Source organism: Nannospalax galili, unplaced genomic scaffold (genome assembly GCF_000622305.1).
Source record: "Nannospalax galili isolate Female #2095 unplaced genomic scaffold, S.galili_v1.0 scaffold155, whole genome shotgun sequence".
Taxonomy (NCBI): domain Eukaryota; kingdom Metazoa; phylum Chordata; class Mammalia; order Rodentia; family Spalacidae; genus Nannospalax; species Nannospalax galili.
This window is the reverse complement of record NW_008339923.1, coordinates 8,123,353-8,195,441: the sequence shown is the minus strand read 5'-3', so window position 1 is coordinate 8,195,441 and position 72,089 is coordinate 8,123,353. Positions and strand designations below refer to the sequence as shown.

General features: G+C 42.8%; 2 protein-coding genes across 2 annotated transcripts in view; one reads left to right on the top strand and one right to left on the bottom strand.

Annotated features, from left to right (window-relative positions):
* Positions 1–4,616, top strand: part of Ppp4r1 (protein phosphatase 4 regulatory subunit 1) — a gene marked incomplete at its 5' end in the record, with an annotated part of 81,098 nt that extends 76,482 nt beyond the window's left edge. The window contains 2 exon segments of the mRNA XM_017798572.1: positions 358–499; positions 3,590–4,616. Coding sequence (XP_017654061.1) covers positions 358–499; positions 3,590–3,753 — 306 coding nt within the window.
* Positions 4,617–13,420: 8,804 nt separating this feature from the next.
* On the bottom strand, positions 13,421–47,839 carry Ralbp1 (ralA binding protein 1). Its single transcript, XM_008834673.3, has 10 exons — positions 47,641–47,839; positions 31,749–32,046; positions 29,586–30,029; positions 25,722–26,071; positions 22,816–22,977; positions 21,294–21,425; positions 18,180–18,287; positions 16,399–16,520; positions 16,042–16,165; positions 13,421–14,696 (listed from the first exon to the last, which is right to left on the bottom strand). Exons 2-10 carry the CDS (start codon positions 31,990–31,992, stop codon positions 14,430–14,432), a joined length of 1,953 nt encoding a protein of 650 aa, XP_008832895.1. The 5' UTR covers positions 31,993–32,046; positions 47,641–47,839; the 3' UTR covers positions 13,421–14,429.
* Between the last annotated feature and the right edge of the window lie 24,250 nt (positions 47,840–72,089).

The window sequence follows — 72,089 nt, the reverse complement described above, 5'->3', positions numbered from 1 at the left end:
GAGTATAACTTTATATCCTTTGACTACCTTCATTTCATTTAGGTATTTTTAATAGGTTGAGTTCCCATGTACATGGAATTCTGGTTTAAAAAGTAAAACTAAGCCAGGCGTGGTGGTGCACACCTTTAATCCCAGCACTTGGGAGACAGAGGCAGGCAGATCTTTGTGAGTTCAAGACCAGCCTGATCTACATTGTGAGTTCAGGACAGCTAGGGCTACAGGGAGACCCTGTCTCAAAAGACAAAAAAAAAAAAAAGTAAAACACATACCTCTTAAGTTGTTGTGAAAGGCTTTGTCAGCTGTCTCGTAGTTTGGTAGCTGGCCTAATAGTTCTGAAGCAGTGCTTCCTTCCATCAGACTGTCATTGAGGACGACTGCCTCCCCATGGACCAGTTTGCTGTGCATCTGATGCCACATTTGCTGACCTTGGCAAATGACAGAGTACCAAACGTTAGAGTGCTGCTTGCAAAAACATTAAGACAAACTCTACTAGAAAAAGGTAGGTGGGTGACTGTATGTGGAGGGGAAGGAAGTTCCTGGACTACATGCAAACAGAATAGTGTGTATTCATAGAAAATAATCTGACAGGAAGATAGATTTAAGATGTTCATGATGGTTTTCCTCAGACTACACAGAAGATTAAAGGGTCTTAGCCTTTTTTTTTTTTTTTTTTTTTTTTTTTGCTCCCCCTCCCCCTAAAGGGTCTTTTAATAAGAACATCAGTGTTTTGGAAATTTCTTTTATCCTGGGCATGTTATTTTTATAACCTAAAATTTAGTGGTCTTGCCAGGCATGGTGGGGCACACCTTTAATCCTAGCAATTGGGAGGCAGAAGCGCAGATCTCTTTTGCAGCAGGGTCTTCCTGTAGCCCCAGCTAACCTTGAACTCACTATGTAGACCTGGTTCAAAGCCAGCCTGGTCTACATAGCAAGTTCCAGGCCAGCTGGGGCTATAAGGAGACTCTCAAAAAAGAAAAAAAACAAAAACCCAAAACCCTTAGTGGTCTTAAAAAAAATTGAACGAGACTGGGTGTAGTAGCGCATGCCTTTTTTTTTTTTTTTTTTTGGTCTTTTTGAGACAGGGTCTCCCTGTAGCTCCAGCTGTCCTGGAACTCACTATGTAGACCAGGCTGGCCTTGAACTCACAGAGATCCACCTGCCTCTGCCTCCTGAGTACTGGGATTAAAGGTGTGCACCACCACATCAGAGGGACTGGGTGTGGTAGGGACTGGGTGTGGTAGCGCACGCCTTTTTATCCCAGCACTTGGGAGGCAGAGGCAGGTAGATCTCTGTGAGACCAAGGCCAGCCTGGTCTACATGTGAGTTCAAGGCCAGCTGTGGCTATAGGAAGATCCTGTCTCAAAAAGACAAAAAATTTAAAAATTGGACAATGATGAGGTTTTGGGAGACAGGTCAGTCTGTAAAGTACTTGCTCTGCACATGTAAGGACCAGAGTTTGATCTCAAGAACCCAGGCATGGTGGCAAGCATTGGTTATCCTAGTGCTAGGGAGGCAGAGACAGGCAGATTCCTGGAGCTCATAAGCCATCCAGTCTAGCCAAACTGATGGGTTTCAGGTTCACTGAGAGAATAAAATAAAGGTAGAAAGAAATCCAGGCACTCAGCATCAAACTATCACCTCCATGTGCACATGTCCCCTACATGCTACACACAAAAACATACATAAACCACACATAACACAAAATTTCTTAAAATTTTTTGAAATGAGGGACTAGCAAGATAGCTTAGTTAAGCAGATTAAGGTACTTGCCACCAAGCTTGACAACTTGAGTTCAATCCCCAGGATACACATGATGGAGAGAACCAGCTCTTGAAAGTTGTCCCCTGAACTCCATACGTGTGACATGGCACACAGGTCCACATAACACTCAATTCATTAAATAAATAACAGGAAACAGAGGCAAGTGGATCTCTAGGCCAGCCTGGTCCACATAGTGAATTCCAGGCTACAGGGAGACCCTGACTTTAAAAAAAAAAAAAAGTTAATAAATAAATGTAATAAAACTTTTGAAATGGACATTGATACATGACTGAAGATGCATTGCCTGAGCTCTCACTTGATAAGTGTGGCACTGTGGCTGGTTGTCCAGGAAACATGTCTGTTTTTCTTTTCTTTATTCATGAGGCAGAAAGACATCCCATAGTATTTGTTTGGCTACAAATAAAGGTCCAGGATTTAGGTTGGTTCTGGTATTCTGACTGCTGGCTCCAAGTGCCACACATATTTGAATATGTACATTCTTGACTGAAGCTCAGAACAAACTTGTAATAAACTTCATATAAGAATAAATTAATATTTTTTCTTTGCTATTCATATAAATTTTGTAAAGAAAATAAAAATATAATTGGCTAGAGAAGAATGCCTTGCTTTTTTCAGAAAAAAAAGAGTATGTATATAGTGTTTAGAAGTGTCTTCCAGCCAAGCATTGTGGCACATACTTTTAATCCCAGGACTGGGAGATAGAGGCAGGTGGTTCTCTTTGAGATCAAGGCCAGCCTGGTCTGCATAGCAAGTTCCAGGCCAGCTGAGGCTACAGGGAGACCCTGTCTAAAAACAAAAAGGGGAAATAAAGTATTTTTACTTTTACCAAGCCAATAGCTAAAAAATGGTGGGGGGGTTGTTTTTTTTTATGTGTATGAGTGTTATGCCTGCATGTAGGTAGGTGCACCCGTGTCGTGCAGTGTCCGCAGAGGACAGAAGAGTCTGTGAGATCCCCTGGAACTGGAGTTAGGGACAGTTGTCAGCTGCCATGTGGGTGCTGGGATTCGAACCTGGGTCTTCTGCAAGAACAGTGTTCTTAACTGCTAAGCCATCTTTGCAGTCCCCAAAATGGTGTTTTTAATTATTACTTTAATACACCTTAGCTCATTCACTACCAAGAGCTTGTGTGTGTCATAAAACAATCATAAATCTCACAGTTCCCTTTTATTATGGTACTTTTTTTCCCTCTAGCAAATCAGCTTGAAAACTGTTTGAGTCAATATGACTTATGTTTATACTTATAGAAAAACAGTATTTATGACTAAGAACTTTTTAAAATATTTTATTTATTATTTTTATGTGTATGTGTGTATTGCCTGCATGTGTGTAAGTGCACCCGTGTCATGTAATACTCAACGGAGGTCAGAAGAGGGCGTCAGATCCCCTGGAACTGGAGTTACAGACAGTTGTTAGCTGCCATGTGGGTGCTGGGATTCAAACCGGGGTCTTCTGCAAGAACATTCAGTGTTCTTAATTGCTGAGCCATCTCTCCAGCCCCAACTAAAAACTTCGTTAAAATTTATTTTTTATGTGTATGTGTTTTGCCCACGTGTATGTAAGTGTACCTGTACATTCATTGCCTTCAGAGGCCAGAGAGGGTGTTGGATCCCCTTGAACTAGAGTTACAGATAGTTGTTAGCTGCCCTGTGGATTCTGGGAACCAAACCTGGGTCCTCTGCAGAAGCAACTGGTGTTCTTAACTCGAGCCATTTCTCCAGTCCCAAGACTAAGAACTTTCTTTGCTTGACTATACTTGACTGAACTCCAGTATCAGACTGATCTTGTGTGTTGCCTATGTCACTTCCAGAATACTTCTTAGCCTCTGCTAGCTGTCATCAGGAGGCAGTGGAACAGACCATCATGGCCCTTCAGATGGATCGAGACAGTGACGTCAAGTATTTTGCAAGCATCCACCCCTCCAGTACCAAAATCTCTGAAGATGCAATGAGCACTGCTTCCTCAACCTATTAGAAAACCCGAACCGTGGTGTCCTTCCTGCTTCCACAAGAGCCAAGGTTTAAGCGCCCTTCACCAGCCTGGGACAGTTGTCGGGGGGAACCTTCCTCTTGCAGCCTCAGTAACAGGTGCAAGTTTGCTTGCTCCCAATACCACGGGTTTTAAGAGTCAAGAGAAAGTACAGTAAAACACTATTATCTTATCTTGACTTAAGGGAAAGTAATTTCTCAGAGGATTATAATTGTCACCAAAGCCTTAACTCGCTTTCATCTTCCTGACTGAATGAAACTTGAATTGTCAGAGCATTTTCCTTCTGAAAGGATGAGGTGCCCAGAGACCTGCATTGCTTTCTCCTCGTTTTATTTAACGACTGATAAATGACATTCTTTTGGCCAGAAGGCGGCTATGCACCGGATATGAAAGACCTTCAGTATTAGCCTAAGCATTTCTTCCAGGCGCAGAGCCTGTTCAGCTCCATGGCCATGCAGCCCAGCCCTAAGTGTGAATAGTTCTTGGCGTGTATAAGTGGAAAAGGAGATTTTTTTTTTCTCCTAAGGGCTTGATGTTAACACTAAAATAGAATCTGATTTTAACTCCTAAATGCAGCATATTGCTGTACACATTTACAGAATGTTTGCTGAATATCTCTCTCCTGATTTTTTTCATGCTGGTCATGACCTGAAGGAAATTTCTTAGCACGAATATTGTATGTCAGGTGTTTTTAACTTGATCATGGTCAGCTCTGAGGTGCAACTTTTAATCCCATGCTGTACATACCTGTGACCACTCTGGGAGTGTGCAGTCTTTAATCATGTTGTTAGAACTGTCGTGGCACAAGTTCTCTTGTCCAAATAAAATTTATTAATAAGATCTATAAAGAGAGATATCACCCACATTTGTTTTCTAAATGTCTGCAAATAAATGCAGTTTGTGACCTGTATTGACGATTTAGCATAAAATGGGGGAAGTAGGTTCAATTTTTTGTCTTTAACTAGTTCCATGGTCTTTAGAATCATTGGTCAGTTCTGCTCTTGGCAGAAAGCAGTGCCTTCTAGAACTCTCACTGCAACCCAAAGACCAGGGAGACCATGAACAGCAGCCTTGGGGATTGCTCTAAAGCTGCCGAAATACCAAAAAGTATCACAGAACCTTGACTTCCTCATCTGTAAAATGGGAATTAGTAAAGCCTTCCATTTCCCACAGGGTTGTTTCCTTAGTGCTGTTTATGTAAATGTTCATTGCTACCACAGGCCATGTGTGAAACCCCATCTGAATCCCTGTGGTGCTTCATGAGTATTGGTTCTACTTTCCCAGCTATGGGAACTCCACAAGTCAGAAGAGAGGTTTCCAAGGACCCTGTATGGGGTATAAGACATAAGCTGTTCCTCTGTAAACCCCTACATAGAAGTCTGTGAATGTCTGTGCAGTACTAATATGAGTGAAGCAATTGATTGTGAAAGATGTTCAAATAGAGAAAGAAATCCAGAGCTAACATGTTTTTTAATGGGTAATGGGCCAGAGCAGTGTGGTTGGCCAGATGGTTGGATCTCAAAAACCTTTGAAAACAGCCTCAGAGCAGAGTTTGTAGGAGAGGGTAGCCTCAGTTTCATTTAACCTGACTTTTAAAGTTCACATTCTCTACTACAGTAATCCACTTTTGTTCCTCAGAATTTTAGTTCTACAATGACATTAGACTCCTACATTAGCAGCTAGCTTTTTAAGACAGTGGCAGTAACTGTTCTAGGAGGAAAAATCTATGGTATGTCCAAGTACAGTGAAGTTTAAAATGTGCAGCTTTAGGGGCTGGAGAGATGGCTCAGCAGTTAAGAGCACTGCCTGCTCTTGCAGACCCCAGGTTCAATTCCCAGCACCCACATGGCAGCTAACAACTGTCCATAACTGCAGTTCCAGGGGACCCAAGGCCCTGTTCTTACCTCCACGGGCACTGACCGCATAACATGGATGTACCTACTTACATGCAGGCAATACACTCATACACATAAAGTAAAATAAAAATAAGTAAATAAAATGAAAAACTGTGGCTTCCTGCCATTTGATACCCTCCTGAGACATCCCTCCAGCCCTCACCCCATAGGCTTCACAGGGTTCAGACTCATTGTAACTTTCGGTCTCGGGGCTGAACACAGAGAGGCACCTGCCTTGTTTAGCAACTTAGAGTACGTTTAAGGCCTTCCAGGTTTGATTGCTCTTTGATGGAATTCAAAATCAGAAAATATCAGCTCCTCACTCAGCAGTTGACATGGTGAGAATGGTTATGAGTGGCCAGCTGAGATGGGTGGGGCAGCAGGAGCAGGAGCCCTTGTTCTGACCTAGCAAGGGTGCTGGATCCTGTCTAATGTACAGTCTTCCCAAGCAGGGTCTGCTAAAAAGAAAACAGATTCAAACAGTCAAGCATAACACCTGCAGAGGTAGACAGTGGAGTCTCCCAGGGGAGAACAACAGCAAACCAATTTTCCTGTTGTGAAAATGAGGACAATGATAATGTATTACCATAATAAACCAAGTTTATAAACAATGCAAGATAACAATAAATACCTAATAGCTACTTAATACTGTGTGGCTAGTCTTAGACTAGTTGGAGGACTGTTGAGAGGGTAAATGCTTATGCCAAAGCACAGCTCTCACTTGAGAGTAAGAGTTTATTTTGGAGCTAAGTATGAGTGACCATGGTTCAGGAATACAGGTTCACGTTACCCCAAATACCATTTTCCTGTGAGATCACAGTTTCATGAAGGTTTTATAGTAGCAGAACAAAGTTATAAATCAAGACAGTTTTCAAATACATTGGTGGGAGCATCAGGTATGTGGGCTACAGCAAAACTGTAACAGGCCTCCCATGTTATCTAGTGTCATTGTAGCTTTTGGATTGATGGAAGCTATGGCTTGCTAAGAACACAGTGCAAAGGTTTTTGATAGTCACAAGCATCTTAGGTCAGACATAGGTGTGGGCAATGACTGGCTTCCAAGTAGACTGAAGATAACACCCAAGTAATTTGGCTTTGATGTGCAACCTCTCTAAACACCAAGTTCTATTATTTGGCCTTGCTGAATGTGACACTGCTGCAGTACATAGCCCTCTCCCACTTCAGTTCATAGTGAGGAGGAAGAAACCATGTTTTTCAGAATTGCTTAGTCCACTTGGTCACCTCTCCCCAGGGGACCTCCAGCCCTTCCTTTCTCCAGAAGTGTTTGTACCTTCTGACCTGTGGAAGCTCAGCTAGTGTTCCATGTGTCCTTCTGGGAGTTTTGCACGTGACCTTTTTTCTTAAAAATTTTGGGATTAAAGTTAACTGCAATACCCAACCACTTTTAGTTTTTCTTGAATTCTGTCTCCAGATTGAAGCTCCTCTATGCTAGTGGACCAGCAGGTAAGATTGGCAGTCCTTGCTACAAAACCTCAGCCTTCAGTGGCTCTTCTGGCTGCTGGGGTGCCTCTGTCTATGGAGGCATCTCAGTGTGGACTCTTAATGATCAACTGTGCCTCCTATGTTAGGGGCATGGGACATACTAACTGGCAGCACAGGATAGAGGCTCTGGCTGAGGGTGCCAAGGCTATTGAACCTAACTCTGAGGAAGAGCACTTGGTTGCTCTTGCAGAGGACCCATGTTACCTTCCCCGCACTCCCATAGCAGCTAACAACCATCCATGACTCCCACTTCCAGGGAATCTGATGCCTTCTTCTGTCCTCCATGGATATTACCTGCCTGGGTGCACTTACATACATATAGGCAGAACACTCATACACATAAAAGTAAAATTGTCAAAAAAATTTTTTAAGTTCTTGACAAGCATATTTGAGGACTAGGGTTCCATAATTTTCCTCTAAGAAAATTATTCCTCTAGTTTCTAAAACTTGACAGAAGACTGGTGATTAAGTTTCAGTCCAGGTATTGTTTTGGATCACTGCTCTGGGTTTGTTTCTACCAAGTCTTTTTGAAATTTTGCTGATTTAAATTTGGAAGATTTGATATTTTTGTGGTTTTTAGTAAATTTACTATATGCATATTTTACCTCAATCAGCTTTGTTCATAGCAATAACACCCCTGATTGTTACTGACTGAACACAGAACAGCTATTGAGTGTTTTTAGACGTTCCAAGAGAACACCAGCAATTCTCAGCAATAATCCCCAAGCCTAGTGTGCACAGCCCTGGAGGCCCCAGCAGATTTATAGCCTTGAGCAGCAAGGAACACATGATGGCGCCTATGTGGTCCTGAGGAACTGGAGCAGAGGAAAGTTCTGCAAGGAAGAAATGTTCCACAGGCAGGTGGTAATGGGAAAGAAAGAAGGGCACTTTCATCTGGGAGCCCATGATGAAAGGGAGGTGTGCAGAGGCTGCTGGCCTAGCCAGCTTGGCTCTTCTGCATGGTCATTAAGATTTTCCTCAGTTTCTTGTGACTTTTTAATTAGTGAAGAGTTGGTCATTTAGAAAGGTGTCAGGTGTGAGCATGCACCCAAGTCTGCTGTGAATCCAGGCTGCTCCAGCAGATCAACTTAGCAGGGGAATGGTGGAGCCTAGATCTTAGCAAGAATCAATTGGAAAGCCTGACTGAGGAGGATGCTGGTGCTTTCTTCACCTTCACACTGACTCTTCATGTAATTTTGATATCTTGCAGTGCTCAAAAGAATGCTAAACATCTACCCTGTTTGTTATTTTCTCAAAGCAAATCAGTGTTTTCAAAAGCATTGAGCCCAGGTCCACAGCCCACTGGGCAGTGCCAGTCTGTTGTGACCACAGTAGGCAGAGTCAAACCTACACCTAGGAAGGCACCTTGAGAACAAAAGCCAGTCAAACAAAAAGCAACCTGTCCCACCTGGCTCACTGTTGGGTAGCTGTTCTCCCTTGCACCAGAGTACTTGGCAACTTAGGGATCAGAACCATCCTATTAACATCTCCTTAGCATTTAACATTAGAGAGAGCGAGCCCAACCTTGTCAGTTCTGAGTCCTTCCTTCTAGTCCTTCCTCTCCAGTCTGGCAATCAGAATTTCATGCACTTTGGCCCGTATTTGGTTGCTTTGGGTATTCTCAAATAATAGCAGAATCCATTGTGCAGCACTTAGGCCCAGTAACCTCAGTAGTGGATGCAATCAACCATCTATTGAGACACCACAGCAGGGTGGCCAGATGGAGCAAATCAAAATGTAACACACTTAATAGTTACATGGGACATAACACTAAAAACATTTAATCTGAAACTCAGACATAAGGGGTGTTCTGTTTTACATGACCACCCTATGGCAAGGCCAACGAAAGTCAAGAGGCTGAAGCCCAAAACAGCCATAGTCCCCTCCAGGTTAGCCCCCCCCCACCCCCCAGGAGATGTCCCAGTGATAACCAGTGGAGCCAGGTGCATGGCTGGCCTCAGTTTCCATGGGATTTTTAACTTCCTTCTCTACAACTATTCTTTACATGTGAAGTCTGAGCAAATAGCTGTAATGTAACTTTTTTTTGTCATCTTTTTGAGACGGGGTCTCCCTGTATCCCCAATTGGCCTGGATTTCACAGAGATCTACCTGCCTCTGCCTCTGCCTCTGCCTCCCAAGTGCTGGGTGGGACTAAAGGTGTACACCACACCCAGCTAGCAGTAATAAAATCTTCTTAAATCTGAGAAATCAAGACATTTTGGTGACCTTTCTTAGATGGCTAGAGACCTCCCAAAGGGGTTCCTGCGTTCTTGCATGGAGTCTCTGACCTGGGGTCTACAGGCTCCAAACCCAAGCAGTAAACAGGCACCTGTGCATGCAGTTCTGAGGAGAATCACTGATAACCCTCTATATCCATCCACCTGTTCTGACTCTTGGCACCTCTAGGCCCAGGCTGACTGTGTAGACACACTAGTTTCTCATCTCAAGCTGTGGTGACCATAGACAGGCTGCAGGGCATTGCCAGCTGCCACTTGGAAAACAGTGGGCAAGAAGTAGTATGTGGCTGGCCTTGAGATTAGGAACAGAGCCATCTAAAGAATGTTGGTGGGTTGGAGAAATGGCTGTTAGTAGACTGCCTGCTACACAAGCATGAGGACCTGCGTTCAGATCTCTAGCACCCATGTAAAAAGCTAGGCAACAGTGGTGCATGCCTGTAGCCCCAGTGCTAAGTAGGGGGAGAGACAGGCTGATCCTTGAACTCACTGGCCAGCCCATCCAGCTAAATCAGAAAATAAAGGTGGAAAGCAATCAAGGAAAGACACCCAGTGTCAGCCTCTGACCCACACATACACACTCATTCACACACATAGGCCCACACCAACAAGTACATACAACACACATTTAAAAAGAAAAATAAAAAAGAATGTTGATGTTATCTGCCACTTGGCTGTTCCCCCATGAAGTTTAACAAAATGGCAAAGTGGAGCTCATATACTGAGTGGGGAAAATGAGCCTAAGGCTAAAAACCTTACACTAAGGACTTTACCACTTTTTAATGTAAACCTTTGAAGTGATGACTGTCTTCATTTTGTCATTGTGAAAACGAAGTAACACTGCTTACCAGAGGTGAAGAAAGGCAAGGCGTTTCCTATACCCCCCTGGAAGCCAGTTTTAGTAGGAGACCTGTACATAGCTAAACAGCCTGAGCTACAGCACTGCCAGGTGCCAAGCTAATCTTAACCTGAACCACACACTGAGCAGAAGCCTGCACCCTGCTGGAGCAGAAGCAAAGAGCCAAGGACATGATATTGAACAGAAGCAAGTAATTCATTAAATCAGTCCTCTCCCATGGTTGCTGAACTAATCTAGTAACAAAGCTAAGACTACAGAGAGCAAGTATCCATGGAGGTGCAGGCTTGGGGGTGGGGGGAGCATGAATATAGCAACAGCGTCTTGGCGCTCTGCAAAGAGCAATGTATGGAATTTAGGGTTCTCTTGCCAATCTGGCTCTACTTCCTGGGTCTCCTAATCTCTAGAACCATTTTCTAACTGTGCATCCCAGGGACAATGGTCATTTTATCTACAAGTGTGTGGTCTTACTCTGAAATCTTCACCTAGCTGATACAGGCTCTTGCATTTGTGCCTCCAGGCTCAGTGGTCAAGAACACTGGTTGTTCTTGTAGGAGACCCAGGTTCGAATCCCAGCACCCACATGACCGCTAACAACTGTCCAGAACTCCAGTCCCAGGGGATCCAACAGCCTCTTCTGTCCTCCACGGGCATTGCACAACACGGGTACACTTACCTACATGCAGGCAATACACACATACACATAAAATAAAAATAATAAAATGAAAAAAAAGAGTAATGACTTAATTTCCTTGCATCTGAGCTGAAGCTACAGAAACATCTGCAAACTGCCCTGGAGGAAGGAAGGCTTCAGAAGCCCAGTCTGCTGCTGGGTCGACCTGCCTGGTCCCAAAAACATATTTTGTTTTGGTGTATGTACATGTTTGTGTGAATGTCTGCAGATGTGGAGACCAGAAGTGGACATCAGGTGTCCTCTTTCAATCACTCTCTACCATATTTTTTGAGATAGGCTCGCTCACTGAACTTGGAGCTCACTCACCAATTAGGCTAGGCTACCTGGCCAGTGAGCCCCAGGGTTCCTCCTCTCTGCCTCCCCGGAGCCAGGGTTATAAGCACACACTATTGTGCTTGGCTTTTTATGTGAGTAAAGGGGATTCAGACTCAGGTCCTCATGCTTTTGTGACACTTTACTGACTGAGCCATCTTCCCAGCCCCACATCCAGCTTTGTGTATGGAGATAGAGGGGCAAGGACTGGGTAAGGACCAGGATCTACTGCTTACATGACATTTTCCTTTTCACTGCAGGTATTTCTGTGCATTTCTGAACATTTCTTTCAGCCTGAAGAGATAGTTGATAAAGTACTTGCAGCACCAGCATGAAGACCTCTGAGTTCACGCCTGAAAGAAATGTTCTCTAGGACAGAAATACCTGCAGTGAAAAGGAAAATGTCATGTAAGCAGTAGATCCTGGTCCTCACCCAGTCCTTGCCCCTCTATCTCCAGATCCCTGATGCTAAATGTAGTCACAACAGGGTGTCTAGAAAACCTTCTGTAAACTGAAACTCACCTACATAAATTTAGTTGTGTAGTTTATGCAAAATAGAATATCCAGCAGTTTCTCATGCTTTACATCTTAGATATTTTTAAATATTTATTTTTATATTGTCTACATAAATGTAAGTGAACCCATGTCACGCCATGCCCACAGAGGTCAGAAGAGGGTGTTGGATTCCCTGGAACTGGAGTTACAATTGTTAGCTGTCATGTGGGTTCTGGGAACTGAACCCGGGTCCTCTGCAACAGCAGCCAGTGCTCTTAGCCACTGAGCCATCTCCAGTCCCTACATCTTATTTTTAATTACTTTATGTGTATGAGTATTTGCCTACATGTAAGTGTACCCATGCTTGCAATGTCTGCGGGAGCCAGAAGAGGACGTTGGATCCCCTGGAACTGGAGTTTTGACAGTTGTTAGTTGCCATGTGGGTCCTCTGCAAGAGCAACCAGTGCTCTTAACCACTGAGCCCCTAAATATTTTAATTGTGGAATTTTAAAAATAAACAGGAAATGAACACTCTTTTTACCAGTCCATTCCTAGCATGCTAACTGTACACAGTCCTCATTTCACATTGTAAACTCAACCTCTGAACTCCAGCACCCATGGCCAGCACCCAGAACCTGGAATTGACCTAGACAAAAGGCAAAGCATGTTTCCCAACAGAACCACAAACTAAACTCAGAACTTCAGAGCTCATCAAGTACACACTGAGCCTGTCAGCTGGGTCTGCAAACAGGCTCACTTAGCAGTGAGCATGGGTGAAGAAGGGTGGAAAGCAGCTGCTGATGTAAACGGAGTGGGGGGGAGCACATATATGGAGTGGTGTTCACATGTGCAGGCAAGGAACACAACAGAACATCTTGTGCACACTTGATCTGGAAGTACCAACACCAGCTCTGCCAGCTGCAGTGGGCACAATGTTTCACAGAAAGAATGTATACCAAAAAGGCTTGCTTTTTTTTTCTCAAATGGCTGTTGAATTTATTTGCTTGATCAATAATGGTCCTGGCAAAAATTAGTTAACCAACATTGAGACATTTGTAATGAAATACTAATTTTAAAAACCCATGACACCTTGATAGAAATTAGAGTTTACATAAACAAAAAGAAATCTTCCAATATTGCCAGCAAATACAAAATGAATGTACTAAGTCTGACAGGACACACAGCAAGAAGGCGTTTATACATTTATATTTGACACCTGATCATATTTTCAGTCACCATAATATCTTCTCTCCAGATTTAAAAAAATAGTATGCTGATTTCTATAACAAAGCTTTTTTTTTTCCCGTACAAAAATCAAATAATGGCCAACAAGTCACAACAGTGCAATAGGTAGAGGATAAAAAAAATCGCATTGAACAGGTGTTGAAAATAAATACTAGGAAGAGGAGCGGGGGAGAAGGAGGACAGAGAGGAGGGAGGAGAGGAAGAAGGAGGGAGAGGAGGTGACGGCTAGAGCCCTCGTGTGGGTTGGTTTCATCACCTTAGTGTGGGGTTTGTTTTCAGAGCCACAGGTTTGACCTCTCATGGGGGCCACTCATCTGACAGTGCAACCAAATCCAGCTGCCTAAGAGTCAGACCTCCCAGAAGCCTCGGAGCAGTCATCTGATCCGAGAAGCAAAAATGGGGTGGGATGAATCACTGCTTTTTTTTTTTTTTTTTCTCTACTCTTCAACTGTGTCAGGGAGTTCCTAAGTAGGTTCCTTGAGATAATATGGCCAATTTTAAACTTTAAGAGCATATATGGCTTATTCAGGCAAAGAGACATGTACATTCTAGCCCAAGCAAGCAACTAAAAGCATTATAGTTTTCCTGGAAGGTCAGTTGTGTAAAAGGTTTCTGGTTTGAGAAGCATTCTCCATGTGAATGCCTCAAGTCAAGGTGGTCGCCTTCAACCACCCTAGTGGAAAGGCTTTTACTGATCCCTGGCAGTGAGTAACCGGGACCTGCACTGCCGAGGATGGTGGCAGGTTCCACAAGGAGCCTCTGTCTGCAACCAAACTAGGGCATCCTGGTGACTCTGCTACAAGACTTGGTTTAGAACTGTAAAAGAGAGTGTTATTACAGGGTGGGTAAAAGGAACACCCAGTGAGAGCCATTTTGACCAGTCAGAAAATAGGAGGCAGCTCCCCACAGAACAATCTGCACCAAGAAGGTGTGAAAGGCACAAGCAAGAGTGGCCAGAGATCCTGCGGGGCTGGCAAGACCACCAGCGTCACAAGGCAGGAGCAGAAGTGACCTGGTTTGGTTCTCCCCCCCTTGGATGAGAGAGATCCTGATTCTGGTGTGAATTTAAAAAAAAAAAAAAAAAAAAAAAAAAAAAAAAAAAATTTTTTTTAAAAAAAAAAAAAAAAAAAAAAAAAAAAAGCAAAGACAATTTTTGGTTTTAAAAGAAGCCACTCAAGAGTTAAAATAGTTATTTTTAACAAAGAAAATTAATTTTCAAATAAGCTGACACTATCTGGAAACTCATGTGTCCCCTACAAGCCCCTAGTCGTCCAGTGCTCCACTCTCCCAGGACCTGAGCCTGACAAGAAGTCAGACGTGTGAAAGAGGAAGCATCTCTGAGAAGAGCCTTTACAGAATGTACAGCAGGAGAGCCTGAGACTCTCATTACAGTAAGATGCACAGGGCCTGGCGGTGGTGGCCATGGCTCAGATGGGCGTCTCCTTCCGGTCTTTGCTAGGCGAGGGCTTGACCTGCTCCTTGCCTGCCTTTGGCTGGTCTTTAGCTGCTTTCACCTCCAGGACACCTTCACGGGGTGCTGCGCCCCCGCCCCCGCGCCTCTCAGACTCCTCGTCCTCCTGCACCTGCTGCTCAGACTTGGCTCGCTGCATCTGAAGCAGCCGAAGCTGCACTCGCAGCTCGATGATGGCCTCGCGCTCCTCGTGAACTGCTTGGTTCAAGTGATTGTTCTTTATCTTGAAGAATGACAGAAAGGGCAGTTACCACTTAAGCAAGGTCAGAAGGACTGTGGATGAGGACAGCACAGTCAGCAAGGCATCCTACAGAAGATTCTAGTTCTGTTTTAGCCAACCTAGCTTGTGAAACAAGACAAACAGGAATATACAAAAGACTACACCACACTTCAACTCCGAATGGGTAAGAATACAAACTATGCTTGCAGTTACTGAAGAAAGAGTAAATACATCTGGCAAACAACGTTCAACAGAAAGCACTTGTTTCAGTATTTTAGTGTTTGAAATAATTTTTTTCTTAACCTGGCTTCTGAACAGCCTTCAAGGAGAACAGAAGTAATTTTGCAGCAATTAGGGAAGGGAATTAAAGCTATGGATAAAAACCAAGATTTATCTCAGATGTCAAAATTTTTGTGTCTATGGGTACATCTGAAATGTGCTACTCAGTCCATAGAAAACCACACTCAATTCTAAATGGTGTTAGTCCTTCAACAGTTTGGATAACTCAGAAGAGCAGCTAATCCCAAACTCCTGTCAACTTCCATTTCTGCAACAGCTGCCCACCATCCATCAGTCTTCTCCTACCTCAGTACTTAGCCAGCATCTCTTGCAGTTAGATATACCATATGACCTTTGTTAATGGGGTAACCCTGAATATTGAGTTCCACTTGCACACCTTGACATGAAACTAGGTATGCCTTGATCCCGTCCCTCTTCCTAAAAAACAGGCCAAGACTCAGAGTAGCCACTCTGGTCCTCAAGTGGAAAAGGCTTGTGTGAATGATGGTCCTACACCATCTGCACAACAAACCACTACTACTAATTCTGCTTAGGACTGTAATAAGTTCCATAAAATGAAATCAAACTGAGGAACCAATGTGCTCTTTCTAGAGAACAGAAGCCCCAGAAACCCAGATCTCACCCCTACTTACTTCTTCCCCAGGACATACCCTGCTCCAACAGGGCCTCGGGTCCTTGCAGGCAGCCTCACCTAATGCAGGTCTATACCTACTGCTTTGTGTAAGACCACAAGAAAACTTTGTCCCTCACTTTATCCACAGGCCAATTCAGGAGACTTTCCTTCCTCCACTACTGTTTCGTCCTTTCTGAGAGGATGAAAAGCTGCTCAAAATGGCAGCTAGGTAACAGGCTTTTGGCAAGACTGGACAGAGAAAGTTCTGTTTGGTACACTAAAGTCAGCGAGGCCACACTACAGACAGTCTACAACACATCATGCTGGGAGAGACGTTCCCCCAAATTCCTCTCCACAGCCTCCAGAGGAAAAATAGGTGGTCTCAGCGACATTTTAGAAGTCTGTGATTCCTGGCCATTTCCCTCCCAAACTCACTTCCAGCTCTTCATTTTGTCTCTGCAAGTCTTCCAAAATGATCTGTAGCTCCTCCTCATCCTCACTCTCACTCTCACTTTCAGAGGAGTACTCCTCAGTTTCGCTCCTTCCATGCTGTTGGCGACTGTGAAGGGAGACAAGGGAACTTTACAAGTGTGCCTGGCAGCCACTCTGCATTTTCAAGATCACCAGCACTTGTGGATTAGGTACAATGGTGTTTTTAAGACCTGATAAGTAAGAAACTTAAAGTGATTCATTTCAGAAGCCCAGTTCTTTTACTTGAAGGTCTGAGAGCTAAAACAGTTTATAGTAAGCACAACATGACTGGAAACTTCCAACACTGTGACACTCCTTTACCTCTGGATCTCCGCAATCTCTGCTCGGAGGCGTTCAATCTCTTCTTTCTCCGAGGCAATCTGCCTGCGCAGAAACTGCTCCATGGTCAGGAGCTCCTCCTGTTCAGTCAGGATCTCATTCTCCTGAAACGATGCACTGGTCAACACCTTTCAGAGCTCTAGCAAAGGGAACGCCACCTTTTCGGGGTCTCCCACATTGCCTGACTTGCTCAGTCCCACTCTGTGCTGAACACATGGGGTACGACTACCTACCACACAACCAAAAACATGCCATTGCCTCAGAATCAAGACAGGGAACAGAGTTATTTTGAGACTAGGTTTCTCTACAAAATGCCATGCAGGAACCTGGTGTGCCCCTTTTCAAAGGCTCCCTTACCACACCAGGACAAAGCCAGGATCAAAATTTCAAACTCTGCTTTGGCTTCTTGGGGGCTGAAGAGCTGGCTCAGAGGTTGAGATTACTTGCTACTCTTCGAGAAGACCCAAGTTGGGTTCCCAGCACTCACATCAGGCAGCCACACAGCCACCTATAACTCCAGTTCCAGGGCATCTGATGCCTCTGTAGGTGTGTGCACACACGTGTGTGCACACACACAGTAAGTCTTTAAAATCTGCTTTTCCTTTCTATCATGATTCAAGATCACACTGACTTTTGATAGTGTCACTAGGAAAAGAAGGACCCAAAAGGCAGATGTGTGGCTGTTATCAATGTCAAGTTTAACGCAAGTTTAAGGTTAAAGAAATCTTATCTCTGGAGCTGGAGAGATGGCTCAGCAGTATGACAACTGTATGAAAAGAAAGAATCACTACCTGCTCCCAATTCACAGGGTCCTCCTGCTAGAGAATAGCTGTAGCACAAGCAGCACTTAGGGAACAGCAAAATTCTGGCTATGGGAATGAGAGGCTGGAGGCGAAGAGTTTCGGTGTTTCCTCCCTCATAGGTATCCTAGGATCTGTGGTGAAGGCCACCATGGCTACATGCCAATGCATACTGAACGGCTCTGAGACCCTGCTTTTCCTAAGAGTCCATGAGCACACAGATGCTTTTCCTTTGCCTCAGGATGCCTATAAAGTTAATATGCCAAGAAGCCTCACCCTGAAATAACATCATCTGCAACTTCATTCTCTTCCCAAAGAGTTTCATGGCTTTGCTGAACAAAACAATGTGTTTTTCCTAAGTAACGGAAAAAGACTGAACCCTCGGCTGTGAGTGGTCCACACACACGAGCTTCTGAAAGCCTGGACAGACATACCAGAGCCTCAACTGCACTCCTTCTACTCCATTCTAGTTTAAACTCTGGAAAATTCCAGAACAGAATAAGGCTGGTCTGAATTCAGAAAGAGAATCAAGCTCCAACTTCAGCTCGATGCCTAGAATATAGTAGGTTCAACAATCAATGAAGAAATGGCAAGACAATCAATCTGTCTTCAATAATTATACCTGCAAAGAATAAAATCAAAATATCTAAAAGCTGGGCGTGATGGCACACACCTTTAGTCCCAGCACTTGGGAGGCAGAAGCAGGCAGATCTTTGTAAATCAGGGAAAATAAACATAGACTTTAAAGTAAATCACTTAGAACAAACTGCTAAGGAGAGACTAAGCAGAAGGTAGCTTCTTTCTCCATGTTGACATTTTAGCAAACGAAACACAGGGTAGGGCCACATAAATAGGTACTGTCCTTTGGAATCACTTTACAATTTTGGTTAACAAATTCTGTGGTTCAGCTTCTGTTTGAAAATTACCATTAAATGACTTATGAAATTAAAGAGTTTAGCTTACCTGGGCAAGAAGGATATTTATAACTTCCTCATTTTCATTCATTTCTTCTTTGGAAACATCCTCTTTTGAAAGACTGGCTATCTCTTGTGCAATCTTGGTTTCACACTCCTGTCAAGAAAGACAAAAGAACTGCCAACCCACAAGTAACACATTCCATAAATAATCACTGGCAAGCTAGAAGTTTCCTTCTTTCCAGAATTAAAGAAAATCCCAGAAACAGTCAGATGAACTGTCTACAACAGTGATGGGCATTTGCTAACTGGGCTTAGATTATAATGTGGGTAAGAGATGGCAAGATGGCACAGCAGGTAAAGGCACTTGCCACTGAGCCTGACTGAGTTCGATTCCCCAGGACCCATGTGACAGGAGAGAACGGACTCTCACAAGTTGTCCTCTGACTTCTACATTTACACGCAAGCACAAACAGATAAAACTTTTTTTTTTTTTTTTTTTTTTTTGGCGTTTTTGAGACAGGGTCTTCCTGTAGCCCCAGCTGGCCTGGAACTCAGTACGTAGACCAGGATGGCCTGGAACTCTGCCTCCCAAATGCTAGGATTAAAGGCGCCCGGCCACAGATAAAACTTTTTAGAAGTAAAAAAAGGGGGCGGGGGGGGAGGAGGAAAGACATGGGTTCCTGGGTCTTTGACTGCACTGTGAAAACTGTTCAGTTCTGATTGATGACGCCCTCCATGTATGTTACTATCTGTGATGCTGGGGGGGGGGGGGGGGCTGCTGCTGAGGGTGTCAATTTTAAGTGTCTGCTTTATTTCACCAAACATCCAATCAAGTAAGCACCACTCTCATGTTATAAAACATCCCCTTGGGCTCCCCCACCACCTTTTGGCTCCTAGCAACCATGGACCTGCTTTCTGTCCCTATGGTCTTTCTTTGTAGTTTCACATAAACTCAATAAGTAGGCTTTCTCTGGCTTCTTCCTTGGCTTGCTTAAGGATGCTTCTACCTTTTGTTTGTGTCAGGAGCTGCTGAGTGATGACCACATTATGAATGCACCCCAATTTGTTTCTCCACTCACCAGCTCATATTGTGGTCTCAACTGATAGTGGGGAATCCAATAAGTGATACTACTACTGTCTGTATGTCACTTATCCCTCAAAAGTGGGGTCAGCATGATGGAACCTAGGCTTATAGCTAAGTGGAATAGCATGTGCTTAACAAGCATAAAAATAAATAGAAGGCAAGAAGGCAAGAGAGGGAAAGGGGGGGAGAAAACAACTGATAAAGTGAAGGCATCTCCCTGTTCATACTCCTTCTGGTTGCTATACCATGATTGTGTGTGTGTGTGTGTGTGTGTGTGTGTGTGTGTGTGTGTGTGTGAAGGCCACATGTCAATGTTGGGTATCATTCTTCAATCACCTCTCTACCTTATTTTTTGAGACAGGGTCTCTCACTGTAACTGGAACTCATGGATTCAGCTACACTACAAGCTCCAGGGATCCTCCTGTTTCTTCCTCCCCAGTGTCAGGATGACAGACACACACCACAGTACTTGGCTTTTAATGGATGCTGGGGCTTGAACTCAGGTCCTTATGTTTGCATAGCAAGCACTTTACCAACCAAGCTATCTCCCCTATATCACTATTATAATAGCCCCTATGTGACTATTCTTTTATTCAAATTTGATACTCAACTAAGAGAAGCAAAAGCCAAGCCTCCACTAGCCCTGTCCTAGGTCAGGGATCAACAAGGGTGGGGCTGAAGAGATGGCTCAGAAGTTAAGAGCACTGGCTCGTTCTTGCAGAGGACCCAGGTTCAGTTCCCAGCACCCACATGACGGCTAACAACCATCTGCAACTCCAGCTCCAGGGGCTCTGATGCCCTTTTCTGACCTCCTCAGGCAATGCATGACACAGGTGTATTTACATACATGCAGGCAACACACTCATACACAAAAAATAATTATAAATCTTTTTTAAAAAAGATCAAGTAGTCGGGCATGGTGGCGCATGCCTTTAATCCCAGCACTTGGGAGGCAGAGGCAGGCAGATCTCTGTGAGTTCAAGGCCAGCCTGGTCTACAGAGTGAGTTCCAGGACAGCTGGGGCTACAAGGAGACCCTGTCTCAAAAAGACAGAAAAAAAAAAAAAAATCAACAAGTACAATCTGCCAATGAAACTTGGGCAGTCAGTCACTAAGACCTGAGTCTAAAGCCAGGAAAGGTGGCCTACTTAGGAGGCAGAGGATCAGAAATTTAAGGTCATCCTCAACTACAGGACAAGTCTGAGACTACTGGTCCACATAAGACCCTGTCTCAAAAAAAAAAAAAAGAAAATACTGTAGGAAACAAAAGAACAAAAGTCAGACAATCTACTGAGCTGTAGAGAAGGATGAAAAATATGCCAAGGGCGCCTGCTAGATTGTATGTCCTGGAGTCTGGAGTGCAGGGCAGGTGTCAGAATTTTACCACTGCGTTCCTTCTGACAAAGCAGACACAAGCCTGTAAACTTGAAGCAAAAGGGCTCAGGTGACTGTCTTTAACTACAACCAGAACAGTCACTATTCCACTCACCAAGTCTAGAAGTGCTAACTAGTGGCTGCTGAATATGCTATTTGGATCCTGTGGTAGGATCTGTGTATGGAGTGCAACATGTTCCACAGGTATGGGATTTTAGCTTTAATGTGTCTGGGAAAGTAACAGTCCAGAATCAAACAACACACACTAAACTAATAAGAGATCAGAAGTCTGATCTGTGAACTCCAAACACATCAGTAGCTGCACCCTGTTCTTCCTGTTACTGGGTGATGGAACTCCTCCTAGACTCTCCAGGAGAACATCATTACATTCCTGAAGAGCTGGAGTTAACTCATTCGAAACGTAAAATCTCTCAACCTTAGAAAGTTCTATCCACAGATACAATCACGTAGGAAAAGAAAAATCACCTTTTTAATAATAATAGTAAAGATCTTTTTAAACTTAATGAAACATTTGACTCATACCAGACTGAAGTATGAATAATACAGAATAAGAAACATTTGAGTGAATAAATTTCCCACCAGAGACTTTTACTTTAAGAGACATGTACCTATTACATTTAAAAGACATGACTTAGTTCATTCTTAGGTTTCACTACACATGGCGCACCGCAACATGACTCACTTGTCTTTTCGCTTCTCTCAGTTTTCTTTTGAGGGCTGTCAGAATTCTTTGTACTTCCCATAATCTTTCTTCTTTAGATAAATCCTTTACCCCACCCTGCAGATCTCGGTGTAAACAGTTCAAAAGAAACTCCTAGAAAACAATAGTACACCTGGAGTACTGTTCTGTGTCTTGTTATCTAAAAATAGCACATGCAATTTCTACAGATTCAGAACCAACTGCCATTTGGCATCACTGAAGGGAAATAATAGCAACAATTGTCTTCCCAAAGGTGCCCCGACTTGGATCCTCCAAATACGGAAGGCTTCCCCTTATCTGTTTTACCTAGGACTTAGAGCTTCATTCACTTATTTCTACCAGTTCAACAGTAATTAATTCACCTCCCTGTTTCACCTTTCCTCCCCACATCAACTGGTAAGAAGTGAGAACTCAGAGCAGGGAACTCAGAGAAGAAAAGCAGGGATTCGCTGTCATGAAAATCAAATGCAGGGCTGGAGAGATGGCTCAGAGGTTAAGAGCACTGACTGCTCTTGCAGAGGATCTGGGTTCAATTCCCAGCACCCACATGGCGGCTACGAACTGTCCTTAACTCCAGTTCCAAGGGAATCCGAAGCCCTCTTCTGACCTCCCTGGCACTGAAGGACATGGGTGCACTCACATACATGCAGGCAATACACTCATATACATAAATAAAAATAATAAAATACTTTAAAAAAAATCAAATGTATGTACATTTTTGGTCTTGAATTCTTATCCAATTTCTCTCTCTCTCACACACACACACACACACACACACACACACACGTACACACATGAACACATGCACATACACCACTCAGTGGTTTTTTTGTTTTGTTTTTTTAAATCAAAGTAGGATAGTGGATAAGCTCAGGATTTGAGCTAAATCTTGTATAGCCTAGAAATCATGTCAGAGTCAATACCTAACTTCCCTTATTTCTAACATCTTATCTATAAAATATGGTAGATAACAGCACCTTGTCCAGAAAAGCAAACATTTCTAAACCTTTAATAAGGTGCCTGGCCCTGGGCTGAGTCCTTCCCCTGTACTGACCTATTTGGGAACTTCTCACACTAATCCCTTGAGAGGATCCATTTTAAAACAGGAATACCAAGGTTTAAGGAAGTCAAACAATTTGCCTAAAATTACTGTGTAAAGAAGGAGCAGAGCAGAAATCTAAAGTCAATTCTTTTAGTTTAGAATCCTATGCTATTTCCAACATAATATTCTGGCTTCCATGGCATGAACTAGGGTCAGCTGAAAAGGTACCATGGAGAGTATGCTCCCAGGGCAGGATGGAGCTCAATTGGTAGAGTGCTTACCCAGCATGCATAAGGTCCTGAGTCTGATCCCAACACTGCATAAAACCAGCTGTGGTGGTACATGCCTACACTCCCAGCACTCAAGAGGTAGAGGCAGGCACACAGGAATCACTACTCAATAAGCAAGGGCTAATCACCCTCACCTCCACAGCCCATGGTGGCCAGCAGAGGCAGCGCATACCTGTCTCCTGATCTCTTCCTTGATGCCTGCCTGGGTCTCTGGCAGTGTGGGCATGGTGGCCATGTTGGACCAACGCAGAGGTCTCGTCACTTGCTTTAGTACCACATTTCCAAAGAGCTCTTGCACATGTGTGAAAAGCACATACAGGACACGATTGCTGATCTATGGAAAAGGAGATTTTAGATTTGCATAAAACCATTACAATAATCTTTTAATTCATTTGTGTCTATCGCATAGTACAACCTTTACTACAAACAGAAGAAAATTCTCCACAAGGAGGACAAGACACACTTTACTATTTAATGACCAACTGAAGAAGAAAATGTGAAACTGTGAGTTTAAGTCACATGCTCAAACACCACAGGAACTAGCAGTAGGAGAAAGTAAAAGCATGAAAAGGAAGCAAAAGCTAATCAGTTTGCCTTTTTCTATTACTACATTAACTGATTTAAAACATCTAATGTCCATTTCTTCTTCCTTTTTTTTTTTTCGGTCTTTTTGAGACAGGATCTCCCTGTAGCCCCAGCTGACCTAGAACTCACTACATAGACCAGACTGGCCTTGAACTCACAGAGATCCACCTGCTTGCCTCTGCCTCCTGAGTGCTGATATTAAAGGCGTGAGCCACCACACCCAGTTCTAATGTTCATTTCTAACATACTCAGAGACCTTTCCACATACAAGTGGCTCTCCTGCAGATCAGTGGGAGTCAAGAGCACCTTCAGGTGTGTAGAGCTTGCAGTCTCCTGGGCAATAAGCACCACCAGCATTCCGTGATGTTCCCATGCTAGGAGGCCAGTACTGCAGGCTGCATGAACATCTAATAAAGAACTTTCCTATCTCAAACTCTCTTACAACTCACTTGGAGTTTCTGTAAAGAATGCTAATTAGCAATACAATGTTGACCAGAGTCTGAAATCCAGACTAACATGAATGATCATTATATTTGAGAAACTTAAGAAATCATTTGCTTCTAAAACATAGAAGTAATGAAAGGATCTTTGGTAAAAGAAAACACTTTAGTGTGTGTGTGGTTTTTTTTTTTTTATGTGTATGAGTGTTAAGCCTGGATGTAAGTAAGTGCACCCATGTCGTGCAATGCCTGTGGAGGAAAGAAGAGGCTGTCGGATCACCTGGAACTGGAGTTAGACACAGTTGTTAGCTGCCATGTGGGTGCTGGGAATCGAACCTGGGTCTTCTGCAAGAACAGTCAGTGTTCTTAACCACTGAGCCATCTCTCCAGCTCCTATTTTATTTTTTAAAGACCGGGTCTCACTATGTAGCCCCAGCTGACCTGGAATTCACTATGTAAATCATCCCTATCTGGCCTCAATCTCAGTTATCTACCGGCATCTGCCTCCAGAGAGCTAGATTAAAGGTGTGCACCACCACACCTGGCTAGAAAACACTTCCTTACAACAGTAAATGAGTTACATGGTTAGGACTTTATATACTGGTCAAAAAGAGGGCTTCAAATAAAAAATGCAGCTACAGTAAAATATCAGTAATTCTAAAGGCAAACATATTCTGTGACAGCATCAACTGAACAGCTTTAATAAAGGGAGGACAGTGGCTGGGGAGATAGCTTCGTCAGCAAAGCGCTTGCCAAGCAAGCATGAGGACCTGAGTTCAACCCCTAGAAATCACATAAAAACGTTGGGCATTGTGGTGGTTGAATGAGAATGTCCCCTATAGGCTCCAAGTATTTGGACATTGTATCCCCAGTTGGGGGTGCTGTTTTGGGAGGTCTTAGAAGGTGTGGCCATGCCAGAGGAAACTGGGGGCGGGCTTAGAGAGTTCTTAAGCCTTGCCAGATCTCCAGTCACTCTCTTGCTTCCTCTGCCTGCTTGTGAGAGCTTAGCTTCCGCTCCTCCTCCAGCCACCTCTGCCACCATGCCTCCCCGCCACGATGAACTCTTGCCCCTTTGGAACCGTAAATTCAAATAAATGCTTCCTTCTATAAATTTCTTTGGTCAGTGTTTCTATCACAGCAACAGAAAAGTAACTAATACTGACATGGTGGTGTATACTTTTAATCCCAGTCCAGGGGAGACAGAGGCAGGGGGATCCCTTGGGCTTGCTGGGCAGTTTCAGGCCAGTGAGAGATCCTGTCTCAAAAAAAAAAGGGCAGATGGTGCCTAAGGAGCAACATCTGAGATTGGCCTCTGGCCTCCCACATGCACACAAGTGCATGTCCATCGCCCCCAGATGAACACAAATGCACATACACTCATAGACACACACACACACACACACACACACACAAATACCAAATATGTATGAGCATAAAAAGAATCAATTAGCACACTAGTCAGTTCCCTGAAATACCTCTCGGATTAGGAAACCATATAATCTCTTTCTCTGGGCTCCATCTTTATAAATGAAATCCTCACTAAGTCCTTAACAAAACAAATTAACATTATGGCCCTTTGTGCTTGAGTTTAATGTATATATGATATCTCTAAATTGTTTTGTTCTGGCTTTTTTAATAAGCCTCATATATCCCAGGCTATCCTGAAACTATGTAGCAGAGGCTGGCCTTGAACTCCTGATTGCTGAAGCACTAGGATTATGCGAAGGTGCTACCACACCTGACTGAAATATTTACAAGTTTATAGATGAACTCTAATGGCAGGTACCACGGCTTCTACCTCTACAAATGACAGATTGCTGTTTTCAGGAACTGGTTTGTGAACCCATACTATAGGCTGTATGATATTTAAGTTTCACAACTAAGCAAAAAGACAAATAATGCTCATATTCTGACATGCTGACAGTCTACACTCAGGCTACTATAGTACCCACTTTCTTGGTTTCATTGCTTCACCAGTAACTCAGCAACAGACTCATTTCCCAGTTCCCCAGTGCATATACCAGAAGGGAGTGTGCAGAGAGAGGACCCATACCTGGACGGTAGGGCTAAGCACTATAGAGATGTTCTGTATATTCATTTTCGTTTCCAGTTCCTTCGCAATGACGTGATCCATGTGCACAATGAGCCAGGAAATCAGAAGGTGGTTACATTCTGGCAGTTCTTTGAGCAAGCGCTGGAATTCCTGCACTTTTTCCATCTCCATGGTTCTCCCACAAGCCTCTTCGAATCGGGGTATAAGCTCTTTGGTAAGCAAATTCTCTGGAAGGTCTCGCAAATACTGCTTCAACAAACTGGCTACAGTGTTAGGTTCATATTCTTCCAAGTTTGGAGACTCCTCTCTGTCATAGGCTGCTTTTAGCTCATCTACCTTTGATTTGATTCCTTAAAACATTAAATTTAGAAGAGAGAGAATACAAGAAATCAAACATCCTTTCTTCACCACTACAGTACCATGTAGGCCCTCTTGTGTGGATACTGCAGTGGTCCTCAGTTGCAAACAAAGCCCTCCTCGTATGTGCTGCCGTTGCTCAAAGAGCTGGGCCCGTTTGGGGACAGCAACAGAACCAGGAATTCATTCTGAGCCTTGCACTTTGATATCCTCCCCCTCCCCCTCCCCCTCCTCCTCCTCCTCCTGGAGAAATGCAGAAACAACCACCTGACTAGTGGCAACCTCTGGGACACAGGCGTGGTGTCGCACACCTTGATCCCAGTTCAGGAGGCTGAGGCAAGAGGCCTGTTCACACTAAACAAGCACTTCCTGGGAGGATGACTATCTGCAAGAGGGTCTGTGACTTCTCTAAACACAAACACATGAAATCAGAAGTCTTGAAGTAAAAGCTTTATATTCAGCAACCACAAATATATTAGGCAAATATGCTTAATTCAGGAAGAAAAAAATTTAGTATAATGGCAATTAGATAAAAATTCAGGGAAAAATGAAGCTATAAACCAAATGGATGTACCAGTCCTGCTTTTTTCTAACTCCTCCAAAGATACACAACATAAAATGAAGCTCACACACAGCTGTGCCCCCAAAGGTGTAAAGTTGCTTTTTTGTAAGTAAAAATCATTCTGTAGGGGCTGGAGAGATGGCTCAGTGGTTAAGAGCACTTGCTGCTCTTGCAGAGGACTTGGGTTCCCACAAAGCAGTTAACAACTGTCAGTAACTCATACATACATATAGATAAAATACTCGTACACAAAATATATAAACAAAAAGAAGTGTTTCAGTTCTATAAATGTAAAAAAAAGTTACCTATCTAAACAGTTTAAACACATGTCAAATTATTCTCCATCAAATAATCCCCATCAAAGTGAATTAAGTATTTTCTTAATCTGAACAGAGGTAGAACAAAAATAAATAAATCTGTGCTTCTAAAATCAAACTGTCTGACTTTTCTTATTGTATAAAAAACCACCAAAAACCTCTAACACAAAGTTAATTTTTTTCACATTGCATCAGATTTTGAGTCACATGATCAGTGGCAGTGATCAAAGCAACTTTGTGCTTTTTTAATACTCTATAAACTGTAGACCAATTACATGGAACAATCCACAAATTAAGGCTGAAAGTACCTAATGTTAACTGTTACCTTGTCTGAACAACATTGTACAATCAATCAGTTCTGTGCTTGCATTTGGGATCTGACAGGCCTCACCTCATGTGTGAGTCTTTGATGGTATTACAGTAAATGCATACCTTTACCCAGCACTGGCAAAAATCAAACCAACGGTACCAAATATGAAAATAACAGTATGAAATGGCCTTTGAGATAGAAAATAGTGTTTTCTTACTTTAATGGCAGTCTGACTAAAATAAGATGAATAACTTTAACCGAAATTTTTCGCAAAGAGCATTTCTCACTCTCATGTTACATTGTTGGTTTTGCTTTCTGGAAAAGTTTCACTATGTAGCCCAGGCCAGTCTGGAACTCAATCCTCCTGCCTTTGCCTCTGCCTCCCAAGTGCTGGGTTTATAAGTATCTGACTTTCATATGCATATTTGATATACATTTACTTTTCCCCCAATAGACAATTAGAATTATGTGTTTGGTTTGTTGTTACTCTTGAAAGTATTATAAAAATGTTTGCTTTTTAAAAACTGAACACTTCAAATAAGGAATTCCAGGGAAACAAAGGGTATACAGGTGTACTTTAATGTAAGAAATATAATAAAACATAGACAAGTAAAATAAAATATTATACAAAATTGTTTAAATTGTCTTTCATACTGGAACAGATTTTTTAATGAGAACCAGAAAACTTCAGGAAATATTAATATTATTGGCATTCGAACTGCAAAGTCAGGACTGGGGGTGTAGCTCAGTGGTAGAGCATTTACCCAGCATGTGCAAGGCCCTAGGTTCAATCCCCCAAACAGAAAGGTTAAAAAAGGGGAAGGTTGAGCTGGGCGTGGTGGCACACACCTTTAATCCCAGAGACAGACGGATCTCTATGAGTTCCAGGCCAGCTGGGGCTACAGGAGACCCTGTCTCAAAAAAGAAAAAGGAGGGGGGAGTCACGGGCACAGGTATGCTAAGTAGTGCCTGGCTTGCTGACCCAGCACACTGTCACAGGTTAAAAGGCACCTACAAAACTCATCAAAGGACCTCAGATCCAGGAGTCAATGACAGGGAACAATGCAATTTGAATGCTTTAACAAAGAAAAGAAGCATTCTTCAACTCTTAAGCTCCAAAAAAATGCAAATATCAAAAATAGCTCAGAGACAATGAGCTGCAGAGATGGCTCAGCAGTTAAGAGCACTGACTGCTCTTGCAGAGGACCCAGGTTTGATTCCCAGCACCCACAAGGAGGCTACAAATCATCCTTAACTCCAGTTCCAGGGGACTCCAACGCCCTCTTCTGACCTCCATGGCATTTCACAACACGGGTGCACTCATATGCAGGCAATATATTCATACACATAAAGTAAAAATAAATAAAATATACTTTATAAAATAAATCTATGCCAGGCATGGTGGCACAAGCCTTTAATCACAGCACTTGGGAGGCAGAGGCAATCATATCTTTCTGAGTTTGAGGCCAGCCTGGTCTACATAGTGAGTTCTAGGACAGCTGGGGCTACAAGGAGACCCTGTCTCAAAAAGACAAAAAAAAAAAAATCTCTAAACGAAAATGATACTGAACCATGACAGTGAATTATGACAGCATGATGACTGACACTAGACGCTGCTCCTGCTTAGGACTTCATCCCATGTCAGTACAGAAGTCACAGTGTTTTAGGAGAAAGACATCTTTTGTACTGTTAAACAATATCCATGCATCCATGCTGCTTGGCTTTAGATACCCAATATGAAACACAGTCTAGCCAAGCAGGAAATACAAATTTCCATATATACTACATGCAGATAAATGGAAAATCAGTTTCACTGACATCTGCATTACCTGTAGATAGCTGACAAAAGCATTCACATTTGGGGCCTAACTATTTAGAAAATAACATTTCATGTCTTTTAGTCAAGCTCAGGAAATGTATTTCAAGGCTCTGTCATCAGCCATATGTCTTGGCTAAGACACTTCCTTCACAAGCTCTCTGTCCTTCCTCTCTGAGCCTTCCCACAGAGCCTAGACTTAGAAGAACAGGTGAAGCAGGGCTCTACACACAGCCCTGTTAAGTGATGCTACTCACATGTTCCACTTTCCCAGCTGCTGCAAGCTGTAAACAGCTCAGGGGTAAACCTCAATGGAAGGAAACAGCATAAAAAAAAACAAACTGGCAGGAGAAGGGGTCATTCAACTAGAAGGCTCGAGGACATGATTATGAGTAGAATCCAAGCACACTATTCCTCACAAGTTAATAGTCTTTCTTTACTTTAGAAAATGAAAGTGAAGCTAATTTTTAAAAACCACCAAGCAAAATGCATGTCCCAGTACCTGAAACTCTGTAGATGCCTTCACATTTCATGCCATGCTTCTCCATGTAATCTATGCACTCACGGAAGACGGCCGGCAGTGGAACACCATCATACATCATGGTCCGCTCAACTGCATCAGCCAGAGGAATTCCAAAAATAGGCTTGAGACTCGGAATGTCAATCTGAGGCACCTCTGGCTCCTGAATTGGCTTTTTCTTTTTCTTCTTTTCCTTCCACTGTTTAACAACATCAGCTGCTGTCAAGTCTTTTGACTTCTTCTCTTTATGTTTTTCTTCTTTGTGCTTTTCTTCTTTGGGTTTCTCTTTTATTTTAAAATCCTTCTCCTTCTTTTTAGAGAAGCTGGGCTTCTTGAAGACATGGATTCCCTTAGACCGCTTCATCTTGGAGGGACTTTCGGCTTCATCCCCAGAACTATCTTCCTGGAAGGCAGCATAGCCTTCAGCTGCCAAAGGAATGTTAGGGTATAAATTATATGACTTTAATGTCAAATTGTCCCTATGCTCCTATGCTTTCTAAAAAGAGAGCTCTGGCTACTCAGCTTTTCCCTTCCCAGCCACCCCACCTGGGCTCTCCTCCCAGCAAACCAGCTAAACACAAAGTTGTAGTGACATCTGATGACCATAAGAGGGCAACAGACAGCAGTTATCTTTGCAATGTCGTGAAGAGAGGAAAGTAGTTTTATATTCTAGAGTATATATAATGCAAGTGCAGTTCTGTGAACCAGATATGACTCAACACAGAGGACTAGTGGGATGAACCCTATAAAATAGAGCACGTACTTGCCATCTCCCATACCAACTGCTTAGCTGCTCTTTGCCTATTTGTTACCTGTAACTTACAATCACGAAGGATGACATGAACTACACGACTATTTATGTGCTCCAACTGCTCTCCATCACACTTTGCTCTCCTGTCACTAGCCATTAAGTTCTTCCTGGAAACTGCAGCAGGGATGACAGCCTCCTTTGAGTAGAAGGCTGAACAGGATTATTCCCTCATTTTGGCTGATGATAAATTAGAAGGCCCCCTTCCCTACATCAGAAGCTATTTCTGGCATGCTGACAAAGAGCCCAATTGCCTTACCACCATTTCAGATCTGTCAGTTAGCTTCTGTTTCTTTCTTTGCTTTTAGGATGGACTCTCACTGTGTTACCCAGACTGGCTTAAACTGGGCTCAGTGATCCTCTTGCCTCAGCCTCCAGAGGAGTAGGAACTATAGGAATGCACCACTGTACCCAGCTACTCTGTGGTTTTTGTTCCGTTCGGTTCGTTGGTTTTAAGATTTATTCTTTTTTATTACTGTGCACGTGCACGCGTGCGTGCGTGCGTGTGTGTGTGTGTGTGTGTGTGTGTGTGTGTAACTGTATGCCACACGTGTGCGGGTGCTCTTAGAAGGCAGGAGAGAGCATCATATCCCCTGAAGCTGAAGTTACAGGTGGTTGTGAGCCTCCCAACATAGATGCAGCAAGGAACTAACCTCAGACCCTCTGGAAGAACAGCAGGCGCTCTGAGCTGCTGAGCCATCTCTCTAGCCCTACTCTGTTGTTATTTAATAGCCACAACTTTCCTATTCTTTTCAGTACATAACTACCTTACAAGTTCTTTTATAACAAAAATTTGCTACTTTTTCTATCTACTTTTATGTAAATACCTATTTTATGCATTATTTTGAGCAATCATTTAAAAAATGTCTGCTGGAAAACTTTCACCATTTCTGAAAATGTAGTGTCTTTATTTGTGAGGTAAATAAAAACCAAGAACCTGAAAAATAATGAACAAAGAATGTCAAATGAGTTTCTGACTAGATGTATTTCCAGAAGTCAGTTGGCACACACAATCAGAGTTGGACATGTTGGTGCATGCCTGTCATCCAAGCCCTTTAGAGGCTGAGGCAAGAGACCATGAGTTCCAGCCACCCTGGGTCATACAGTAAGGCTGTTTCAAATAAATAATCAGATGAATTATATCAAAAGCACAGGGAAACGGCCGGGTATGGTGGCGCACACCTTTAATCCAGCACTCAGGAGGCAGAGGCAGGCGGATCTCTGTGAGTTCAAGGCCAGCCTGGCCTCCATGGTGAATCCAGGACAGCTGGGGCTACAGGGAGACCCTGTGTCAAAAAGACCACAAAAAAAAAAAGCACAGGGAAAATAATACTTACTCCTTTTTTCCTTCTTCTTAAATTTTCCTTTTTTCTTCCCATGGTCTTTCTCATCATCAGACACTATATCAGGAGGCTCATGGAGGATGTCATGGGGAGGCGAGGGCTCACCCGTGCGATACAAGCCAGGAAATTTTGTAGGGCTGATCTCTTCAGAGCTGGGGGTCCGGGTCAGCCCGCTACCATGCTCAGCCCTGCGGTGTTCACTAGGGCTGCTGGTCGGGGGCAGGAAGCACTCAGTCATGCTGATGCCCTGACAAGAAAGGAAGTGGTCTTCTCTGTCACCTATCCATTACACCTGCATGGACGAAAACAGCAGTCACCACACACTAACCAAGGAATAAAAACACCATGCACACCTAGTAGAGTAATTATCTAACATTTACAGACCCAAAATAGTTTTCTCATAAACCCCACTTTAAAAAGAGTCTCAAGTTATGTTCCAGGTATTAGACATTTCCATTCTCAGAGTTGAAAGCTCTGGGATCTTCGGGTATTAGGAAGGTACAAAAAAATGAAAACCAGAATGCTCTCAAGAGAGAATACAGATTTATGCTGTGAGTGGTGATGCACAACTGTGATCTTAGTGCTTGGAAAGCAAGGTACAAATTTGAGGCCCACTTGAGCTATAAAGCAAGATTCAGGCCATCTTGGGCTACAGATTGAGACCCTGTCTTAAACAAAGTGGTAATAATAAAATACAGAGTTCCTTTTCAAAATAACTCAGCTGCATGCAGATAGTGTTTTCCCATTGTCCCCAACATCCTGAATGCACTTGTAAATACACTTACCTTACTTGAATTGCAGATTCATGTGTTTCCCTGGCTTGAGCAACACAACCCAAAGCATACAAATATTGTTAATATCTACTTACTAAACTATTATCTTCTCTGTTCACAACATGCAGACTCTGATGAAACAAAGAAGATACAAACCTTGCCCTTAGCCTTCAATTCCAACTCAGAGGATAAAAAGGGAGCACTACAGAGGCAGAGGCAGGCAGATCTTTGTGAGTTCAAGGCTAGCCTGGTCATCAGAAGCTATTTCTGGCAGTTCCAGGCCAGCTGGGGCTACAGTGAGACCCTGTCTCAAAAATGTCAAAATAGTAATGATAACAATAAATCTATAAATTAGAAGTCTATAACCTAAAGCTCTACAAAGAACTCTAAATGCTGATTTACCAATGTCTGGTACACTGAACATCAACCATTAAGAACCTAATGTTTGTGAATATTGGGGGGGAGAGTTGGGGGGGGTTGTTTTGGTTTGGTTTTTGTTTTTCTGAAGATACAGCCTTACTCTGTAGACCACAGTGACCTGGAACACAAGGTTAGCCTTCAATTCATGGCAATCATCCTGCCTCAGCCTCCTGGAAACTGAGATTACAGGCATGAGCCACCATGCCCAGTTTGGAAATGTTACAGCTTGTAAGCAGTGTTTGTGTATATAATTCATTCTTGTTCTTTCAAATAAAGTTGAGGGGAGAGGCTGTCCCAGAATGAGACAGTTCAGAAAATAAGGTCACTAAGGGCTCCTTACAGTAGAGATCCCCTTGGGGCTGGGGATTTAGCTCAGTGGTAGAGCACTTGCCTAGCAAGTGCAAGGCCCTGGGTTCAGTCCTCAGCTCCGGGGGCGGGGTGGGGGGAGAAAATAGCAACCCCCAACAAAACATTTTATGAAATTCCAGACAATAGCAACCCCCAACAAAACATTTTATGAAATTCCAGACAATAGCAACCCCCAACAAAACATTTTATGAAATTCCAGAGCACAAAGGGTTTACAAATACTAAAAGTTTCCTGTGGGTAAGGGGGCTGCAGAAATAGTTAATACACAAAAGGTCAGGTCCAATTTGCCAACAAGACACTGGAAGCTTAAAGATATTTTTAAAGTATCTTGAAAATTTTATTAGTTCCTGGGACTGGAGAGATGGCTCCGCAGTTAAGAGCACTGCCTGCTCTTACAGAGGACCTGGGTTTGATTCCCAGCACCCATATGGCAGCTAACTGTCCCTAACTCCAGTTCCAGGGGATGTGATGCCACCTTCTGACCTCCGTGAGCACTGCATGACACAGGCGCACTTACACATATGCAGGCCATCTACTCAAAACATGTAAAATAAAAACAACAAAATTATTTTTGGAAAAAAACTTTGATTAGTTCCAAAAATTATTCAAGAGTATTAGTAAAATAAAGTCATTTTCAAGCAGTCTCAAGAACTATATATAAATGTATGCTTCCCACACATTTTTTCAAGAATCCCTAAAAAAGATAGACAGCCACTTAAGCACTAGGAAGACTTGAGAGTGCAGGCTGGGGGCCCCCAAAAGGAAGTGTCAGAAAAAGCAAGCTTGTGAACAGCTAGTCTGCAGTGACACAGGAGCAGTGGAGCTTAATATCTTAATATACATGTGATGGGGAACTGAAGAGATAGGTCACTGGTTAAGAGCACTGACTGCTCTTGCAGAGGACCCAGCCAGTTCCAGGGGAATCCGAAGCCCTCTTCTGACCTCCTCAGCATTGCACGACACAGGTGCACTCACATACATGCAGGCAATAGACTCATACACATAAAATAAAAGTAATAATAAATTTTAATTTATATATATATAAAAAGCATATGTGATGATGTGGAAAAGAATGGTGTGTCACAGAACTGTTCCCGAATAAATGTGTCATAAGAACAGAGCAAATGAAAATGAGAGACAATTATCACCTCCAAGAGAAAGAAAAGTCAGGAGGAATACAAAGCACAGCCCACTGCTTGATTCTGGATTATACAGGTAAGTTGTCTCCTTACCATAATGAAAACAATGAATGGCAACTTAGTGAAATATGGGGACCTGGTCACAGCAGAGGCCAGAAAGCACAGAACTGGAGGAGGGGTGCCCGAGACATAATCTTCATCTGGCACAATATCTAGTAAACAAATATTTTGAAAACCAGTACTACAAGAAATAGCAATTTAAGAGCTGAGCCTGATAGTACACACCTGTAATCCCAGCTCCCAGCATTCAGGAGTAAAAGCAAGAGAATCAATAGTTCAAGGCCAGCCTGAGCTATGTACATACTACAACCCTGTCTCAAGAGAAATAGCATTATTTAGAGACAAGGAAATAAATACCAAAAGAAAAATTCTATGAATGGAAGGGTGCAAGACTGAGACAGAAAACACTGCTGGTACTGGTACTGCATTTGGGGCCCCAGGATCCCCTGGGCTCAGTGTCCCACTAACTCACATAACTTACATACAGTTGTACTCACAGCTAAAAGTTATTATGGAGAAAGGCGACAAACGGAAATAGCAAAGGATCTTCACAGGGCATGGTTGCACATGTCTTTGATCCCAGCATGCCAAAGACAAAGGTGAGCTGATCTCTGTGAGTTTCAGGCCAGCCAGGGCTACATAGTGAGACCCTGCCTCAAAATAAACAGAAAAGGAAAAGGCGAATGGGGTGAAGACCCAAGGAAATCAGGCAACGAGCTTCCAAGGGTCCTCCAGTTATGTGTCATGTGGGTACATCCCATTCCCCCTATAACCAGGTGCTCAGAGACTCAGAGCTCAAGGTCTTTTCAAAGGCTGAGCCACACAGGTACCCTCTGCCTCAAATATACTAAAATTTGACTCCCAGAAAGACAGCAGGTGCTCCACATAACCCATCTTGTTTGTGCAGTGTAGGAATAGTGCACCACTCTAGCCAGTAGGTAGCATTCCATCACTATAAGGACCCCAGTCTCTTTACAAGTCTGTGTACAGCTTCTCTAGAAGGCCTATCTAAAGATGGCGCCTCGGGTCTGCTGTGGTTAACTCCCTGCACAAGTACCGTGTGGTTTCCTAAACTATCTTTTCAAACCACTTTGATTAGACTTAAAAACAAAAATAAAATCTATGTCTCACAGTAGAAAAACCACGACAAATCCTTTTTAAAATAAAAGAGAAAGGCATTCCTGGAACATAAACATTACTATTCTTTCTTTTTCATATTTATAAGATGAAGCAGGACTAAAATAATCCTTCAGACTGAGCAGATGAAGTTAAGCAAGCCTCATCTCACCAGCTGTGAAATCATTCCCAAGATAACACGTTTAAGTCTTAACAACGATGCTCACTGCACAAGCTAGAACCCACATTTACAGGCTGGAAAACAATTCCTCATGCACATCCCTACAGACCAATCATTAATTCCTTTACCACATAATCCTCTCAAATCTACTAACATAATTTAGGTTATATAGAGATTTTACTGTTACTTGGGTTTTTTTTTTCTGTTCTTATATACCAACACCTTTAATCGTCTATTTAGTTTTTCCTCTACCCCCAGGTGCTTAGCCAAACAAACTTTTAATTAGACGTCTACATGTGACTCACTGAACTAATTTGTTTCCCACACAGCTTCCTAACATTCTGTTACAAATTAAAATAGCATGCCTAACACACAGGTATAATCAGCTTTGAAAAATGTGAAATTCTAAAATTACCTAATAATGGATACCGATGTATACTTTTTCATACTGACAGCAACTATTAAAGGACTAATGAAAAGAAAATAGAAAAAAATAACAAATCACCTTGGAAACCTGTCAGTGTAAAGTTAATCTCAAGAAGATAAATGCTAACGAACACATTATGTCCAGTATTTTATGTGAAAAGTTCAAACTCTGATGGTTAGAATATTAGGTGTTGAAAATGAATAACAGAGCTTATGACAACTAGATAACTCCGGCTACTGCTTACAAGGCAAAGGCCGGGAGGGGAGCAATTCAGTGCTGCAAATCACTGCCAAGACCCAAGAGTATTATGCATCTTAAGAAAAACCCACACTGGACTCTAGGCTTAAAAAAAAAGTGAGCCAGGTGTGGTGCTCACGCTTTTAATTCCAGCACTTAGGAGGCAGAGGCAGGTAGATCTTTATTAGTTCAAGGCCAGCCTGGTCTACATAGGAAGTTCCAGTCCGGCTGGGGCTACAAGGAGACCCTGCCTCAAAAAGATACCCCCTGCCATAAAAAGTGTTATCACTATCAGTCACTCTAAACAGTAAGACAAAAAAGCTTTCTTTGGAAAAAAAAAAAAAAAAAAAAAAAGCAAAAGCAATCAGTGTCTCCAGGTCTAAGCAATAGGGTATTTTTGAAGGAAGGAGGGGAGGCCTCTTCCTTCCTGCACTGTCCTGATCACAACACCTATCACCTACTCTCAAGTAAACCTGAAACTGGGAGAGGGAACTTTAATGTATCACACTACTGACTAAAACAGAACTGGATAAAATTATTTCACTATAGTTTCCCAGCATTGCACCAAAGGCACCCAAGGACACCAGGCAACCTCTGAGGAGCCATAGGGTCTCTCAAGTCTAAGGAAAACAGCAATACACAGCATCTGTTGGGCACTATACAAACCTCTAGCTAAAAGTAATTCAGTTTCAACATTAGGTTGTACCCACAATCTTCTCAATGACATTGTGAAGCTGCATTTTCTGGTGTGGTGTCACAAAAAAAAAAAAAAAAAAAAAAAAAAAAAAAAACCAGCACTATGCAAAAACTATCATGGACAAAATGAACAACAGCACATTCAGTCTGTCAAGTAAGAAAGCTTTGGTCCTACAGGCACACACAAGCACTAGAAAAAAAGCTATGTAAGGATTTAAAAAAGTTATTTTCTCCTTCAATTTAAGTATATTATTTTTTCAAATATCTACTAAGGTGCTGTGATACTATGATATATCTGTAGGAGTTGATTCTGAGAATCCTGTGAACACCAAAATCTGAGGCTACCCAAGTGCCTTATATAAAATGGTGTATTATTTGCATGTAACCCATGCACATCTTCCCAAGTAATTTAAACCAGTTTCTTAAATTTCCTCCACTCATGACCCTTTTTGCTCAAGAACTTTTTATACAACCTCAGGTATGTAAGTATATGAAATGTGTACACACAAATCAAACATTTACTGACAATAAGTCATAAAGAAATTTATTTTAAAACAGTTCTTTAGAGGACTAGAGAAATGGCTCAGCAGATAAGAGCACTGGCTGCTCTTACAAGACAACCAAGTTTCAGTTCCCAGCACCCACACAGAGGCTAAAAACCATTCATAACTCCAGTTCTAGGAGATCTGATGCCCTCTTCTGACCTCTATGGGCACTGCAGGACATGGGTGTACTTACATATATGCAAGGCAATACACTCATACACACACACAAAATAAAAATAATAAATATTTTAAAAGCCAGTTCTTTGGGGCCAGCAAGATGGCTCAACAGGTAAAGGTGCTTGTCACCAAGTCTGACAACCTGAGCTCATTTCCCAGCACCCACGTAATGGAAAAAACCAACTCCCAACAAGTTGTCCCGACCTCCACACATGTACTTTGGCACATGCACACATCTCTCACACACTCTCTCTCACACACACACACACACACACACACACACATTCATTAATTTTAAAAATTCTTTGGTATATTGCTGGGCATGATGGCACATCCCTTTTGGGAGACAGAGGCAGGCAGATCTCTGAGAGATCTCAACACAGCAAGTTCAAGTCCAGCTGGGGCTACGGTAAGACCCTATCTCAAACAACAACAACAAAATTTCTTTGGTATACATATAATTTTACCATTTTTAAAGACAAAAGAAAATTTGCACACTAATACATGTTTGTTTATTGACTGAATATTTGATAATGAATGACAGAACTTCAATGATTTTCAGAACCAACTGGTAAACTTTATAAATGCCAATATTGATAACATTGCTTCACATAAACACACAGTACAAAATGGCAGAAGTATATCTGAGGCCCTTTCAGAAATTCTTGGAAATTCTGTCCTAATCCCAGGACAAAATTCATTTAACAATTTTTTTCATGAAACTCAAGTTAGCAACTTCAGCAGCAGTGTATGTGTATATGTGTATGTGTGTTTATGTTGTATGTGTATATGTTCATGATGGTACAAACAAACATGTACGTGTGTGAGAGAAGACCAGTCAATAGGTGTCTTCCTCTCCATCTTAGGTTTGTTTTGTTTTGTTTTTTGTCTTTTTGAGACAGGGTCTCCCTGTAGCCCCAGCTGTCCTGGAACTCACTATGTAGACCAGGCTGGCCTTGAACTCACAGAGATCCACCTGCCTCTGCCTCCCAAGTGCTGGGACTAAAGGCAATGCAGCCCACGAGACAGTCCCTCACTGAATCTGGAGCTCACCAATTCAGCTAGGCTGGCCAGTGAGTTCCAGTAATCCACCTGTATCTACTCCCAAAGCCCTGAAATTACAGGTGTGTGCACCAGCTTTTACATGGATGCTGCAGATTCTTACACAACAAGAACTTTACCATCTGAGCTATCTCCCAATCTGAATTATCATTGTCTGTCTGTGTGTGTGTGTGTGTGTGTGTGTGTGTGTGTGTGTGTGTGTGACATGTGTATGTGAGTGCGGGCATGCATGTCACAGCATATGTCTTAGAGATCAAAGAGCAACTTTTAGGAGTCTCTTCTCTTCTTCCACTATGGGGGTTCCCAGGATAGATCTTGAGTCATCACACTTGCATGGCAAGAGCTTTTACACAATGAGCCACATCCCCTGCCCCAGTTTTTTTAAATCAAGTATTCTAAAACAATACAATCCAACCATGTACTGATTTGATATTTACATGCTGAGGAATGATGGTCGGAAACATTAAAAGTCTTTGTTTTCCATAATTAAACCACTGTTTCTGTAAGAGCAGAAAACTTTGTAATTCATAAAGTACAACAGTCTCAAATCTGAGCAGAAGTGTTTCAAGCAGCATTCACTGGCTCACTGGCACTGTGTGGTGTGACAGCATACACAGTGCATAGCGCATGTGCTGTGTGTTCAGAACCCACACTCAGTGAAGTCACATTACAACATGAGGAGCACTGCCACAAACACCTGGCTTCCTTATGAATTTGATTCCAAATTAATTTTTAGTTGTTGCACATTGAGAAACTTTTCCTATCGCCAAATTTCTTATAATCCCACAGTCAGTTTCACAATCCCATATGGAGACACAGACCACAGTTTAAGAAGCTATGCTTTAAATTATCATTAATGACATACTATCTAACGCAAATAAAATACAAAAATGTATTTTTCAAACAGCTTATTTTAAATTTTGTGTATGGGGGGGTAAGCACATGTAAGTGCAGGTACTCGAGGAGTCTAAAAAGAGGGGTTTGGATTCCCTGAAGCTGGAATTACAGGCAGTTGTGAGTCACTTGACTTGAGTGCTAGGAACTGAACTTGGGTCCTCTGCAAAAGCAGTAAGTGTTCTTAATTGATAAGCTATTTCTCCAGACTGATACATTGTTTTGTTTAGGGAATAATGACAAATGTCTGCTCATGTTCTGAACAAACACATTTGTTTTTAATATCCAGTTGGTTGGATTCACAGGTGTGAAGCCGATAGAGAGGACAAATTGTCTTTTTCTAAAGGTATCCCTCACCTGCAGAGCATTAAAGGAACTACTGATGAATGAACTTAAGAGGAACATTGGCTTATAACAAAGAGATATCTTTTTATTTATTTTTATGTATATGAGCATTTTGCCTGCATGTATGTAAGTACACCCATGTAGACAATGCCTGTGGAGGCCAAAAGAGGGTGTCAGATCCCCTGGAACTAGAGTTGCAGATGGTTGTTAGTGTTCATAGGTGCTGAGAACTAAACCCAAGTCCTCTGCAAGAACAGCCAGTGCTCGAGTCATCTCTCAGTCCCAATAGATTTCATTTTTTTTGGGGGGGGGGTCTTTTTGAGACAGGGTCTCCCTGTAGCCCCAGCTGTCCTGGAACTCACTATGTAGACCAGGCTGGCCTTGAACTCACAGAGATCCGCCTGCCTCTACCTCCTGAGTGCTGGGATTAAAGTCGTGCACCACCATGCCTGGCTAGATTTCATTTTTAAATGATTAAAATTTAGTGCAGATGTGGTCTAAGGAACTGGCTCTCAATTTTATGGCTCTTGACCTAAGTTCACCTTCATTTCATGAAGTGCCATGGGGGCTTCGATTCCCAGCACCCACATGGCGGCTATAAACCATCCTTAACTCCAGTTCCAGGAGACTCCAAAGCCCTTTTCTGTCCTCCACAGGCACTGCATGACACGGATGCACTCACATACATGCAGGCAATACACTCATACACATAAAATAAAAATAATAAATTTTTTTTAAATGTAGAAATGGGGGGCTGGAGAGATGGCTCAGCAGTTAAGAGCACTGACTGCTCTTAAAGAGGACCCAGGATCCTTTCCCAGCACCCACATGGCGGCTATAAACCATCCTTACCGCCAGTTCCAGGAGACTCCAAAGCCCTCTTCTGTCCTCCACGGCACTGCATGACACAGATGCACTCACATACATGCAGGCAATACACTCCTACACATAAAATAAAAATAATAAATAATTTTTTTAATGTAGAAATTGGGCTGGAGGGATAGGGCAGCCGTTAAAGGCTAAGGCTAACAACCAAAAAATAAAAATGTAGAAATCAAGACATATATTCAACAAACTAGGATTTCCACAAACTGATAAAGGACATCATTGAGAACCCAGTTAGTATCATACTTAATGATCAACATTGTACTAGAAATTCTAGCCTGGAATTAGGAAAGAGAATTAATTAATTAATTAATTAATTAATTAATATATAAAGTCTATATTGGAAAGGAAAAGGAAAAATAGAAAAGGCTATTTGTTAGCCTTAGCCTTTAACAGCTGAGCTATCCCTCCAGCCCAGAACTACCTATTTGTACAATGGCATGATTTCACACAGAAAACTCAGAAGAATACGCTAGAACCAGTGGAGCAATGAAGTTCAAAGATAAGGAAGACAGAAGCATGTTGCATATTTACAGATTAGCAATGCATAGACACTTAGCAATAAACATCACAAAAAAAATGAGATAATTTCACTGGCAATAGTATCCAAAAGAGTAAGAATAAATCTAACCAAGGAAGTTGGAGGCCTCTACAATGGTAACTATAAAATATTGCTGAAAGAAATGAAAGACATACTTAAACAAATGGAAAGAAACCCCAGTTAATAGGTTGCTAATAGACTTCCCAACTCTATGTGGGTTTATCCAAACAGAATTCCCAAAGACCATCTATACTTATGATGATATGGTTCACAAGTACTAAAAGTATGTCAAATGCATTTTTTACTTATAATATATTTTTTTTTTTGGTCTTTCTGAGACAGAGTCTCCCTGTAGACCCAGCTGTCCTGGAACTATGTACAATGTATCACTATGTAGACCAGGCTAGCCTTGAACTCACAGAGATCCACCTGCCTCCGCCTCCCGAGTGCTGGGATTAAAGGAGTGAACCACCACACCCGGCTACTTATAACATTTTTACTTACAATCAGTTTATAGGAACTTAATCCCATCATAAATTAAGAATCACTGTTAAGACAGAAATGGTATGCAAAGTAAATTTCATGGTCTTTTTGCATAAATCAATCCATACTTTTATATGAAATTGCAAGGGATCCAAGGTAGCAACCACAACCAAAAAATTGAAGAAAAAAAAACAAAACAAAAACAAAGGAACAAAGTTGAAGAACTCATATTTCCTGATTCAAAAATGTATTACAAAGCTAGAGTAATCAAAATAGAATGTGATACCAGCATAAGGATGGACAGACCGACCAACAGAATCAAGCTGTGAATGCATAAATAAACTCAGACATCAGTAGTTAACTGATTTTCAACAAGGATGTCAACAAAGGGAAAAAAAAAAAAGTCTTTTCAATACAGAAGCAAGGACAACTGATTACTACAGGCAATAAAACAGACCCCTATCTCATACTATAAATTATATGGATCAAGACCTGGATATAAAATCTAAGACCATAACACTTAGAGAAATAAATCTTTAAAACCTTGGATTAAGCAATAGATTCCTAGATGAAATACTACTGGGAAATTACACTTCTAAACTAAAAATGTGTGCATCAGGGGCTAAGGACATAGCTTGCAAGTTAAGAGGCCATACCATTCTTGCAGAGGACCTGAGTACAGCTCCTAGCACCCACATCAGGCACCTACAACTGCCTGTAACTACAGCTCCAGGGGATCTGATGCCCTCTTCTGGCCTCCCCAGCCCTCTCACATGCACATACCCACCCAGACACATACACATAATTTTAAATAATCAAAATAAATATTTTTTAGAAATGTGTTTATCAGAGGACTCTACCAAGAAAGTGAAGACAACCTAGAGAATGATTGTAAACCATTTAACTGATAGGGGTCTAATGTCTACATATACAAAGAACTCTTACCATTCCACAAAAAGCACAAAAAAAACAACCTAAAAATGGACAAGGGAAGCCAGGCGTGGTGGCGCACGCCTTTAATCCCAGCACTCGGGAGGCAGAGGCAGGCAGATCTCTGTGAGTTCAAGGCCAGCCTGGTCTACGTAGTGAGTTCCAGGACAGCTGGGGCTAAAGAGAGACCCTGTCTCAATAAGACCAAAAAAAAAAAAAAAAATGAACAAGGGATTTGAATAACTATTTCTCCATTTCTCCAAAGATATAAAAATGATCAACAAATACATGAAAAGATATTCAACATCATCAGTCATCAAGGAAATGTATAATAAAGCCCAAAATGTATTACTATTTTACACCCATTAGAATGACTAAAAGTTCAGAGGGGAAGGGAAGGAGCAAGGGAGCGAGGGAAGGAAGGAGGGAAGAAAAATAGAAGTGTTTTCTGAGATGAGAAACTGGAGAACTGGATTGTAGAATGATGACACAGTCACTTTAGAAAATAGTTTGACAGTTTCTTCAAACCTTAAACATTCAAGTTACCAGATAAGCTATTTTCTGACAACACTGCTGATATCAAATATACTTTTTCCAAACCAAAACTAGTTCTCCAACTTTCGAAACACCAACCAGATACACTATAATTCAGTTCAATTCTGACAAGAACTTCAAAAGTTAGTGTCAGACTCCAAAGCTCTAAGTGCTCAGTCCCACAAGACTGCCCTCACTCAGCTGCCAATCACAAGTCCCACAGTGCCACCTGTACTTCCAACCAAACAACTATAAATTAGGTCTCCCACAACTTCCATCTTGGGTGCACATGTGTGTGTATGCATGCACATACCACAAAATGCACATGGAGGTCAGAGAACAACAGGCAAGAGTTGTTTCTCTCCTTCCCCCATGTAGCTTCTGGGAATTGAACTTGGGTTTGAAGGCAGGCACCTTTACCTGCTGAGCCATCTCACTGGCCTATGTTCGGTATTCTGTAAGAATATTTTTTTAACATCTTAGGCAAACACTTAACTTGGACTTACCAATTTATGGCAATAGATGTCATAAACAGCCAAATGAAGAAGTCCACACAGGGTGAGGACCAGAAAGGTCCCAACCCACTGCTTAGAGGTTCTTATGGAGGTCCCATTCAAAGGCACTATCATTGGCCACTGGTAACTGAACTCAACTCGCAACTCTCCCCTTCCACCCTACTCCCAACTAAAACAGAAAGTTCCAACCACAAATCATATAGCTGGTTCCTCTGGCAAAAAGCCCCATTCTGAAGTTATGTATTGTGACAATAACTTCAAGAGTTAGTATTCGACTTCATAATTTTAAGTGCTCAGTCACTTGAAGCTTAGCATGATTGAAAGAGTATACTGTCAGTAGAAGGTTTAAGACCCCCAGTGGATGGCTGGAACTGAGACACTACCAGAGCCTACATATACTATGCTCGGGTTTTTTTAAATATATTTTTATTTTATTTATGTGCGTGTGTGTGTGTGTGTGTGTGTGTGTGTGTGAGAGAGAGAGAGAGAGAGAGAGAGAGAGAGAGAGCGTTATGTGAGGCAATGCCCTCAGAGGCCCAAAGAGGACATTGCATCCCCTTGAACTGGAGTTACAAGCAGTTGACCTGCCCAATGTGGATGCTGGAAGAACAGCAAGTATTCTTAACCACTGAGCCATCTCTCCAGATCCTGCTATGCCTTCTTTTTCGAACTACACATGCATATCTATAACGTTTAACTTGTAAATTAGACAAAGTAAAAGGTTAACAATAACTAATGATAAAACACAATTATAACAATATACAGTAATAAAAGAATACGGTCTCTCAAAATACTGAGTTTTATTCACCTTGTAACTATGTTTTTGATTTCATTTTGGGGGGGGTTGGTTTTTTGAGACAGGGTCTCATTATGTACCCATAGTCCTGGCTGGCCTGAACTTGCTACATAGACCAGGCTGGCCTTGAACTCACAGAAGTGAGTTCAAGAGGCAGCCTGCCTCTGCCTCCTAAGTGCTGGAATTAAAGGTGTGCACCATCACACCTAACTTTTCTTGTGACTATGTGAGATGATAAAAAAGCCTACGTGATGAGGTAAGGTGAATGATGGAGGCACTAAGATGCAGCATTCACCTATGACATAAGGGCTACTTGAGCACAAGCAAAGCAATACCATGGCAGTACATCCACGAACTGCATTATTACCTACGAGGGAAAAAAACATAAAATCTTTGATTGGCATATGATATTTTCCAGGATTTACCTGTGCAGCCTCATTCTTTGCTCCTTAGCAGCACAACCAATGCTCTAGCTATAGAAAACAACTTCCCTTTTTAAAGAAAATTAAAGTGTTCATGCTTGCCTACAAATCTCTATCCAACTCCTTGAGCCTTAAATTCCTTTCCCAATTTCTAGTTAATCAACCCTGAAACTTAAGGACATAACATTTATAGTGCCTGCCACATAGCAAAGGGTTAAAAACTGGTTGGGCTGGCTTAGGTTTCCCTTTTTTGTTTTTTGGATTCTTTGTGTTGCTGCTGTTTTCTGTTCTCAATAACTCCTATTTGCCTGAAGGACAAAGTTGAAATTATTTTGAAGGTATACAGACTATCTCTATCCATCATCTGGTCTCTGTCTACCTCCACAGTTCTCGTCTCATCACCACCATACCTAGCTATTCTCCAGCTAGCCACCCTTGTAGATCCCACTATGTAGTTTTCACATGCTGTTGTTTACACTATTCTACCTAAAGGCCTGTCCTTTCTATGCATGTCCAGTTGTTTTTACAATGTTGGATATCAGATAGCCAATGGCCTTACACATCTAAGCAAGGGTCTTCCACTAAGCATTCCCAGCCCTTTCTTCATCACCTTTTATATATAATTTCTTCTCTACTGCCCTCTTCCACTGGTTGAGTGCTTTCCTATCATGTCCAAACCCTGGGTTCCATATACATATATATATATATATATATATATATGTATATATATATAATCTTGTTGACAATTCAAGGAAGAGATAAAGTTTAGGCACCTGAAGGTGTATGGTCTTATCCATCTTCAAATTCTCTTCATTTGGCCCAGAACCTGACACACTGTAATTTAGTATTGCAAATAATCTGCATTCCCGCACCCCCATTCTATCTTACTTATGCTAACATTAGTTTCTATCAAGGATTTTCTTTTGTAAAGAAAAGGACACACTTTTGGGTCATATTCTGGCCCCAATCTCTCCTTGCCAAGCAATCAACTGTACAAATGTAACTGCACAAAATAAAGTTAATAAACACTTTTAAAAGATCATTTCTAGCCAGGTGTGGTGGCGCACGCCTTTAATCCCAGCACTCGGGAGGCAGAGGCAGGCGGATCTCTGTGAGTTCAGGGCCAGCCTGGTCTACATAGTGAGTTCCAGGACAGCTGGGGCTACAGGGAGACCCTGTCTCAAAAAGACCAAAAAAAAAAAAAAATCACTTCTATCTTTCCAAATGAGGAAAGTGGTCCCTGTAAGATCTACTACGAAAAAGAACATTTGAAAAGATAACAAATTCAGTTATCTTACCTTGTTTCTAAGATACTTTGTTTTAAATTTTCTTTAGTAGCAGCTACTGTGAAACTAATCTACCTCTCTTGGATCTGCTATTCCTATCACCACTTAAATATTCCGTGAATAACTTCCATGAACTAGAAACCCTACCCAAAGCACCGCAGCATTAGAACACGCCCATCCCATTAAGCAAAATAGCCAGTGAAAGCTGCTCCACCAAGGTTGGGCAGTGCACGAACTCAAAGCCGTGCTCCCCGGCCACAGGCGCTTTCAAAATACCTCGGGCGTATCTTCAAGAACGTTCCTAGACCCTACAGCACAACACGCCACTTGCACAGGAAAGATCCTCTGTGCTAATCCCCAAACTTGAACCAGCACTACTGAAAAGAAGACCGGGTGTGGAGTATTTTGTCGAACCTGTTTCACAAGAATAAATTTAAAGTAGGCAGAAGGAAGCTGACCTCGATCAGGAGCATTCTGGCAGACACTTGAAAATGCGTTGGGAAAGGAGTTCTCAACTCCATATCGTCCATTTCCACTGAAACCTGAACTAAGGACCGCTGCAACCTAGGGCGCCCTCTGCTCCATGCCAGCTGTGGGCAGCATCAGGAGCCGGTCCCAGTCCACCGGGCAAGCACTGAGCAGGTCAGCACGCCAGTTGCGACTCACAAACCCTCAGCTGGGTCCAGGCAGCCCCTGAGGTCGGGGCAGCTGTGGCCCGCAAGTCTGCCCCGTGGCCTGGAGGCTGGGGTAAACGGGTTGGGCTCCTCACTCACCCCCAGCCAGAGCAGCCCAAAACAGCACCGCACACCGAGGAAGGCCGGCGGGGCAGGTAGACGGACCCACCCCGAAGGGCAAGCCTGGGAGCGAAGTCTTCCCCCAGAACAGACAGCACCGCAGCCACGCCCCCCACCCCCAACTCCAATTCCGGCCCTAGAGCCCGAGCCCGGCACGCTGCCTGACAGAAGCGGGCGCGAGGCCGGGCGGGAGAGGACTCCCACGGGCACCGCGCCCCAGCGCTGCGACCCCCGCACGCGACCGCTCCCGGCCACTGACCTGTGCCTGCCGCCGTGCGACCGCCCGCCCAGCCGCAGCCGCCGCCTCCTCGCACTCAAGCTGCCGCCGCAGCCACGATCGCCGCCTCCTGCACTGTCCTCCCGGTCGGCCACGGGCGCCCCATTCCCACCCCGCCCAGCCTCCGCCTGTTTACAATGATTGGGACAGAACAGGACGAACCGGCCCAGCGCGCACGCGCGCTCCCTCCTCCCGCCGCAGCCGGCTTCCCGGGTCCCCTGCTCTAGGCTCTGACGGCTTAAGGCCGTGGAGAGCAAACGCGCTGTGTCTTCGCGCGAGGCACTTGGGGAGTTGTAGTTCTAGTAACCCCTGACTCCCAGCTGTCAGAGGCCTAGTATCGCGGACATACACCACAACACCCAGAAGGCATAGCACCTCCCCGGGTCCAGCTCGCTGAGGAGACGGGGAACGCGCGAGAGGACGCGCCAAGCGCTAAAGCTGGGCAGGCGCCTGCGCAGTGTGTTAGGGGACGGGATGGCCAGCTCATTTACCAGAGGGAATCTCGGTGGAAACGTAGTTCGAGAGCCGCTCGCGTGGTGTTCTGCAGGGATGAGCGAGTTTTTCTCCTCACGCTTGGGTCAGCCTGCCCCCAGCTACAGAAGTGGACACTTTTTTCGCGAGCCGGCGCACTTCCGTGGTTCGGAGCAGTCCAACCAGCCCGGGCGTCCGGCCCACCCCGCCTCTGGGGGGAGCACTTTCCTGGCCTTCAGAGTGGGGATCTTTTGGTGGGGGGGAACTCTTGCGTGGCTGTGACGGGGTGGAGAAAGGAAGTACCTGGGCCTGTGGAGAGACGACAGGCCTGCTTTAAGTCGGTGCTGGGATCCTGCACGGCGTCCCTGAAGGGGCGGCGGGTCCGCTGTTGTCCGCCGGCTTTAGCACAGCATCCTGTTCAGGTCGCAAATATAAACAACTGAATTTCCCCCAGAAGCCCTTCACGAAGCTGGAGGGATTGTTCTGCTAATGCAAACCAAAGGGTGGAAACCAGCGGTCTCTGGAAGTCTCCTGGTATTATAAAATTGACAAGAAGATAAGATTCAAATAGGTGGTTCTTCATGATCACTACCATTCCCCAGGGCCGCATCCTTGAACTTCATTACTGCTCTAAATTGATCACTGTGGTCCATCTTGTACTGTGCATCCAGGTCATCCTCAAATAGAACAGGTCTGTCCCTTAAAGATCCTCCCTCAGTGGAACACCCAGATCCCAGAGGAACCTTCCAGTTTCCCCAGTGGCAATAAAACAGTCTCTGTGAGTTGACTGTGAGAATGCCAATTATAATACTCTTTCCCGCTGGCGATGCTGATTTGGCCAAGGGCTAGATACTGACAAAAGTAGGGCTTTATGGAGCCTGAACTTTCAACATATGAGCCCAAAGAAGTGGGAGAGGAGGGCGTTTTTACTGAGTACTGATGATCATATGATCATCATTACTGATCAATACTGATGATCATTTCCAGTAACATGAAGTGGCCTGTCCACTGTAGAAATGAATAAGGCAAAAGCAAAGAGATGGAGGAACTGGCAGAAGACTGATTCCAACTAGGGCCGTAGTTTGTGCAGATCCTTAAGTGCTATGTGTGGGCTTAGGTGAGTGAGCCAATACATGAATAATCTATACACACTTTTATTTGTGCTCATGGAAGTACAGATATAGAGCATATATATTGGCTTAACCCTCAGCATTCTTTCCTCTTAACTGGCACCACATGACCATTCCTCTGGCAACTGAGAATCCTAGAGATAGGTCTCAACCAGAACCACACCAAGACATAGGTTGGGGCTTCAACTAAACTGCAGCTTCCTTGCTTTTGTGGTAAGTGAACCATAAGATGGCTGTGAATATAACCATTTTGGCTCCTACCAGGAAAAAGGAGAATTCAGGGAGATAACCCAGTCTGAGGATAAAGTCAGTAATGTCAAATAATGGTGTGCTCTGGAACAAAGCAGTTCATTGTAAAAAGATGGGTTTATGGCCAGGCATGGTGGCACATGCCTTTAATCCAGCACTCGGGAGGCAGAGGCAGGCAGATCTTTGTGAGTTCAAGGCCAGCCTGGTCTACATAGTTCCAGGACAGCTGGGGCTACAGGGAGACCCTGTCTCAAAAAGACACACACACAAAAAAAATGGGTTTATTTATTTAGTTTTTTGCAGTGCTGAAGATTGCACCTACGGCCTCCCACATGCTAGGCAAACACTCTACCACTGAACTATATCCACACATTATTTTTTCATGTGTATGAATGTATTGCCTGCATTGTATTAGTGCACCTGTGTCCTGAAATGCCAGAGGAGGCTAGAAGAGGGTGTTGCATCCCTGGGAACTGGAGTTATAGATGGGAAATGAACGTGGGTCCTCTGCAGAAGCAGCCAGTGCTCTTAACCGCTGAGCCATCTCCCCAGCTTCCTAATCCAAACATTCTTAAACTGTGCTGCTAACCTCCATCTAGACTGACCCACATCATCCCCCATGGGACTGAAAGTAAAGAAAGGTAATGTGAACTTCTCGAAGCCCTTGGTACTTGTTGTACCACAAAAGTACTTGTTCTGACTTCTAAGTCTCATAACCTCTGTCAGTATCCATGATCTGTTGCAGGCTGACAGATGCTCACTTAAAGTAAAATCAGATCTCTCAACTCCTCCCCAGTTATTGACACTTTTGATTCTACCAATTGATTTAGTAGCATGAAATATGTAGGCAGCCTCCTTTCTCTACATCCACTCTTCCACCTGTCAGACATGTCACACATATGCACACATGGACTTTTTTGAATATTTTATTTTTATTTTATGTGTATGTATTGCCAGCACGTATGTAAGTGCACCAGTGTTGTGCAATGACCTTCGGAAGTCAGAAGAAGGCACTGGATCCTCTGGAATTGGAGTTATGGATGGTTGTTAGCCGTCATGTGGGTGCTGGGCATCAAACCTGGGCCCTCTGCAGGAGCAGTCAGTACTCTTTAACCACTGAGCCATCTCTCCAGCCCCATACATAGACTTTTTTTTTTTTTTTTGGTCTTTTTGAGACAGGGTCTCCCTGTAGCCCCAGCTGTCCTGGAACTCACTATGTAGACCAGGCTGGCCTTGAACTCACAGAACTCACAGAGATCTGCCTGCCTCTGCCTCCCAAGTGCTGGGACTAAAGGTGTTCGCCACCGTATGCCTGGCCTACTTTTTTTTTAATGTATATTCTGTATTTCCTGCATGTAGGTAAGTGCACCCATGTCCTGAAATGCCAGTGGAGGTCAGAAGAGGCTGTCGGATCCCCTGGGACTGAAGTTAAGGACAGTTGTAGCTGACATGTGAGTGCTGGGATTCTAACCCCGGTCTTCTGCAAGAACAACCAGTGTTCTTAACTGCTGAGCCATCTCTCCAGCCCCGACTTTTTTTTTTTTCCTTGGAGCTGAGGACTGAACCCAGGGCCTTATGCTTGCTAGGCAAGTGCTCTACCACTGAGCCCCAACCCCATCAGCCCCTACTTTTTAATCTCCCCAATGCACCTGTTATAATTTGGGTCACATCAGTGTTCAGTAAAAAGTGATTAAAGGCTATACAAAAGCTTTTCACAATTTCACATGGCATTTTGTGCACACACGGCTTTGGTTTTCTTATTATTTATTTTTATTTTCTATGCATGAGTGTATTGCCTGCATGTGTGGAAGCACACCTGTGTCGAACAATACCTGCAAAGATCAGGAGATGGTGTTGGATCCCCTGAAACTGGAGTTAGGGACAATTGTTAGCCACCATGTGGTGGTGGGAATTGAACCTGGGTCCTCTGCGAGAGCAGCCAGTGCTTTTAACTGCTGAGCCATCTCTCCAGCCCCAGCTTTGCTTTTCTTTGAGACAGGTTTTCATGTACCTCAAGTTAGCTCCACACACATTATCCTCCTCATCCTCCTGCCTCCTCCTGAAGGTACAGGTATTGCCAGTACATCTGGTTTGTGATACTGAGATTGAATCCAGGGTTTCATGCATGCCATGCAGGCACTCTACCAACTTAGTTACATTCCCAACCCTATTCATAGACATGCAATGTAAGCACCTCCGATTTTCTTTCCTTTTTCACGTAGCTTTTCATTTTCTAGATAACTGATAATTGTTTTTATTTATTTGGTTACTTGCTTAGTTTTCTACATATTTATTAGTAATTTGTTCCCAAATTCACCTTCCTTCAGTTGTTGGTTCAGTATATTTAAACCCACATTAGGTGTGTCTTTTCATCTTTTGTTTTGTTTTGTTGTTTTTGTTGTTGTTTGAGATATCTTCCTGTAGCCCCAGCTGTCCTAAAACTCGCTATGTAGACCAAGCTGGCCTCGATCTCATAGAGATCTGCCTGCCTCTGCCCCTCAAGTGTAGGGCTGGGATCAAAGGGGAGGGCCACCACAAGTGGCTTCTCTTTTCATCTTTCTTTGTTTTTTTGTTCATTTGTTTTACCTTTTGTGTTTTCCTATTTCCTTTTTTTACTATGTTTTAGTACTGTTTTGACTTTATCTTTGTAAATCTTTTATGTTTTTATTTTCTACTCTTATATTTGCCTAATTTTATTTATGTATTTTTTTCTTCATTTTATAACCAGGTAAAAACTCTTACTATTTTTTCCTCTTTCCTTCTAACATTTCCTCCATTCTCCTTTGTATTTCTTTCATTTAATCTTGTTTCTCATTTCTTTTATACCTTTATCTGCCACCTTTCTTTACTTCATTTATTATGATTAATTTTATCCTAAATAATTTTTTTACTATTTTATTATTTTTATTTTATGTGTACGAGGATAATGCCTGCATGTATGTAAGTGCACCTGTGTCATGCAGTGCCCATGAATGTCAGAAGAGGATGCCTGATCCCCTGGAAGTGGAGTTGTTGTTAGAGTAAGCCCCATAAATTGAACTGGTCCAGACTATAAAAAATATCTATGCCAGGCGTGGTGGCGCAAGCCTGTAGTCCCAGCACTTGGAAGGCAGAAGCAGGCGGATCTCTGTGAGTTCAAGACCAGCCTGGTTACATAGTGAGTTCCAGGACAGCTGGGGCTACAGGAAGACCCTGTCTCAAAAAGACAAAAAAAAAATGTCTATCTGTTCAAGGACCCACTTTTCCAGTCCCACCAGGTCAATTACCTGGTAATAGGACCACTCCCAGGAAGGCAGGTTCACCTTAAATTATGCTAAATAGATGGGTAGAATACCTGGTGTGTTAATGAAGTAACGACTATTTCCTGCCTGGAACTAGCTCAGACCAGCCAGTCATGTTGGTCTCTGTAAGTCTGTCTGCTTTCCTGAACTCTTTAGGAAAGCATAATTTCTCCTTTTCTTCTTCATGCCTTTCTTACTAAACATGCTTTCTCTAAGGCTTTGGGCTACCCCTAGCATCTTGTAGTTCTTCACTTTTTCTCTAACACTTCCTTCTCCTGGCCGTGAGTCAGCCACGTGTCTGACCTCCATGCAGGCTCTAAACCTGCATGGTTCCATGGCTTTCTTTCCTTCTTCCCACTATTCACCTCCTCAAGGCAGCTGCCAAGATTACTAGCTCACCTGCCTTGAGGATTTCTCTTTAAGAGTCTAATAAAATTGTAAAAATTTCTGTTTGGGTCCCTTCTTAAATTCTTTTATGAATGAGACTAAGAACACTTTAGGGGACCCTCTTTCTCCCCGTTTCATTATGAACAGTTATTAGCCACCATGTGGCTGGGAACTGAACCAGGTCCTCTGCAAAAGCAGCCAGTGCTCTTAACCTCTGAGTCAGCCCCTAAATAATTTTTAACCTCATAGCTTAGTGTGTTATAGTCATTGGTGCTGTAGTAGTTGGCACTAATCTACTTAAAATACATTACTGTATGTGGTGTGAGTTGATATTTTAACCATTACAATGATTTGTTTTCTATTCTCTGAGCAGTAATGGGGATTGATATCTTAAGAGAAGGCTCCTCCAAATATGTAAGTACAGGAACTCTATTCTAGGGCAGAGGGCAAGAGCTCAAAGGTAGTACTTAACATGTGAGGCCCTCCCATCAATCTTTAGCTAATTGCTCCAATTCCATATCTAAATGATGGATTTCAAAAAGCAGTAGCTAGAAAAAATTAACTTGGACCAGTTTTTTTGTACATTATGTGTTAGGTTCAAAAGAACCTTAAGTTTAGGACATAAGGTAAAATTACAACACACTAGGCAAATTTGTAAACGTGCAGCAAATTGTACTTTTACAATTAATTTGTGTTAATAAAGGCTATATTGACTGAAAAAAAAAAAGAGAAGGCTCCTCACTAAGATTCCCAAATAAAACTGAAAAAGATATCCACACAGAGTTCTGTGTGTGCAAATCACAACACAGAAACACACACACCAAAAAGCAAAACAACATGACTCCCCGAAAAGATCAAGACTCTTCAATTATTGAACCCAAAGATACTGAAATGATTGAAATGCTGGATAAAAAAAGTTTTTAAACTACTTGGAAAAATGATCAATGACACAAAGAGGATACAACAAGCAAATGAATTAGTAAGAAAATCAATGCAGACTCTAAAGAAGAAATGGTAATAATTGATTTTAAAAAAGTCTGTGACAGAGATGAGGAATTCAACATGGAAACTAAGATTTTGAAAAAAGTATCAGGAATGAAAATCTCGATAAATCAAATTAAAAAACCACAAGGGAAAGCATCACCAATAGAGGAGCTCAAACAGAATGAAGAATATGGATGCAGGGCCGGAGAGATGACTCAGCAGTTAAAGCACCAAAGCACCAGCTGCTCCAAGAGGACCCAGGTTTGAATCCCAGCATCCACATGGCCTCTAACAACAACCTATAATTCCTGTTCCAGGGGATCCAGTGCCCTCTTCTGTCCTCCAAGGGTGCTGCACAGCACCGGTGCACTTAGATACATATAAAATAAAAATAAATAAAAATTTTAAATAAAGAAATACACCTCACAGGCAGAGACACACGTGTACTGAAAGTGAAAGGATGGAAGTCATTTTACCAAGAAAGTGGAAGCCAACAGCACACAGAAGTACATATTTTCATATTTGACAAAGTAGACTTCAAGCTAAACTAGTCAGAAGAAATAAATATGGTCATTACATATTAATAAGTGGAATAAGCCATCAAGAAGATATAATGAGGGGCTAGAGAGATGGTTCTGTGGTTAAGAGCCCTGGCTTCTCTTACACAGGACCCAGGTTCAGGTCCCAACACCCCATGGTGGCTAGCAACCATCTGTAACTCCAGTTCCAATGGATCTGATGCTCTTTTCTGGCCTCTGCAGGTATTGCATGCATATGGTGCACATAAATACATGCAGGCATAACATAAGTAAAAGAAAATATAATGACTGCAAATGTTTAAGTACTAAATTACATAAAACAAGCACTACTGGGCACTGGAGAGATGGCTCTGGTTAGGAGCACTGGCTGCTCTTGCAGAGGACCTGGGTTTGGTTGCAGCACCTATATGGTGGTTAACAACCATCTATAACTCCAGTTCCACAAAATCCAACACCCTCTTTGACCTTTACAGGCAGGCGGATCTCTGTGAGTTCAAGGCCAGCCTGGTCTGCATAGTGAGTTCCAGGACAGCTGGGGCTACAGGGAGACCTAAAAAAAAAAAAAAAAAAAAAAAAAAAAAAATAGAGGTCTGAAATAGATGTGTTATCTCAAATCACAAAAAAGAGCTAAAATTAAGTATAAAAATGAAAGGGCAATTGTGTGAGTTAAGTCATCTTTTAAAGCAGAGAGTTCTTAGGTAATATTGTGCCCAGTTCTCAAGACTCCAAAGACCACCAAGGAGCCAACCAATGCAAACACACAAGGGTTTTTTTATTGTTACAAGCTCAAGCTTGGGCCCACTCTGTCACCAACCTAGCGGATCTCAAAAGCGAGATCCCTTTCTTTGGAGACAGAGGTTTTTATATGTTTATTTCAGCAAGTTCAGCAAGTAGGGGAGTAGGGGGCGGTCTTCAGCCTGGCAAACATCTGATTGGTTGCAGCCCAGTGCCAAACCATAAACTGCTGGCTTCAGGAAATCTGAAAAGACATCTGGACATTTAGTACTTTCCTGTCCCTGGTTAATTGACCGTTGGTGGCGGAGTTGTTCTCTATCCATTCCAAGTATTGTGGTTTTTCTTGGACAGGGCTGGGTCAGTCCCATGGAGGTTTTATGCAAGATAGAGTCACTCGGGTCTCTCAGTAATACCTACCTAATCTCAAAATAATGCTATATAAGCACAGTATTTAATGTCTTGAAGGTTAACTATCAAGAGAAAACACAGAAAAGCGATTGCTTTCTGTGGGGTGGAAGGATATGGCAGGAGACAGACTTTAAATAAATTTTTTTTTGAGGCTGGTACAGTGGTACACATGTTTAATTCCAGCACTTGGGAGGCAGAGACAGGTGGATCTCTGTGAGTTCAAGGCCAGCCTGGTCTACCTAGTGAGTTCCAGGACAGCTGGGGCTACAGGGAGACCCTGTCTCAAAAAGACCAAAAAAAAAAATTTTTTTTTTTTTTAAAACAGAGACTCCCTGTAGTCCCTGCTGTCCTGGAACTCACTAGGTAGACCAGGCTGGCCTTGATCTGACAGAGATCCGCCTGCCTCTGCCTCCCAAGCACTGGCTTTAAAGGCGTGTACCACCATGCCCAGTTTGGATACAGACATTTTTCATCAAAAATCCTACTGTATTTTGATTTTTTAAAAGAAAAAAAAATTTATTTAAAATTAAAAAAAAATAAAGAAAATTTGTATGTATCATATTGCTAAATTTTACTTAAATAAGAAAAAGTTAGATAGAAAAGTATTTTAATCATGGCATCAGAGATAGGTCAAGCAGCTGTTTCAAAGTTTTTCAAATTTTGGTTGAGGGCACCAGCTAGCTCACTTTCATAATTAATCTGTTTCTAAATAAGAAGATAGGGAAGAACTGAAATTGCTTATCTTTGTTCAGAAATCATATACTGTGAGTACTGTTCTTTTCCCCCATACATGAGAAACCAAACTTTATTTTTTTACTACATTTTCTCTATTAGCATTGGTTTTTAAAATGTATTTATTTATTGTATGTGTATGAGAATTTTTTAAATTTATTTTTTATTATTATTACTATTATTATCATTATTATTTTTTTTTTTTGAGACAGGGTCTCCCTGTAGCCACAGGTGACCTGGAACTTGCTAGATAGAACAGGCTTACCTTGATCTCACAGAGATCTGCCTGCCTCTGCTTTCCGAGTGCAGGGATTAAAAGTATGTGCCCCCATGCCTAGCTGTGTATGAGTGTTTTGCCTGCATGTATGTAAATGTACCATGTGCATCCAATGACCATGGAGGCCAGAAGAGGGTGTCAGATCCCCTGTAACTGGAGTAACAGACAGTTGTTAGTCACTGTGTGGGTACTGGGAACTGAACCCTGGTCCTCTGCAAGAGCGCTCAGTGCTCTGAATCACTGAGACATCTAAGCCCAGCATAGCTATTTTAAAGAAACGATGATAGTTTGACATGCTAGTAAGAATTATAATCAGATACATCATGAGACAGACCAAGTGGAAATAACCTAGGAGGAATTTGGAAAATTCTCATTTTTGTGATCCTTGTTCGTTTATAATTGAGGAAAGTATTGCTTTCCCTTCCCTACTTTTTTTTTTATTGCATAACATACAATTTAGCATGTTATCCAATTTTAGTTGTGCAGTTCTATACCATTAGGAATATCTCCACATTTGGAGCTGGAGAGAGGCTCAACATTTAAGAGTACTGTCTGCTCTTGCAGAGGACCGTGGCTCAGTTCCCAGCACCCACATGGCAGTTAATGACTGTCTGTGACTCCAATTCCTGGAGATCTGATGCCCTCTTCTGGCCTCTGCAGGCATTGCACATACATGGTACACCTACATACAAGCAGGCAAAACATTCAAACACATAAGAATAAAATAATATACATCCACAAGTAGTGTAGTTATGATCACTTGTATCTCCAGAACCATTTCATCTTCTGAAATTGAAACTCCACTCACTTAAACGTGACTCTCTGCTGCCTTTATCCCAGGCCCTGTTGACCATCACTGTGGTTCCTTTCTGTCTCTATTAATTTCACTGATCTAGGTGAAAGAAGCATCATGCAGTATTTGTCTTTGTGTATCTGGTCTAGTTCACTTAGCATAATGTCTTCAGGATTCAACCATTTTATATTGGACTGGAGAGATGGCTCAGCAGTTAAGAGCACTGGCTGCCTTTATAAAGGATCTGGGTTTGATTACCAGCACCCACATAGCTGCTAATAACTGTCTGTAACTCCAGTTCCAACGGGATCCAATACCCTCTTCTGATCTCCGTGGGCATTGCATGACATGAATGCACTTACACACACATAGGCCATAATTCCAGTTCTAAGGGATCTGATGCTCTTTGCTGGCCTCTGTAAGTATTACATGCATGTGGTGCACTTACATACATTCAGGCAATACACTCACACATAAAATAAAAATAAAAAATAATTTTTTTTTTGTTTTTTTGAGACAGGGTCTACCTGTAGTCCCAGCTGTCCTGGAACTCACTATGTAGACCAGACTGGACTTGATCTCAGAGATCTGCCTGCCTCTGTCTCCCAAGTGTGGGAAGCGAGCACAGCTGAGTCAGCCAGATGGCGCCCTGGCTGGCTGCCAAACCTCGTGCTGTTTACTCCAACTCTTGGCTGATTGCCAAGGCTCGTGATTCCCGCTTGCTTACTCCAAAGTATGGAGAGGCCAAACAGGTGCTGCCAGCCTGGTGATCTTGCTACATGCCTATGAGCTACACTCTGCCTGGCCGCTGCACGTGTGTGAGCCCTGATTGATACCGGCTGGGGGGAGGGCTGTTGGAAAACGCTATATAAAGAGCTGAAGTGTGTAATAGAGAGGAACCAGCATCATAGTGAAGAGAATAAGAGAGAATAAAGGAGAAAGAGAAACAGAAGCTTGAACCTCACCTTGGTGTCTGTGTCGTCTTTCCTGGACTCTGCTGGACAGAGTCCCGGCTCGCGACACCCAAGTGCTGAGATTAAAGGCATGTGCCACCATGTCTAGCTCAATAATAATTTTTTTTAAGATTCAACCATATTATATATCAGAATTTCTTTCCCTTTTTTAAGGTCCTGAGTATCAAACCCAGGGCTTCACGTATGTTAGGCAAGTGACTTACTACTAAATTAATATCCCTAGCCCCTTCCCCACTTTTTTTTCATGTTATTTTTAAAGCAGGGTCTCACTGGGTTGCTCAGCCTGGCCTTAAAATCATGAAATTTCTGCCTTAACCTCCCAAGGAGTTAGCTAGTGTTATAGACCATGGCCTCACGCCCAAGTGCTTCTTTTTAAAGACTAAATGGTATTCTGTTGTATGCATATGCCACATCTTACTTATTCATTTGTTAGTGGGCATTTGGATAATTACCATCTTTCATCTATTGTAACTAATGCTGCTATGAGCTTTGGTATACAAATGTCTGTTTGAGCTGAATGTGGTGGCACACACCTGTAATCCCAGTATTTGGGAGGTGGAGTCAGGAAAATCAGGAGTTCAAGGTCATCCTTGGCCATATAACAATGAGTTCAAAGCCAGCCTGGGCTACATGAGACCTTGTCTCAAGAAAACAAACAACAACAAAAGATCTGTTCAAGCCCTTGATTTTGATTTCTTGGGTCCCATGTTTGATTTCTTGGTCCTTGGGTTATATGGTAATTCTATGCTTTATTTCTTTTAAAGATTTATTTTAATGTGTGTGTGTGTGTGTGTGTGTGTGTGTGTGTGTTGTCTGTATGGGTGCTCATAGGGGCCCAGAGACATTGGGTCCTTTGGAGCTGGAGTTACAGGTAGTTATGGGTTCTGGGATCCAAACTCTCATAGCAATAAGTGTTCTTAACCTCTGAGCCATCTCTCCCAGCCCCCTGCTTGATGGTTTTTTGAAGGACTATCCTATTGTCTTCCACAGTGGATGCACCATTTTTATACTCCTACCAGCAATGCAAGAGTTTCAACTTCTCCACACCCCTACGAATGCTTTATCCTTTAAAAAAAAAAATTAACCATTCTATTGAGTGTGAAAAGTTATCTCACATAGTAGTCCACATCATTCACTGTAATTCCCCTAAAGGTCCATGTGTTAAAGGCATGGTTGTCAGCCCACAGTGCTGGGGAGACTATCAGGCAGTCTTTAGGTCATTGAAGGAATGCCTTTCAAAGAGATAGTGGGCCTCAACCCATTTTGCTTCCTTTTTCTTTTTGTTTCCTGGCCATGAAGTGAAAGGCTCTACTCTACTGTGTGTTCCCAGCCATGTTTGCTGTCTTGCTGCAGGTCTAATCATTCATGGTCTGGAACCTCTGTAACCAGGAGCCAAAGTAAGTTTTCATACTTATAAGTTAGTTGTCTCAAGTATGTTGTTACAGTAATGAAAAGCTGATACATTATTATGTAATAATTACTCTTCTTGTTGCTGTGACAAAATTCCTAACAGAAACAACTTAAGGGAGTGTATTAGTCAGGGTTCTCCAAAGAAACAGAACCAGTAGAATGAATATGTATAAAGATTTATCAGCTTAGCTCACAGGATAGAGTCCGAGTAGTCCAACAATGGCTGCACCACACTGGAGAGGCTGAGAATCTGTAGTCGCTCAGTCCACAAGGCTGGATGTCTCAGTAGTCCCAATCCGGTGCTGGAGGTCTGACAAATTCCAAAATATCAGCTAGTCTTCGGTCTACAGCAGCAAGATGAACCCACCAGCGAGAGAGAAGGCAAGCCGCAAAAAGCCCCGTGTTCTCCTCTGCCTTGGTCTTCTATACCGGCTGCCATCAGAAGGTAACACCCACATTTAGGGTGTGTCTTCTGGCTTTAGATGATCCAATCAAGAAGTTCTCTTTCATTTCAGTTAATCTCAGATCAAATCAAGTTGACACCCAGGATTAGCCATCACAGGGAGGGAAGATTTATTTTGACTCATAATTCCAGAGGTGTTGATCCTTCATGCAGAGAGGACATGGTGAGAACAGGGAGAACAGTCAGTTCAGTAAAAGGGAGACATTAGGGATATAGAAGGGAAAAAAGGAGAATGAGATGAGGGATAAGAAGAGATAACAAAGGGCGTGACTATCATCAAAGTATGTTATAAACATGCATGAAAGTATCTTAAATGAAACTCATTACTGTGTACAATTAACATACACTGATTTAAAAAAAATATTGCTGATCAATGGCATTTGAAACGGTCCCTCCTCCTTTGATAACGATCATCTTTACATGCGTGTTCTTGGCAACACATATCAAAGTATTGAACTGAATGAAGTTGACAGTATAAGCATTTGAACTTCGACTTTGAGTCCTTAAAATTAAAAGAAAGAAAGAAGGAAGAGAAGGAGGAGGAGAAAGAAAAGGAGGAACTAAATAAAAGGGAAGAGGAAGAAGATTGATTCACTTATTTGGGGGGAAGAGGGCCTCACACTGTAGCTCCTGCTGACCTGAAACTCACTGTGTAGCCCACATTGGGCTAGGACTTGTGGCAGTTCACCTTCCTCAGCCCCTTGGGGTACTGGGGTTACAGACATGAGCTACGATGCCTAGCAGAGGAACGGGATTTAACATGACTTAAAACATCTTTGAAGGTTTGATAGGCTTGTGCTATATAAACCTAAACTGGCAATGGAAACTTTTTCAAAGAGCTGGAATTTGGGGATTTCCTTCAGTGCCTTCCTCCCAACGCAGAGATTAGAGGATGAGGCCCTGTAAAGATGAAACTGCTCCTGGGACTGGTTAACAGCAAAGGGACTTTCTAAGGGCAGGTGTCAACAAGTTATTACCTCGGGTCCTGGCAGTGTACCCAGCATCTTCTTGCCATACACACATTCCCTGAACCTAATCCTACATGGGCCACTTGAACAGTCTCCTAGTTTTAAAGAGACAGTGTTTTTTTTTTTTAATTTATTATTTTTATTTTATGTGTACGCATGTATTGCCTGCATGTAGGTAAGTGCACCTGTGTCATGCAGTGCCCACAGAGGACAGAAGAGGCTGTCAGATCTCCTGGAACTGGAGTTATGGACAGTTGTCAGCTGCCATGTGGGTGCTAGGATTCAAATCCGGGTCTTCTGCAAGAACACTCAGTGTTCTCAACTGCTGAGCCATCTCTCCAGCCCCCAAGAGACAGTGTTTTAAAGATAAAGATGGCATGGAAAACTAGTATATTAAGGAAAACAGCAAGTCACAGTAACAAATTCAGTAGGATTCCATCTGTAATTTCCTTTTGGTGGGGGAAGGAATGACACAGACCTTTCTACATGGGTCCAAGTTGGCCTCCAATTCACTGTCCTCCTTCCTCAGACATCTGAGTGCTGGCATTATAGGTGTGTGCCATCACATCCAGCTCCATTTATGTTTTTTTAAAATTGCATATATGTGTACCTAGTTTAAAATAAATAAATGAGGGCTGGAAAGATGGATCAGCAGTTAAGAACGCTGGCTGCTCTTGCAGAGGACCTGTGTTCAGTTCCCAACACACATAGCAGCTAAAACCTTAACTCCAGTTCCAGGGGAATCTGACACCCTCTTTGCTCCTCTGTGAGGACTGTGTAATGTGTTGCACTTACATACATTCAGGCAAAACATACACATAAAAGAAAATAGTAATAAATTCAAATATATTTACATATATATATATATATGCCTGCATATATAAGTGCACCTGTGCATGTAGTACCTGCAGAGGTCAGAAGAGGTCCTCAGATCCCCTGGAACTGGAGTTACAATAGATTTTAGCAACCTGTGGGTGTTAGGACCTGATTGCTGGTCCTCTGCAAGAGCAGCCAGTGCTCAGTGGTGCTGGTGAGATGACTCAGCAGTTAAGAGCACTGGGTGCTCTTGCAGAGGACCCGGATTCAGTTCCCAATACCCACATAGCTATTAGAACCTTCTGTAGCTCTAGCTCCTGGAAATCTGACACCCTCCTCTGGCCTCAGCAGACTTTTCAAGACACGAGTGCACTTACAAACATGTAGGCAAAACACCCATAACACATAAAATTACATTTTTGAAAAATGAAATTTCATCTTTCAAATACATAAAAATGAGCCCTTACACACATACATTGCTGGTGTGTGTGTGTGTGTGTGTGTGTGTGTGTGTGTGTGTGTGTGTGTGTATTTTCCTGGGGATCAAATCTAAGGCCTTACTCAGGCCTGTTAGGCAAGCACTCTACCCAAGCCTCCCTTTTTAAAAATCTCTGGGATTCTTAGTGTGTTTATCATGCCCACCAGTGCAAGCCCATTTAAAGGGCAGCTTCATCCCCTCCACCAGTCCAGTCATGGACTCCAGATGCTGGACATTAGGTACAGAATTTCATGTTTGCCTTGCTAGGGTTTAGTCTTGGTTTGGTCACATCCTTCCTTACTGTTCTGTCCCTACCTCCCCTGTGCCATGGTACATTAGAAGGTTATAGCTTGCTTATTTTTTTTTCAATTTTTAAAAATTATTTATTTAATAACAACATACTTAGAAGAAGCATATCATTACAACTCAATTGACATATTCAATAATGGTTTCCTGAGGTAGGATGCATCTCTTTCAAAATTGGCTGTAAATTTTTAGGTTTACAGTTGAATTATTACACTTATACAATATTGTACTCAGTATAAACCCTATAAGACATAAATTAAATGACGTTTTAACCTTTAAAAAAGATCTCCATTTCATTATTAAAATACACAGTTTCATATAGAAAAATTCTTTTTCAATGCAATTGACATTGGATGTTTGCACATGCATTTCTAATCTCTAAATATCTGATTATTACTAGTCACAGTTGGTTACTTTCTGAGCTTCTAGGCATCTGAGCATGGATATAAAGTCATCAGGTAGATTTCAATGGTAATGTTTTTCACATCTACTAATTATTGTTTTTCAATCATTATTTTTTTAATTTTTTTTTCATACAGAAGAATCCCCCATAGCCCCCCCCCCCCCCCCGCCACTAGAGCACATATACTCTGTCATCCCTGTTATTTTCCACTGTGTTGTCGGTACCCCAGCCATTCCACAGTGCTTTTCCATCTCCTGAATCTAGTCATCCTATCTAGAGATCGTCGTTTTAGGAAGGTCAGCTGTTCCTCATCTAGCAGCAATCAGTTGTCAATGTTCCTTTATAAGATTGGGGTCTGCTGTTGATTTTCCCAGTTCTATGCTGGATTACTATCTGGGAGTCTCTTGGGCAACCCTGGCGATCAACTCAAAGGAAGGTGTCTCCTGTTTGGCATTGTTTCTTGTTACATAGCCTTTAGCTATACTTATGGACTTTTAAAAAATTATATTAACCCCTTTAATCTTTGGTTATACTTTCCTTTTGGGTGTTTAAGACCAGATAAACCAATTTGTTTTTACGGTTAAGGCTATTTGATCTGTTCCTCAGGGGTCACATGAGCTTTGGAGGAGCCCCTGGCCCCTTTCTTTTACCAGTTCCGTCTATGTGAAGATAAGTCAACGGTCCTGCTCAACCATGGCTGGCTTTGCTTGAAAGCATGGAAGAAATGTTCCCTCTGTGTTGACCCTTCTCTTTGGAGACTGGACACTGGTTTAAGTCCATCTGGTGGGGTCTCTGTGGCCTCCTTGATCAAGAGGACAGGTGACTCACCACAGTTACAGGACATTTTGAGAGATGCTCCACAGTCCCCTGGAACTTAGTTGACCTTGGAGGGCAAGGAGCAAAAAGTGTCCTTTGAATCCCTCTGACCCAATTAGTATAGATCTCAAGGTATGTCTGTTAAACATCCAAGAAGGTTAGTTCCACCATTCTGGCATTTTTAATTACTGTGTGTCTTGCAGATAAATCTTGGGTAATGACCAGTTGGTCTCAAATAAACCTTATCTATTTTTTAAGTTTATGGGAATTCATTGCTAAGAGAGACTTTGAACCTGGGACTTCTGAACAATGTTGAAACTGTTAAGACTTTGGAGACTAAGAAATGAACTAAATCCATTTTGTTTTATGAAAATTCATGCTTTTGGCCCAGGACAGAATATTATGGGCTGAGTATGAAATGTGCCCCCCCCACCATGCGTTGAATGCTTGGTCCTCAGCTGGCGCTGCTATTTGAGGAGGCCCTGGCAACATGACTAGCTGAAGGAAGTTCTGATTTCTCCCTCATTCCCATGTCCCTTTCCTCCCTTTTTGCCTCCTGTCCACCATTACTTTAAAAATATGTCCTTAGCTAGTATTTGAGAAAGACCATGGGCCACATGCTTTGTGCAGGCCTCTTCCTGCAGTAAGGATGACCAGACCTTTGTGCCCCAAATGTAGCCTCCTTCCAACAGAGCAGCAGGGTATACTGAGGCATGTATCATGTATCTCTTAATGCCCCTGGTTCTGGAGCTTCCCCTGTAGGATGCCAGAGGTCTGATGAAGTGGAGCCCCTCCTTTCTCCCTTCCTTAGCCAGCTCCTGGATCTCCCAGGCCTACCCCAAAATAGCCTGAGGGAATACAGTTATAAAACCAGCTCAGATCATCTGAACTTCAAAGGGTAGATCCTAAAGACGGGTTGTTCCTGGGAGGGAGCCTGCAGTGGGTGCCCTGCCTTTGCCTAAGTGGAATCTCCTCAGATTCACATGGCCTGCGCCTGCACGATTCCCTCTCAGCTCCTCAGTGGGCATCCCTGCTGCCTGCCTTCTCTAAATGCCTCCTCATACTGTTGCTGGCGGAAAGTTATCTGTCTAGGGCTTTACAGTTGGGTTCCTTTTCTCAACCAGTTAAAGAATTAAAAGGTGGGAAAAAAATCTCATATCAGCAGAGAACGGCAAACATTTATTGAAAGATAGACTCACATACATTTACGTGCATCTAGAAAGAAGAAGCTCTCCACAGTAGAAAGGGGACCCAGAAACCGAAATCCAATGCCAAAGTCCCCTGGGGAGAATCTGGGTTTTAGGGCTTTTAGTGGTTTCCCCTCCCCTAATTTTGCATTGGTCAACTTAAATAAAGAAGTGGGTGCTGATAGGCATATGGCTACAAATGATGAGGCGTCCAGGTATAACTCTAAGCAGGTCAGCTGAAGGGGCCATGTTAGAATTAAAAATAAGGGGTTCCATGCCGGGCATGGTGGCGCACGCCTTTAATCCCAGCACTCGAGAGGCAGAGGCAGGCGGATCTCTGTGAGTTCAAGGCCAACGTGGTCCACATAGGGTGTTCCAGGACAGCTAGGGCTACAGGGAGACCCTGTCTCAAAAAGACCAAAAAAAAAAAAAAAAAAAAAAAAAAAAAAGAAAGAAAGAAAAAGAAAAAGATGGGCATGTTGGCACACGTCTTTAATCCCAGCACTCAGGAGGCCGAGACAGGCGGATCTCTGTGAGTTCAAGGCCAACGTGGTCCACATAGTGTGTTCCAGGACAGCTAGGGCTACAGGGAGACCCTGTCTCAAAAAGACCAAAAAGAAATAAAAGAGAAAAATCATTCTTTAAAAAAAGAGGTTTTAAGCTGGGCATGGTGGCGCTTGCCTGTAATCCCAGCACTCAGGAGGCAGAGGCAGGCGGATCTCTGTGAGTTCGAGGCCACCCTGATCTTGTTCCAGGACAGCTGGGGCTACAGGGAGACCCTGTCTCAAAAGACAAAAAAAGAAAAGAAAAGAAAAGAAAAAGAAACAACAAACAAAATTAGTGAAACAATGGATGAAAAGTGGGACATACAGAGACAAAGGTCAAAATAAAAACAAAATTCCCATACTTTGAGAAAAAAAATATTTATTTATTTATTTATTTGTGTGTGTGTACTATTGTGTATATGTACATGTGCCCATGCATGTACAGAGGCAGTAAGAGAGTAACTCGTCCCTCAGAGCCTTGTTGCCTGGTCCTCCAGACTGCACAGCAAGTACTCTTAATCTCTGAGCCATCTCCCCAGCCCCACATTCACATATTTTAACAACCACGCCACTACTTCTTGGAGCCTGACACCTAGTGACTTACAGTATCTTACTCAGACATCTGGAGCCTAACTTTTTAAATGACCATGGCACCTGAACAAATGACCAGTCTGTGTAAAATTTGCTTAGCAAGATAGTGAACTGACTTAGCTATCCAGATATGGATTCCACAAAAATGGTCCACCAGATAAGGCCAAATAACTTCCCCCTGAACTCCCATTTATAAAAAGAACTCCCATTCTCTCTCATCATCCCCTCTCTAGGAACTCACCTGCTATCTCTCTAGCAGCGTATTTCAATAAATATTCTCACTTCAGTTTTTCTTGTGTTTGAGGTATGTGTATGTGTGTGTGTGATGCTTGTTCATATATGTATGGAAAGCAGAGGTTAACCTTGGTGTCTGCCTCCATCTCTCTGTCCATGATGTTTACTGAGGCAGGGTCTCTCGCTGAACCCAGATCTCAATGATTTGGCTAGTCTACCTAGCCAGGTTGGCCCAGAGATCTGTCTTGTCTCTGCCTCCTAAGTGCTATAATTACAGGTAGGCCAACGTGCTCATCTCTTGGGTTTTATTGTTGTTTTAATGAGTTCTGGTGATCTGAACTCCAGTTCCCATGCTTAGACAGCAAGTGTTTTATCCAGTGAGCCATCTTTCCTGCCTAGTAAGCTCTATTGACCAAATCTGCATAATCACAGATGATTGATTGATTGAGTGATTGATTGATTGATTGATTGATTGATTGATTGATTGATTTGGAGATGAGATTTCACCATATAGTAAAGGCTGGCCTCAAACTCGATATCCTGCTGCCTCGGTTTCCCAACTTGCACAGCATATTTTTATCATTAGCATTTGTTAATATAGCAACATTTAAACAAAGAAAGGAAAAGTACAACTTACAGAGTTGGACCCTAAAAAGTAAATACTGGGGCTGGAGAGATTGCTCAGTGGTTAAGAACACTGGCTGTTCTTGCAGAAGACCTGGATTTGAATCCCAGTGCTCACATGGCAGCTAACAACTGTCCATAACTCCAGTTCCAGAGGATCCGATAGCCTCTTCTGTCCTCCAAGGGCATTACATGACACAGGTGCACTTACCTACATGCAGACAATACATGCACACACATAAAATTAAAATTTAAATTTAAAAAATTAATACTGAATTCTGGGCATGGTGGTGCAAGGATGTAGGCCTGATTGATCAGGAGGCTGAGGCAAGCAGGTCATTTGAGCCCATGAGTTGGAGACCAGCTAGGGCAATGCAGGGAGACCCTCTCTGGGAGGGGGAGAAATATTGACTTGTACCTAATAATTTAGTGAATAATTTAGTGAGTCAAATGCAGACTAAAGGACTAACCTCCTGCTGGGCGTGGTGGCCTTTAATCCCAGGACTCAGAGGCAGGTAGATCTGTGAGATGGAGGCTAGCCAGTACTACATAGTGAGTTCCAGGTCAATTGGTGCTACAAGACCCTATCTCAAAACAAACAAACAAACAAATTCCCACCAAATGATAACAACAAAAACCCTGGAAAAAACCTAAACCCCCAAAAGCCCCACAAAAAAAAAAAAAAGAGGGGTGGGGCAATGGCTCAATGGGTAAGAGCACATACTATTGAAAAGTACATGAGTTTGGTTCCCACACCCATATCAGATAGCTCACAACCACCTGTAACTCCAGCTTCAAGGGGATCCAACAGATCCCCACAACCATGGATATCTATACACTGTGTACACACATACACACATAATTAAAAATAATAAAAGATTTTTTTGTTTTGTTTAGTTTTTTTTGAGACAGGGTCTTCATGTAGCCACAGCTGGCCTGGAACTCACTCTGTAGACCAGGATGGCTGCCATAGCACAGACACCCGCCTGCCTCTGCCTTTTGAGTGCTGGGATTAAAGGCATGCACCACCACAACTGACTTGAGATGAATCTTTAAAAAAGAAAAAAAAGAAAAAAGAATTACCTCTTTGTGAATAAAGTCAGTTTATCAAAAAATAAGCAAGGTAAAAATACCTGAAATAGTGATTTATAAATGTATCCAATGTTAATATTGTCATGAATTCATGTGAATGCCTGCTTATGTGCTACTTAGAATACATGGAAAGAGTTCAGACAAATGATATTAAGACCCAGTCAGCCATTTAGTTTTTGTGCTTTTGTTTTTTGTTGAGATGTGATTATACTGTGTTGCCCCAGCTGGTCTTGAATTCATGGGCTCAAGCAATCCTCCTGCCTCAGCCTCCTGGGCAGCTGGGATTAAAGCAGGAGACTACTGCAGGCACTGAGGTCCAGAAGGCCTTACACAAATGTTGGAAAATTAGCTCATGAAACCAGTTGGCATAGGGGAAGGTTGGAAATCCCTCAGTGGAGGACACTAAGTCCAGCTGAAGAGTGTCTGAAGATGACCCAAGACTATAATGCTAAAATGCACACCCCTGAAGGGAGATTTGAGATGATAGCAAGATGTGTGATATATGAAGTTGAATGTAGAATTATATGTAACAGAGAACATGTGCAAGAAAACCTATGCAAATGGCCCCCAAAGCCTACACTATGTGACATGAAAGCCCTGACTCTGCATAGAGGAATGGTTTGAACTGCTGAACTTCTCTATGCCCTGGCCCACTTCCTCCCTTGAAAATGTCTTTAAAAAATTATTATTTGGGGGCTGGAGAGATGGCTTAGCAGTTAAGAGCACTGACTGCTCTTGCAGAGGACCTGGGTTCAACTCCCAGCACCTACAGGCAGCTACAAACCAACCTTAACTCTAGTTCCAGGGGAATCAGAAGCCCTCTTCTGACGTCTGCGGCATTGCATGACACGGGTGCACTCACATACATGTAGGCAATACACTCATATGCATAAAAGTAAAATAATATATTTTTTTATTTTATGCATATGAGTGTATTGCCTGCATGTGGTAAGTTCACCCATGTTGAGCAATGCCACAGAGTCAGAAGGGTGTTGGATCCCCTGGAACTGGAGTTACAGATAATTGTTAGCTGCCATGTGGGTACTGGGAATCGAACCCAGGTCCTCTGAAAGAGCAGTCAGTGCTCTTAACCGCTGAGCCTTTTCTCCATCTCTGAAATGTCTTTCTTAAACAAACTGTCCCTGCTTCACCTACTCTCCATCTACTATCTGTCCAATTCCTTACTCTAGGACATAAGCACCTGGAGCCTCTCTTGAGGTGCCCTCCAAACCCTGATATCTCCACTGGCATAAAGACTGCAGCCATGCACCACCACGCCCTGTTCAATTTGCTGTTTTAAATGTGCTAGATGTGTCAGCTCTCCACTCCAGAAGTGAGCTTCCAGTCCGAATTTTTGGCCCTTGACAGTTATAATAGAAATCGTCAAATTTCCTGGCCAAAGAATGGAGCAGGGGAGTCCCATGGGTAAAGAACCTTTTGCCCACAGTTTGCCTTTTCCCAGGCTCTATTACCAGCAACCTGCTTCTTGTTTCAAAGGTCCTGCACCCTGTCTGGAGTCCAGGAACAATGAAGGGGAAATGAGAAGTCATGCTTCTCACCCTCAGGTGAATCTTGAACAAGAGGCAGAAAAGTGGAGTCCAAGTCTTAGTGAACACCAAAAAGGAGTCTTTACTCCTTTAGGAGTCCACCTAGTAAAGCTGCTTTTCTTACAAAACAAACAAGCAAACAAAAAACCCAGTAAAATTAGTACAACACATTTAGAAATGGAAGTTTCTGGACAGGAAAGGTTGCTTTCTTTGAGTTGCTCACCATCTGGCCACAGGTCTCTTGTTCTAAGTGCTCAAGCTGTTCTGCATTCCTGAGACTGGGAAGCTTAGGGGCAGCTTTTGTTTGAGGCAATGTTTCAGGGTCGTCATGCAAATGTGGTTTTGCTTTGAACAGAATTTCCCTTTTTTCTCTTCAGAGAGGTCTTAACTGTCCACATTAAAATTAGATTTAGGGCCCTCACAAATTCAAAATCGGTACTACAGTTAAACAAAGGAATGTGTTAAAAAGTCCTCAGCACTTATACCTCCAACAAGAAGTTTTGCCATTAGCCAATGCCTAGGTTATCAGTAAGTTTCCAGCTGTTGAGTGGCATTTCTTTTCTTTGACCTTTCAAGTGTGCAACTTGAAAGGATGCCTGACCCGAGGGCTCCTGGAGCGTCTGTAGGTTGAGCCCGGCATGTGGAGTCTTTCTGATGGAGTAAAATATTCCCCCAAAGCACTAAGCCAGGAGTTTGTCAAGTTCAGACAAAGCCATGTGTTCCAATTTATCCAACTGTACATGGGCCAAGAGACCCAAAACGTAGGTCTGTAAATCAGACTTCTAGGGAAAAAGCTCCAGCTCCAGCAGCTAGAAAAGGCTAGGCTTGGCCAACCATCCTGATAAGATCATTAAAGAGACAACTGTCTGTAATTGCAGTTCCAGGGGATCTGATGTACTCTTCTTGATTCTGAGGGCATTGCACACATGTGGTGCACTCACATACTGTGTCCCAAGGGGTGCTTGTTCCTCCGAGGGGTGGGACCTGCTGCAGAAAATTGGCTCCGGAGGGTTAGCCAGGGAGGGAAGATCATTGGCCAGATCTTGGCACTGGTGGGGGGTAGGGGGTGGGGGGTGGCCCTGGTGTCTCGCAGTGTGGACTCGAGAGGGGGCATTTACCGACCTGGGGAGAGTCTGTGGCCCACCAGGCATGGGCAAAAGCTAATAGAGACTGTGAGCAGGGCGCGGAAGCCATCTGGAATAGCTGGCGGCTAAGCCACAGGTCAGAACCGGGGTGGGTGTTTGCTTTTGTAAGTTACTCTATTTCCCCTACCCAGAATATAAACTATGAAAAATTCAGATAAAGATGTGTTACATGGTTTGTCTAATAGCGCTGAGAGCAAGGGGCCCTAAGAGAACTCAGGCAACAAATACACACAGGCGCGCTCATATACACACAGGCAAAGACACTCATACACACAAAATAGAAATAAATAGTTGAATGTGGTGGCACACATCTTTAATCTTAGAACCCAGGAGGCAGAGGCAGGTATAACTCTGTGAGATGGAGGCCAGCAAGCTCCAGGGCAGCTGGGGCTACAGGGAAACCCCTATCTCAATCAATCAATCAATCAATCAATCAATCAATCAATCAATCTTAAAGAGATGAGTAATGGTGAAAGGGGGAAAAGACTTAATCATTGCAGCCACAATAGGAAAAACAGGTAAAGGGTCTAGTGATCCCCCCAAGTCAATTTTTGGGGCACTGACCTGAGCTTTGGGTTTAAAGGAAAAAAAGTTGGAAGGGGTCAAGAAGTATACATAATTAAGCAGTCTTGGTCAAGGTGTGGCCTGGATGGTCAGGAGCTCAGTTCTGTCCTGTAGAGCAATTACTGCTTGAGGGGATGGATCTGGTTACTCTAGCTCTAGGTGTAGGCTTCCCATTATAGATAATTGTTCTCATTTGGGAGGTGATCTGTCCTATGGGACTAAACCAAAGTAAGAGAAACATAAAGTGATGGCAGAGGTGCTAGTTCTCATCTTTTCTTTAGC

Bases quoted from the DNA above. Each gene is read 5' to 3' on its own strand.
- Ralbp1 (XM_008834673.3), bottom strand. From the start codon at position 31,992: ATGACTGAGTGCTTCCTGCCCCCGACCAGCAGCCCTAGTGAACACCGC. The intron at 26,072-29,585 runs GTACTGGGACAT...TAATGTTTTAAG, and splicing joins AGGCATCTACAGAGTTTCAG to GAATCAAATCAAAGGTAGAT. The intron at 22,978-25,721 runs GTATGGGTCCTC...CCTTTTCCATAG, and splicing joins TGCTTAGCCCTACCGTCCAG to ATCAGCAATCGTGTCCTGTA.